General features: G+C 42.1%; 4 protein-coding genes across 4 annotated transcripts; all 4 read left to right on the forward strand.

Annotated features, from left to right (window-relative positions):
• The first annotated feature begins 6,642 nt into the window (after positions 1–6,642).
• On the forward strand, positions 6,643–7,042 carry LOC147903854 (protein OSB1, mitochondrial-like). The gene is made up of 3 exons (XM_087401645.1): positions 6,643–6,716; positions 6,798–6,874; positions 6,966–7,042. The coding sequence occupies exons 1-3, from the start codon at positions 6,677–6,679 to the stop codon at positions 7,011–7,013; spliced, it is 165 nt and encodes a 54-aa protein (XP_087257771.1). The 5' UTR covers positions 6,643–6,676; the 3' UTR covers positions 7,014–7,042.
• A 161-nt stretch (positions 7,043–7,203) lies between these two features.
• LOC147903855 (pentatricopeptide repeat-containing protein At2g39620-like) lies at positions 7,204–19,924 on the forward strand. Its single transcript, XM_087401657.1, has 2 exons — positions 7,204–9,552; positions 17,450–19,924. The coding sequence occupies exons 1-2, from the start codon at positions 7,225–7,227 to the stop codon at positions 19,823–19,825; spliced, it is 4,704 nt and encodes a 1,567-aa protein (XP_087257783.1). The 5' UTR covers positions 7,204–7,224; the 3' UTR covers positions 19,826–19,924.
• A 4,603-nt stretch (positions 19,925–24,527) lies between these two features.
• On the forward strand, positions 24,528–28,340 carry LOC147903856 (pentatricopeptide repeat-containing protein At2g37320-like). The gene is made up of 6 exons (XM_087372340.1): positions 24,528–24,761; positions 24,961–25,043; positions 26,030–26,150; positions 26,232–26,308; positions 26,400–27,480; positions 28,308–28,340. Exons 1-6 carry the CDS (start codon positions 24,528–24,530, stop codon positions 28,338–28,340), a joined length of 1,629 nt encoding a protein of 542 aa, XP_087228466.1.
• A 19,011-nt stretch (positions 28,341–47,351) lies between these two features.
• Positions 47,352–52,687, forward strand: LOC147903857 (delta-aminolevulinic acid dehydratase, chloroplastic-like). Its single transcript, XM_087401668.1, has 12 exons — positions 47,352–47,810; positions 48,088–48,199; positions 48,276–48,349; positions 48,474–48,542; positions 48,754–48,837; positions 48,974–49,043; positions 49,148–49,203; positions 49,678–49,799; positions 50,089–50,160; positions 51,419–51,500; positions 51,837–51,914; positions 52,056–52,687. Exons 1-12 carry the CDS (start codon positions 47,439–47,441, stop codon positions 52,221–52,223), a joined length of 1,359 nt encoding a protein of 452 aa, XP_087257794.1. The 5' UTR covers positions 47,352–47,438; the 3' UTR covers positions 52,224–52,687.
• Positions 52,688–71,273: the final 18,586 nt, after the last annotated feature.

Raw genomic sequence — 71,273 nt, forward strand, 5'->3', positions numbered from 1 at the left:
CTTCTTCTCTCTTTTTCCCTCTTCTTCCCTCTTTTTTTCCTCTTTCTCCTTTCCCTCTTCTTCTCTCTTTTTCTCTTTCTCCTTTCCCTCTTCTTCTCTCTTTCCCTCTTTCCTCTTTTCCAATCTCTCTTTCCTCTTTCATTTTCCTCTTCTTCTCTCTTTTTTCCTCTTCTTCTCTCTTTTTTTCCACTTTCTCCTTTCCCTCTTCTTCTCTCTTCTCCTCTTTTCCCCCTCTTTTCCCTCTTTCATGCTCATGTTCTTATGCTCATGCATAAGCATAAGCATGAGCCTTATGCTTATGCTCATGCATAAGCATAAGCATGAGCCTTATGCTTATGCTTATGCATAAGACTCCTCTTATGCATAAGCATAAGCATGAGCATAAGAGAAGGAGATATATGCTCATGCTTATGCTTATGCATGAGCATAAGAGAAGTAGACATATGTCTCTTTTTTCCTCTTTCCTTTTCCTCTTCTTCTCTCTTTTTCCCTCTTCTTCTCTCTTTTTTTTCTCTTTCTCTTTTCCCTCTTCTTCTCTCTTTCCCTCTTTCCTCTTTTCCAATCTCTCTTTTCCTCTTTCTCCTTTCCCTCTTCTTCACTCTTTCCCTCTTTCCTCTTTTCCAATCTCTCTTTTTCAATCTCTCTTTCCTCTTTCCTTTTCCTCTTCTTCTCTCTTTTTGTGGGGGTTAAAGGTCACTGTGCCTTTACCCCGGTTATGTACAATACTCAAACACATATATAAATGAATGAAAAAGAAGATTAGGGTGTTCTGCACCCACCAAAACTTGTGTGGCTCTCTGTTTCTCTCTCTCCCTCTTCCGTTCTTGCTTCTGTTGAGAGCACTCTCAACTGGTATCAGAGCCCGGGTGATATAGCTGAGCGTACGTGAATGCCTGGAGGCTCAGCAGCTTTGTGGGAGGAAGGAGAAGCTCTGTGGGAAGCTTTGTGGATGACTTTACTTGCATCCGAGTGTGCAGAGACCTTGGAGGAACCTTTGGAAAAGTCACTTTGGTTTTGTGAAGTGGTTTTGAGAGCTTGTTAAGTGTTTTCAAAGAAAAAGTCATTTTTTGAGTTTTTCCCTATTCCATTTGATGACGGAGACTCCGTATTGACTTGTAGAGGCAACTATTGCTTGCTTTTGGTATCCACTTCACTTCAAGAGCTTGGAAACACCTTCATTCTTGAATGTGGGATCATTTCATTGGATTTTTGACTCACTGTGTCAGTTTCTGCGTTTTTCTGCCCGGGTGTTGGAACTCAAGTTTGGAGCAACCATTTGCAGATCTGTCAGTTCCAGTGGACTCAGAAGGTCTTAAAATTTCTATGTTACTCATCATTCATACTCCGGTGGAGTTTACAAACAACTCTGTTTCCAAAAACGTTTTTCAGTCCGTGTGTTGGACCCAGTGATTGAGACCACGGTTTCCAAAACCGTCTGTCCCATTGTGTTTCGGACGCCCAAAAACTCCTACCTGTCAGTTCTTATGCGATTTGGTGGAGGATTTTCAGAGTTATAGATCTCTGTGTATTCGATTTCGTCTCTCTATTATGCATTTTTCATTCTAAGGTTTTGAAACCTTAGATTTATGCCACATGGCAGTGGATAAGTGTTGACTCCCATTTCTCACTCATCGGTTGGGATTTTGGAGTCCCGGCAAAAGAGAGATATTTGTAGATTTTCTTGCTGAGTCCGATTATGCAATGGCGCCCATGTTTTGAGGTATCTCAGGTTCTATTTTCAGTAGCGGTCATTACCGTGGGACTATGATTTCTTGAGCATACCTTATGCAAATCACTCTGGTTGCAGTTTGAGCAGTGTGCGCTCATTCGTGGTGTGCATTGGGTTGCAGTGGATGATTTATAGGCCATTTGGATGCATTGCGGTCCTTATTGGATGCACTGATAGGCCCGAATTGCCTTGTGGGATGCTATTTTTATGGACGCTTTGCACATGGATGCTATTTTATGCTAAGGCACAGCTTTGACACATTGCAGGTGATGCACTGATAGTGCTATGCTCTCTTGGATGAGATATTATTAATGCATATGCCAGTGGATGATGTTTATGCTTGAGTCATTTGGCACTTATTGGCATTTTGGATTGCCATTGCAGTTAGCATTTTCTTTTGGGCCAGATTTGCTCATATGGATGCATAGTATATGCACATGAGTCAGATGCTTTGAGACATGAGTTTTAGTGATATTTCAATCTATAGCGAGATAATAAACGACGGTTCTTTTTCAACGCTTTTAGTGACTTTTATAGCGACGTTTGCGCCCATGGAAAAAAAAAATTAATGTAAAAAGCATCGATATTTTCGTCGAAAAAGGACCTATGCCTTGTAGTGATTGTGCATCCACGCAGAGAGAAACAAAGGAGGCCCCACCCTCACCTGCAGCACGCTTTGCAATAGCAAGACCCTCGATCATGTAGAAGTTGTCGACCTGAAGCACTTGGAACATGTAGGTGTGTGGGACATGAAGAGTGATTGTCTCGCAACAATCTACGTCCATCAAATCGACCCGCATAAAGACTAGGTAGGAAACGTCCTTTGCTTTGAACGTCCCATATTTCGCCAATGCCTTGCCCTCAAATGCAAATCGATAGGGTACGTAATCACCCAGTGCACTAAATTGGCAAGACAGGGAGGCTGAAAGGATGAGCAAGGATTGTCTAGTTGGAACTACAGCAGCTATGTGAAGGGGATCATCGAAAGTGTCGTTTGCTGCCTCGTACTTTGCAATCGATTTGCCCTTCTCAAGCTTGGGCCTCACGCTCGAGCTTGCTGCAAATCATGTGTGGACCGGTAGGTTTAGTGGATGCAGCTTAAAGTGTTGAAACAAGCATTAAATAAACAAGAGGATATGTCTTATTCTTTGAGGGTTTATTTCTTTAAGTATGTCACCGTCAAGCGTGGTGTTCTTCTTTCTACTAGGCCCTTTAAACATTTTGCAACAAAACTAGCGGCCTAGAAAAAAAAAACACGATTGGTGCTACCCTCTCCAAGCATTGCTTAAGTTATCTCTGAATAAACCTGTCTACGTATTGTTTTTGAAAGAAGTATGGTTTGAGAACATTAAACTCACATTAAACGTACGAAAAGAAGGACCATGCTGTAAAAGTTTTGTGGTTCGTTTATGTACACGGTAACCTCTTAAATTGCATGTGCGAGAAACAGTTTAATAGCATATGTAAGAAAGGCAAATGCTTGACATGTCTGCGATTTCGTTCGTTTGCAATTGAAATAAATAATTGGGTCACAACGCTGGAGTTGTCCTCCTCTACAACAAAGGGCAGTTCAATCTCCAAAACAATTCTGCATTGTATTGTCATCATGCAGCCTTGTCGCCTTAGCTGTTTACGAATTGAGAAAGATATTGTATGTCAACCGTTGGAGATATAACAATTGGAACAACAAAGACCACAAACGAAACAAAAAGGAAATTCTCACCCTCGTTATAAGCTTCCTCCGCGGCTGCTTGGAAGCAGTTCTTTAAAGTTTTCTTTGTAGTTTTCTTGATAGGCGAGTTTTTCAGTAAGCTCCCATCTTTCATGGATTGTTTCGGTGGGTCAAACAATATAGGAACGTCTACTACTATGCATGGAGCAAGGGAGGAGCTTTTGATAACACAAGCACCCGAAACAGTGACGAAGCCTTTCTTGGCCAGAGCTTGGACCTCTGCTGCGTTAGTACCTTGGACTGGAGCAGGACAAGGAAAAATTGGAGAAACGACAGAGCTCAATCGTGTGGAACAAAGTGGTGCCAAAACAGTGAAACAAACAAGCATAACGCGAAAATATGCCAAGAGAAGGAAGCTTACGAGTTTCTAGTTTTAACGTTGGTCGAATTGCGCTTCTCCGCAGCATCTGCTATATCGGCCAACAACAAAACCATAAATATACGTGACAAATCGAAAATTCTAAAATGTTTTTGAAACGGTATTTTATAGCCGGGAACCTTGCAAACGAGAGGTCGCTTCGTCGGGACAGCCTGGTTTAGGCTCCACAATACTCATCATATCTGCTAAATCGTTATGTTGGTGAAGAAAAGAAATCAGAAAGTCGAATTTAGAAAAGCATCGAGAAATAAAAGGAATAGACGACCGATTGTAGAGACCTTTCTCAAACTGTCGGCTACTGATGTCCATAGAATCGCTAGAGAGTTGGTTCTCTTGTTCGGAGATAGTCATGATGGACACAGGCAAAATAACACCGATTGCAAAGCATAGCTTGTCTTGGAAACACACCATAAACGAAGAGCACAGAGGATTTTATAGCCGGGAAAGAAGTGGTTGGACGTGGGCAGAACAGTTGAGAAACGTCGTCTGCATAGAATGTACGCACGCTGTCACTTACATTGACAGCTGCTTCGCTCAAAGAGGACGCATGCAGGACACATACTCTCAACGTGCCAGAGGTAGTTTGGTGCGTGTACACAGAAATGGAACATCCTAGACAGAGATGGACCTAGAAACATTCGAAACAAAAAACCTGGACGTAGCATTCCTAACATTGCATACTAGGGGTCCGAGGATGGCGGGATCGTATCCTCTAGTGTATAGGAGCTGGCAGAGTGTCAACCAATCTGCATAGGCTCGTTCTCCGATCTGATTTCGCTGGGAAGGCTGTTTCTACCACTGTGAATATCAAGCTTATGGGCGATCGATTCCGAGGTGCTGAGCACATTGCGGGACTGAGATTGCGGAGGTGCTTATTGGTGCATTGCTTGCTTGCCTTTTGATTGATTGCAAGCTGCTATTGGAAGAGACATGCAGGAGAGATGGAAGACCAGAGCCATTGAGCTCATTGAGTAGATGATGCCTACATCCTCGACTCCCTCCAAACCGTTGGCCTTGATGTGCCTTACTTAGCCTTTGTCAAGGAAGTAGAGCCTGTGTGTAATTTACAAGAAGACACGCACTTGCTGTGACGAGCAACTGGGCTACGTTGCGAAAAAGAAATGATTTGCATAAGATTTAAGCAAGTGATTTGCACCTATGGTCGGAGACATCGTGGAGCCTCGAATCACCAATCGAGTCCTGCGGACGCTGGTGCTTCCCAACAAGAAGCACCCCTTCTGGTATGAAGTAGCAAAGTGAGCGATCACTATGAGTGAGCACGCAACTGCTTGCAAGACCCCCACCACAAACAGGATCTTCTCAGAGCCCAGCTCTGTGATTTGCACCGCGGGCGAAGAGAGAAGCTGCATGTATCGTCTCAGAGCCCAGCTCTATGAGAAGAGATCGACTGGAGGTGGGCATGGATGGACACACTACGTATGGACTGAAGCAGGCGCAAAAAGACACGTGCAGGGCAGACTAGGAAGACACTATTCGTCCACGTAATTTGGACGCGCCACGAAAAAAGCAAGAAAAAACATTTTCGTTTTGGGGCCTGGTGAACTCAACTAAAGGACTGCCATACGGCAGGCCAAAAAATAAGCAATTTCGCTTTCAAGGGCCATCGTCTCCACTTAAGCTCCAAAAACAAATTAATTTACCTTTAATTTTAGATGAACCTTCACTCTACACTGAGGGCAGGCCAAAAACGAAGCTGTCCATCCCTCCTATAATAGAAATCGTCATCATATTACGGTCTTTGGCGAAATGATGATAAACATATGTACAGGAGGCACTGATTCCCGTCATACTACTACGAAACAATGCTGCCCCATCGTTGCTCAGATGCCTGGCACAGGGTTTTTTCGTAGTGTACATGTACCATGTATATATATGTACATGTATATATACATTTGTATATATATATATATATATACATATACATGTACATGTGTATATATATACACACACATATATATATACATGCATATATGGAGATATATATATATATATATACATATACATGAATATATATATATATACATATACATGTACATATACATGTATATCTATATATATATGTATACATATATATATATGCAGGTACATATACATGTATATATATATATATATATACATATACATATATGCATGCATGTTTATATGTATATACATGCATGTATATATATACATATATATGTACATGTATATATATATATACATATATACATGTACATATATATACATGTACATGTTCATACATATATACATGTACATGTATATATATATACATGTACATGTTCATACATATATACATGTACATGTTCATACATATATACATGTACATGTATATACATATATACATGTACATGTATATATGTATATACATGTACATGTATATATGTATATATATATATATTTATTTATTTATATATATATACATGTATATATATATATATATCTATGTACATGTATATATATATATATATATATATACATGTACATGTATATATATATTATATATATTTATTTTATTTTATTTTATTTTTTATATGTATATGTATATATATCTATCTATCTATGTAAATGTATATATATATACATGTACATGTATATATATATATATATATATATACATGTACATGTATATATATATATATATATATATATATATATATATATATATATACATACATGTACATGTATATGCATGTACATGTATATATGTATATACATATACATGGACATGTATATATGTATATACATATACATGTACATATATATACATGTATTCATCTTCTCTCACCTGTGCAGGCTATCGAGCCCTTGCTGTCCGATGGCTTCCCCCGAGTACAGAAGAGCGGTTTCGCTTTCAGGTACTGCTGTTCACTTTTATCTCTCAAGGAAAAGTCCTTTTTTGTTTTGCAATCGGTTTTCATTGTTGTCATGCTTCCTAGATAGATCAAGTACCGAACGCTTATGGAAGGAGTACTTCACGGATCCTTCTCAGTGGTGGGACAACCGCGAGAACCAAGTAAGTGGGCGACGAGTCTCACTGAATGATTTGCATAGGTAAAGCTGTAGATTTGCTAGACTGACGAGTCTGTTGCGAGTCTTAACAACAGACAAACCCGAGATCACCAGATTTCAAGCACAAGATTACCAAGGAGTAGCTATGGACAGGCGACTGTTGCAATCCGGGTTGGGTTAAAGGCATGCTTGAGAAAAAGACCAAAGCATCCACAGATGAAGCCCATGAACGTGGCTTGGCGGTGTGGCAAGGCCAGCTTCACGTCTGGAGTACAGGTTAATGCATCTGACGCGGGAGAACTGCGCGAGAAGAGTGACGGGGAAACACTCAGCTTAGAGGAGGCACTCACGTCAATGGAGCGAACGCCCCAGTTACCTTCAGACCAGAACCTTACATGCATCTTGTATAAGTGCAGAGCGAAGAAAAATTTAGCGTATACCAAGCGCTTGTATGCCCACTTGTGCAAAAGGGGGCTGGAAGTTCAAAGATTTATTGGGAACTACCTCGTCTCAATCTTGATCCAAGCTGGAAGCATGTACGATGCAGAGCAAGTTTTTAACAAGTTGGTCGATCGGAGTGAGTATTCTTGGACTTCTATCATCATGGGTTATATTGAATGTGGGGAATCACAGCATGCCCTCAATCTCTACCAGAAAATGCAAGAGGATTCTGTACGTCCTAGCAAGTATACCTTCGTTGCCCTCTTGAAGGCTTGCACTAGGCTAAAAGAGGCAAAACGAGGTGGAGAATTACATGCTGAGATTTCCAGAAATGGACTAGAAAGCGATCTTTTTGTTGGCAGCACCTTGGTGGGTATGTATTCCAAATGTGGCTCGCTTGTAAAAGCACGGGAAGCATTTGACAAGCTGCCAGTTCGAGATGTAGTCTTGTGGAATGCACTAATTGCAGGATATGCCGAGCATGGGCTTGGTGAGGAAGCTCTAAGCTGTTTCAAAAAGATGCAGTTGGAGGGTCTCTCTCCAACTGCTGTCACATTTGTTTGCAGCTTGAAAGCTTGTCGCAGCATAGGAGCGATAGTCAAAGGCCGAGAAATACACGCTGAGATTGCCAGAAAGGGGCTGGAAAGAGACCTTTTTGTTGGCAGCACCTTGGTAGATATGTATGCCAAATGTGGTTCGCTTGCAAAAGCCCGGGAAGCACTTAACAAGCTGCCGGTTCGAGATGTAGTCTCATGGAATGCATTGATTACAGGATATGCTGAACAGGAGCTTTGTGAGGAAGCTCTGAACTGCTTTGAACAGATGAAACTGGAGGGTCTCTCTCCAGATGCTGTCACATTTGTTTGCAGCTTGAAAGCTTGTGGCAGCATAGGAGCCATAGACAAGGCAAGAGAAATACACGGTGACATTGCTAGAAAGGGGCTGGAAAGAGATCTTTCTGTAGGCAGCGCCTTGGTTGATACGTATGCCAAACGTGGCTCACTTGCAAAGGCAAGGGAAGCATTCGACAAGCTGCTATATCGGAATGAGGTCTCATGGAATGCGCTGATCGCAGGATATTCCGAGCATGGGCTCGGTGAGGAAGCTCTGAACTGTTTTGAACAGATGCAGCTGGAGGGACTCTCTCCAAATGTTGTCACATTTGTGTGCAGCTTGAAAGCCTGTGGCAGCATAGGAGCCATAGACAAGGGCCAAGATATGCATGCTGAGATTTCCAGGAAAGGGCTGGAAAGAGACCCCTTTATTGGCAGCACATTGGTCGATATGTATGCGAAATGTGGCTCAATTCCAAAAGCACAGGAAGCATTTGACAAGCTGCTTATTCGAGATGTAGTCTCTTGGAATGCACTAATCGCAGGATATGCTGAGCAGGGCCTTTGTCAGGAAGCGCTGAACTGTTTCGCACAGATGCAACTGGAGGGTCTCTCTCCAAATGCTGGCACATTTGTTTGCAGCTTGAAAGCTTGTGGCAGCATAGAAGCCACAGACAAGGGCCGAGAAATACACACTGAGATTGCCAGAAAGGGACTCGAAAGAGATCTTTTTGTTGGCAGAACCTTGGTGGATGTGTATGCCAAATGTGGCTTGCTTGCAAAAGCAAGGGAAGTGTTTGACAAGCTGCCAGTTCTAGACATAGTCTCATGGAATGTACTGATCGCAGGATATGCCAAGCAGGGGCTTGGTGAGGAAGCACTGAACTGTTTAGAACAGATACAACTGGAGGGTCTCTCTCCAAATGCTATAACGTTTTTTAGCAGCTTGAGAGCGTGTGGTAGCATGACATCTATGGATAAGGGCCAAGAAATACATGCCGAGATTGCTAGAAAGGGGCTGGAAAGAGACCTTTTAATTGGCAGCACCTTGGTGGATATGTATGCCAAATGTGGCTCGCTTGCAAAGGCGCAGGAAGTGTTGGACAAGCTGCCAGTTCGAGATGTAATCTCGTGGACTGCACTGATCGGAGGATATGCTGACCATGGGCTTGGTGAGGAAGCTCTCAACTGTTTCGAACAAATGCGACTTGAGGGTCTCTCTCCAGATGCTGTCACATTTGTTTGCAGCTCAAAAGCTTGTGGCAGCATAGGAGCCATAGACAAGGGCCGAGAAATACATGCTGAGATTGCCAGAAAGGGGCTGGAAAGAGATCTTGTTGTTGGCAGCACCTTGGTGGATATGTATGCCAAGTGTGGCTCGCTGGCAAAAGCACAGGAAGCGTTTGACATGCTGCCAGTTCAAGATGTAGTCTCGTGGAATGCATTGATTGCAGGATATGCCCAGCTAGGAGAAAGTGAAATCGTTTTCAAAATATTTGAGAGGATGAGAGAAGGGATGAAGCCAAATGGGGCCACATTCTCTATTGTCCTTACTCTATGCAGTCACACGGGTCTAGTGGATGAGGGCCAAAAGTGCTTTGAGGCCATGAGCAAAGAATATGGCATCACTCCAACTAATGAGCACTCCACTGTCATGGTTGATCTCCTTGGCCGTGCAGGCCAGTTAGATGAGGCGCTAGCAATGGCAAAGAAGATGCCTTTCCATCCTAGTCTTGGAGTATGGCTCATGTTGTTGGGTGCTTGTCGAAAGTGGGGTAATGTGGAGCTTGGAAGATTTGCCTTTGAACATGCGCTGCAATTGGATGAAAAGGATGCTGCAGCTTATGTCTTGATGTCTAACATTTATGCAGATGCTCACATGCAGGAGGAAGAGAATAGAGCCAGGACAAGGAGAGTGAAGGAACAAGCATGTAACAAGCTGGGACAGTTGGTGGCTGGACATTGACGGGATTGTGCATTCATATGCACATCTTTTGTGGGGGGGACAAGATATTCCTCAAGCAAAAATGCATATGCAAAGTTATTCCCTCCCAATGAGGGAGGAGGGGGGTGTGCCAGATTTGCATTGGGTCTCATGAGGCATATCCGTCGATGCAAAGAAAGATGAGTTATGTTGGCACATTGGGAAGCTGGCTATCAATGCACCCAAGGGAACATCCATATACGACCTTAAGGAGCTCCTAAAGATGAGAGCAGAGATGCACTGACTTTCAAGGAAGGAAAGTGTGCTAGGATTGGATTGTGGGGTATTCAGATACATTGGCTACATGTACAAAGGCGAACCCACTACATGTAGGAATCCAAGCCCAAGATCAAGCTGATCCTCGACGAGGTCCGCAAGCATACCTGTCTCCTTAGGATGAAGACCTCAGGGCATGCCAACAAGATTCTTTCTTCCACTCCCTCTCGTTCACCCTCCCCTAGCCTACTTTCACAATCCTCGGTGAGGTCATCCTACAAAAGGATTCTGTGAGTTTATTCCCATCGATGAAGTGACTGACCACAAACTAGTTGTATTGGTTATTTGTTCTTCTTCCAAAATGGAGGGATGTTCCACTCCCTTGGATTTGTAAGCATACAAGAACCTTCAAACCTGATCATCAGCATCCTTTGTCCAAGCCCCTTTGAATTGACTATAACCTTTGCAAGAAGCTTCTGCAGGGGTTCCATAGATGGCCGAAGTGTAGGAGAATAGGAGGGAATGAATCACTCAAACCTCCACCCAAGATCTCTCCAACTCTTCCTCACACTCAACTCAGATAGATGATCACAGATGCAATAAAACTCACTCAGAGAGAACTTAAACGGAGAGAGAGAAAGAGTATATTCATCCACCGGAAGGTGGGCAGAAACTGGCTCCAAGGGAGCAATACAAAACTCAGCAAAGTGCTGGAGAAAACTGATGGAACTCTGTCTCACAAACTGAACCAGCTTTGAGTGCACAGCACAGCCTTGGAAGGAGGCTTTCAGTCTTGCACTGGATGCTGGAATGACTGAAGGAGTGGGCCTTTTATAGGCACTACCCAGGCCCTTTGGGTTGACCGACTAGCAGGGTCAGTATCCTGTCTGGAAATCCGACCAGGGTTGGCCCTGGTCGGTGGCCCTAGCTGGGCCGACTTGGCCTGCCACAGGCTCCTATTTAAGGGTGCCCTGTGCAGCCAGTCTATGCAGTTGCAGGCGCCTCCAAGTGAGGCCCAAGGCCCAAGGCCCCCTATTTCTATGCTATTGCGGGCAGCAACCAGCCCATGTGCTGGTTGCCTATGATGCCAGCCTGAGCCTCTCTCTTTCCCAGCCCTCCTACCTCTCACTGCCGCTTGTCCCCTCAAATCGGGGGCTCACAGGTGGGCACAGTGAGTTTCTAACACCCCTCAATGTCACAACTGTGGGTCAATCCCCATGCGTTTGATGAGGTGCTCTATCTGTTCTCGAGGGAGTGCCTTCGTAAAAAGGTCGGACAAGTCATCAGCGGTCGGGCAGTAGATAACCTCGATCACGTCGTCGATGATGAGCTCTCGAACAAAGTGGTAATGAACTTCGATGCTTGGTCCGCGCATGGTACACTGGATTCTTGGCAATGGCTATGCAACTCTGATTGTCGCACATTAGCACTGTTGCATCCTCCTGACACACGTCCATGTCCTCCAGAATCCACCTCAACCACAGTGTCTCACAAGCTGCTGTACACGCGGCTCTGTACTCTGCCTCTGTAGATGAAAGGGCCACTGTGGGTTGCTTCTTACTCAGCCAAGAGATGACACCAGATGCAAGTAAGAAACAATATCCTGTTGCCGATCTTCTGGTGTCAGCATCACCCGCCCAATCACTGTCACAGAACCCGCCTAGTTCGATGCCTTTGGTGTAGGTGATCCCATAGGTGCAAGTACCCTTTAGATACCTCAGCACCCGTGAACCTGCATCCCAATGACTCTTCCTGGGAGAAGCAGAGAACTGGCATAATAGCCCAACTGCATAACAAATATCAGGTCGAGTATTGGTAAGGTAAAGCAAACTTCCTACCAATCGTAGGTACAAGGGAGTATCGACCGGTTGAGATGTGTCGTGAACACTTAGCTTGAGCCCGACCTCCATGGGAGTTACTGCTGTCTTGCAATCCTCCATCTGAAATTTCTTCAGAAGTTCTCTACAATATTTCTCCTATGAAATGAAGATCCTGTCTTTGGCCTGCTTTACTTCAATCCCAAGGAAGCAATGTAATAACCCAAGGTCAGTCATCTCAAACTCAGACATGAGTAGTTCCTTGACTTGTGAAATCTTCTTGACATGATCACCTGTTAAGATAATATCATCAACATAGAGGATGAGTACCAGTCGCAATCCCTTCTCAATGAACAAGTAAAGGTTTGCCTCAGAAGGACTCCGACTTAGCCCTATCTTCTGAAAGAATACATCAATCCTTTGGTACCAAGCTCTAGGGGCCTGTTTTAGCCTGTATAACGCCTTCTTCAACCTGCAGACCTTTAATGGGGACCCTGGATCTTGAAAGCCGGGTGGCTGCTCCACGTATACCTCCTCCTCCAGGGTTTCATTAAGGAATGCGGACTTCACGTCCATTTGAAAAATAGGCCACTGGAATTGGGCAGCAAGGGCAATCACTGTCCGGATAGTAACCATGCGGGCTGTGGGAGCAAAAGTTTAATCAAAATCCATGCCTTCAGTTTGAGTAAAACCTTTGACCACTAACCTTGCTTTATACTTATCCAAGCTACCGTCTGATTTGTATTTAAGTTTGTATACCCACTTAGTGCCGATGACTTTCTCTCGCGGGGGCCTGGCCACTAAGTCCTAGGTATTGTTCTTCAGGATAGCATCCATCTCTGCCTGCATGGCAGCCTACCATTCTGGATTGTCCTTCGCCTCCTCATGGTCAACCTGGGGTGGGGTGGATTCGAGGGTTGAACAATCTCCTCCTCCTCAATCTGAGGCTCCTCTTGGGGTTCAGTTTCCTTTTCCTCGAATCCCGACTGATAAGGATTTGCTTCTTTACTAGGTCGAAGAGTCGATAGGCTTGCGAAGATTTTCGCTATACCCAACAAAGATACATTTTCTGCTCCGGAATCGAGCTCTGACATTCGCCGCTCTGACATTCTTCGCCTCTTCATAGTCATGATGGGGGAGGACAAAATCCACCGATTGATTTTCGGGACTACCGGCTAACGCTCGTCGCCTGCACCATTACGGACAGACTGCTTTGACTACAGTAGGAATTGCGCGGGGTCCCAAATCGCGCCGCTATTTTGACCATTGAAACAAAGACACTTGTCTCGTTGGCGCCGCCTCCCCCCTCTGTTGACAGCCGAAAATCAGCATCGGTCGCCTATTTCTGGTCAAAAAACCGGGGCAACCGGCTCCCGACCTCCGGCTGGTCGCCGGTGTGCCCGGTTTCCTCCCAGGCATCAGTCGTCGATTTTTGGCTGTCAACCCTAAACCCTAAACCCTTTCCAAGCATTGCTTAAGTTATCTCTGAATAAACCTGTCTACGTATTGTTTTTGAAAGAAGTATGGTTTGAGAACATTAAACTCACATTAAACGTACGAAAAGAAGGACCATGCTGTAAAAGTTTTGTGGTTCGTTTATGTACACGGTAACCTCTTAAATTGCATGTGCGAGAAACAGTTTAATAGCATATGTAAGAAAGGCAAATGTTTGACATGTCTGCGATTTCGTTCGTTTGCAATTGAAATAAATAATTGGGTCACAACGCTGGAGTTGTCCTCCTCTACAACAAAGGGCGGTTCAATCTCCAAAACAATTCTGCATTGTATTGTCATCATGCAGCCTTGTCGCCTTAGCTGTTTACGAACTGAGAAAGATATTGTATGTCAACCGTTGGAGATATAACAATTGGAACAACAAAGACCGCAAACGAAACAAAAAGGAAATTCTCACCCTCGTTATAAGCTTCCTCCGCGGCTGCTTGGAAGCAGTTCTTTAAAGTTTTCTTTGTAGTTTTCTTGATAGGCGAGTTTTTCAGTAAGCTCCCATCTTTCATGGATTGTTTCGGTGGGTCAAACAATATAGGAACGTCTACTACTATGCATGGAGCAAGGGAGGAGCTTTTGATAACACAAGCACCCGAAACAGTGACGAAGCCTTTCTTGGCCAGAGCTTGGACCTCTGCTGCGTTAGTACCTTGGACTGGAGCAGGACAAGGAAAAATTGGAGAAACGACAAAGCTCAATCGTGTGGAACAAAGTGGTGCCAAAACAGTGAAACAAACAAGCATAACGCGAAAATATGCCAAGAGAAGGAAGCTTACGAGTTTCTAGTTTTAACGTTGGTCGAATTGCGCTTCTCCGCAGCATCTGCTATATCGGCCAACAACAAAACCATAAATATACGTGACAAATCAAAAATTCTAAAACGTTTTTGAAACGGTATTTTATAGCCGGGAACCTTGCAAACGAGAGGTCGCTTCGTGGGGACAGCCTGGTTTAGGCTCCACAATACTCATCATATCTGCTAAATCGTTATGTTGGTGAAGAAAAGAAATCAGAAAGTCGAATTTAGAAAAGCATCGAGAAATACAAAGGAATAGACGACCGACTGTAGAGACCTTTCTCAAACTGTCGGCTACTGATGTCCATAGAGTCGCTAGAGAGTTGGTTCTCTTGTTCGGAGATAGTCATGATGGACACAGGCAAAATAACACCGATTGCAAAGCATAGCTTGTCTTGGAAACACACCATAAACGAAGAGCACAGAGGATTTTATAGCCGGGAAAGAAGTGGTTGGGGGACGTGGGCAGAACAGTTGAGAAACGTCGTCTGCACAGAATGTACGCACGCTGTCACTTACATTGACAGCTGCTTCGCTCAAAGAGGACGCATGCAAGACACATACTCTCAACGTGCCAGAGGTAGTTTGGTGCGTGTACACAGAAATGGAACATCCTAGACAGAGATGGACCTAGAAACATTCGAAACAAAAAACCTGGACGTAGCATTCCTAACATTGCATACTAGGGGTCCGAGGATGGCGGGATCGTATCCTCTAGTGTATAGGAGCTGGCAGAGTGTCAACCAATCTGCATAGGCTCGTTCTCCGATCTGATTTCGCTGGGAAGGCTGTTTCTACCAGTGTGAATATCAAGCTTATGGGCGATCGATTCCGAGGTGCTGAGCACATTGCGGGATTGAGATTGCGGAGGTGCTTATTGGCGCATTCCTTGCTTGCCTTTTGATTGATTGCAAGCTGCTATTGGAAGAGACATGCAGGAGAGATGGAAAACCAGAGCCATTGAGCTCATTGAGTAGATGATGCCTACATCCTCGACTCCCTCCAAACCGTTGGCCTTGATGTGCCTTACTTAGCCTTTGTCAAGGAAGTAGAGCCTGTGTGTAATTTACAAGAAGACACGCACTTGCTGTGACGAGCAACCGGGCTACGTTGCGAAAAAGAAATGATTTGCATAAGATTTAAGCAAGTGATTTGCACCTGTGGTCGGAGACATCGTGGAGCCTCGAATCGCCAATCGAGTCCTGCGGACGCTGGTGCTTCCCAACAAGAAGCACCCCTTCTAGTATGAAGTAGCAAAGTGAGCGATCGCTATGAGTGAGCACGCAACTGCTTGCAAGACCCCCACCACAAACAGGATCTTCTCAGAGCCCAGCTCTGTGATTTGCACCGCGGGCGAAGAGAGAAGCTGCATGTATCGTCTCAGAGCCCAGCTCTATGAGAAGAGATCGACTGACCAAAGGCGAGGTGGGCATGGATGGACACACTACGTATGGACTGAAGTAGGCGCAAAAAGACACGTGCAGGGCAGACTAGGAAGACACTATTCGTCCACGTAATTTGGACGCGCCACGAAAAAAGCAAGAAAAAACATTTTCGTTTTGGGGCCCGGAGAACTCAACTAAAGGACTGCCATACGGCAGGCCAAAAAATAAGCAATTTCGCTTTCAAGGGCCATCGTCTCCACTTAAGCTCCGAAAACAAATTAATTTACCTTTAATTTTAGATGAACCTTCACTCTACACTGAGGGCAGGCCTGTCCATCCCTCCTATAATAGAAATCGTCATCATATTACGGTCTTTGGCGAAATGATGATAAACATATGTACAGGAGGCACTGATTCCCGTCATACTGCTACGAAACAATGCTGCCCCATCGTTGCTCAGATGCCTGGCACAGGGTTTTTTCGTAGTGGAGATACACTCATCTTCTCTCACCTGTGCAGGCTATCGAGCCCTTGCTGTCCGATGGCTTCCCCCGAGTACAGAAGAGTGGTTTCGCTTTCAGGTACTGCTGTTCACTTTTATCTCTCAAGGAAAAGTCCTTTTTTGTTTTGCAATTGGTTTTCATTGTTGTCATGCTTCCTAGATAGATCAAGTACCGAACGCTTATGGAAGGTGTACTTCACGGATCCTTCTCAGTGGTGGGACAACCGCGAGAACCAAGTAAGTGGGCGACAAGTCTCACTGAATGATTTGCATAGGTAAAGCTGTAGATTTGCTAGACTGACGAGTCTGTTGCGAGTCTTAACAACAGACAAACCCGAGATCACCAGATTTCAAGCACAAGATTACCAAGGAGTCGCTATGGACAGGCGACTGTTGCAATCCAGGTTGGGTTAAAGGCATGCTTGAGAAAAAGACCAAAGCATCCACTGATGAAGCCCATGAACGTGGCTTGGCGGAGTGTGGCAAGGCCAGCTTCACGTCTGGAGTACAGGTTAATGCATCTGACGCGGGAGAACTGCGCGAGAAGAGTGACTGGGAAACACTCAGCTTAGAGGAGGCACTCACGTCAATGGAGCGAACGCCCCAGTTACCTTCAGAACAGAACCTTACATGCATCTTGTATAAGTGCAGAGCGAAGAAAAATTTAGCGTATACCAAGCGCTTGTATGCCTACTTGTGCAAAAGGGAGCTGGAAGTTCAAAGATTTATTGGGAACTACCTCGTCTCAATCTTGATCCAAGCTGGAAGCATGTACGATGCAGAGCAAGTTTTTAACAAGTTGGTCGATCGGAGTGAGTATTCTTGGACTTCTATCATCATGGGTTATATTGAATGTGGGGAATCACAGCATGCCCTCAATCTCTACCAGAAAATGCAAGAGGATTCTGTACGTCCTAGCAAGTATACCTTCGTTGCCCTCTTGAAGGCTTGCACTAGGCTAAAAGAGGAAAAACGAGGTGGAGAATTACATGCTGAGATTTCCAGAAATGGACTAGAAAGCGATCTTTTTGTTGGCAGCACCTTGGTGGGTATGTATTCCAAATGTGGCTCGCTTGTAAAAGCACGGGAAGCATTTGACAAGCTGCCAGTTCGAGATGTAGTCTTGTGGAATGCACTAATTGCAGGATATGCCGAGCATGGGCTTGGTGAGGAAGCTCTAAGCTGTTTCAAAAAGATGCAGTTGGAGGGTCTCTCTCCAACTGCTGTCACATTTGTTTGCAGCTTGAAAGCTTGTCGCAGCATAGGAGCGATAGTCAAAGGCCGAGAAATACATGCTGAGATTGCCAGAAAGGGGCTGGAAAGAGACCTTTTTGTTGGCAGCACCTTGGTAGATATGTATGCCAAATGTGGTTCGCTTGCAAAAGCCCGGGAAGCACTTGACAAGCTGCCGGTTCGAGATGTAGTCTCATGGAATGCATTGATTACAGGATATGCTGAACAGGAGCTTGGTGAGGAAGCTCTGAACTGCTTTGAACAGATGAAACTGGAGGGTCTCTCTCCAGATGCTGTCACATTTGTTTGCAGCTTGAAAGCTTGTGGCAGCATAGGAGCCATAGACAAGGCAAGAGAAATACACGGTGACATTGCTAGAAAGGGGCTGGAAAGAGATCTTTCTGTAGGCAGCGCCTTGGTTGATACGTATGCCAAACGTGGCTCACTTGCAAAGGCAAGGGAAGCATTCGACAAGCTGCTATATCGGAATGAGGTCTCATGGAATGCGCTGATCGCAGGATATTCCGAGCATGGGCTCGGTGAGGAAGCTCTGAACTGTTTTGAACAGATGCAGCTGGAGGGACTCTCTCCAAATGTTGTCACATTTGTGTGCAGCTTGAAAGCCCGTGGCAGCATAGGAGCCATAGACAAGGGCCAAGATATGCATGCTGAGATTTCCAGGAAAGGGCTGGAAAGAGACCCCTTTATTGGCAGCACATTGGTCGATATGTATGCGAAATGTGGCTCAATTCCAAAAGCACAGGAAGCATTTGACAAGCTGCTTATTCGAGATGTAGTCTCTTGGAATGCACTAATCGCAGGATATGCTGAGCAGGGCCTTTGTCAGGAAGCGCTGAACTGTTTCGCACAGATGCAACTGGAGGGTCTCTCTCCAAATGCTGGCACATTTGTTTGCAGCTTGAAAGCTTGTGGCAGCATAGAAGCCACAGACAAGGGCCGAGAAATACACACTGAGATTGCCAGAAAGGGACTCGAAAGAGATCTTTTTGTTGGCAGAACCTTGGTGGATGTGTATGCCAAATGTGGCTTGCTTGCAAAAGCAAGGGAAGTGTTTGACAAGCTGCCAGTTCTAGACATAGTCTCATGGAATGTACTGATCGCAGGATATGCCAAGCAGGGGCTTGGTGAGGAAGCACTGAACTGTTTAGAACAGATACAACTGGAGGGTCTCTCTCCAAATGCTATAACGTTTTTTAGCAGCTTGAGAGCGTGTGGTAGCATGACATCTATGGATAAGGGCCAAGAAATACATGCCGAGATTGCTAGAAAGGGGCTGGAAAGAGACCTTTTAATTGGCAGCACCTTGGTGGATATGTATGCCAAATGTGGCTCGCTTGCAAAGGCGCAGGAAGTGTTGGACAAGCTGCCAGTTCGAGATGTAATCTCGTGGACTGCACTGATCGGAGGATATGCTGACCATGGGCTTGGTGAGGAAGCTCTCAACTGTTTCGAACAAATGCGACTTGAGGGTCTCTCTCCAGATGCTGTCACATTTGTTTGCAGCTCAAAAGCTTGTGGCAGCATAGGAGCCATAGACAAGGGCCGAGAAATACATGCTGAGATTGCCAGAAAGGGGCTGGAAAGAGATCTTGTTGTTGGCAGCACCTTGGTGGATATGTATGCCAAGTGTGGCTCGCTGGCAAAAGCACAGGAAGCGTTTGACATGCTGCCAGTTCAAGATGTAGTCTCGTGGAATGCATTGATTGCAGGATATGCCCAGCTAGGAGAAAGTGAAATCGTTTTCAAAATATTTGAGAGGATGAGAGAAGGGATGAAGCCAAATGGGGCCACATTCTCTATTGTCCTTACTCTATGCAGTCACACGGGTCTAGTGGATGAGGGCCAAAAGTGCTTTGAGGCCATGAGCAAAGAATATGGCATCACTCCAACTAATGAGCACTCCACTGTCATGGTTGATCTCCTTGGCCGTGCAGGCCAGTTAGATGAGGCGGTAGCGATGGCAAAGAAGATGCCTTTCCATCCTAGTCTTGGAGTATGGCTCATGTTGTTGGGTGCTTGTCGAAAGTGGGGTAATGTGGAGCTTGGAAGATTTGCCTTTGAACATGCGCTGCAATTGGATGAAAAGGATGCTGCAGCTTATGTCTTGATGTCTAACATTTATGCAGATGCTCACATGCAGGAGGAAGAGAATAGAGCCAGGACAAGGAGAGTGAAGGAACAAGCATGTAACAAGCTGGGACAGTTGGTGGCTGGACATTGACGGGATTGTGCATTCATATGCACATCTTTTGTGGGGGGGACAAGATATTCCTCAAGCAAAAATGCATATGCAAAGTTATTCCCTCCCAATGAGGGAGGAGGGGGGTGTGCCAGATTTGCATTGGGTCTCATGAGGCATATCCGTCGATGCAAAGAAAGATGAGTTATGTTGGCACATTGGGAAGCTGGCTATCAATGCACCCAAGGGAACATCCATATACGACCTTAAGGAGCTCCTAAAGATGAGAGCAGAGATGCACTGACTTTCAAGGAAGGAAAGTGTGCTAGGATTGGATTGTGGGGTATTCAGATACATTGGCTACATGTACAAAGGCGAACCCACTACATGTAGGAATCCAAGCCCAAGATCAAGCTGATCCTCGACGAGGTCCGCAAGCATACCTGTCTCCTTAGGATGAAGACCTCAGGGCATGCCAACAAGATTCTTTCTTCCACTCCCTCTCGTTCACCCTCCCCTAGCCTACTTTCACAATCCTCGGTGAGGTCATCCTACAAAAGGATTCTGTGAGTTTATTCCCATCGATGAAGTGACTGACCACAAACTAGTTGTATTGGTTATTTGTTCTTCTTCCAAAATGGAGGGATGTTCCACTCCCTTGGATTTGTAAGCATACAAGAACCTTCAAACCTGATCATCAGCATCCTTTGTCCAAGCCCCTTTGAATTGACTATAACCTTTGCAAGAAGCTTCTGCAGGGGTTCCATAGATGGCCGAAGTGTAGGAGAATAGGAGGGAATGAATCACTCAAACCTCCACCCAAGATCTCTCCAACTCTTCCTCACACTCAACTCAGATAGATGATCACAGATGCAATAAAACTCACTCAGAGAGAACTTAAACGGAGAGAGAGAAAGAGTATATTCATCCACCGGAAGGTGGGCAGAAACTGGCTCCAAGGGAGCAATACAAAACTCAGCAAAGTGCTGGAGAAAACTGATGGAACTCTGTCTCACAAACTGAACCAGCTTTGAGTGCACAGCACAGCCTTGGAAGGAGGCTTTCAGTCTTGCACTGGATGCTGGAATGACTGAAGGAGTGGGCCTTTTATAGGCACTACCCAGGCCCTTTGGGTTGACCGACTAGCAGGGTCAGTATCCTGTCTGGAAATCCGACCAGGGTTGGCCCTGGTCGGTGGCCCTAGCTGGGCCGACTTGGCCTGCCACAGGCTCCTATTTAAGGGTGCCCTGTGCAGCCAGTCTATGCAGTTGGAGGCGCCTCCAAGTGAGGCCCCAGGCCCAAGGCCCCCTATTTCTATGCTATTGCGGGCAGCAACCAGCCCATGTGCTGGTTGCCTATGATGCCAGCCTGAGCCTCTCTCTTTCCCAGCCCTCCTACCTCTCACTGCCGCTTGTCCCCTCAAATCGGGGGCTCACAGGTGGGCACAGTGAGTTTCTAACACCCCTCAATGTCACAACTGTGGGCCAATCCCCATGCGTTTGATGAGGTGCTCTATCTGTTCTCGAGGGAGTGCCTTCGTAAAAAGGTCGGACAAGTCATCAGCGGTCGGGCAGTAGATAACCTCGATCACGTCGTCGATGATGAGCTCTCGAACAAAGTGGTAATGAACTTCGATGCTTGGTCCGCGCATGGTACACTGGATTCTTGGCAATGGCTATGCAACTCTGATTGTCGCACATTAGCACTGTTGCATCCTCCTGACACACGTCCATGTCCTCCAGAATCCACCTCAACCACAATGTCTCACAAGCTGCTGTACACGCGGCTCTGTACTCTGCCTCTGTAGATGAAAGGGCCACTGTGGGTTGCTTCTTACTCAGCCAAGAGATGACACCAAATGCAAGTAAGAAACAATATCCTGTTGCCGATCTTCTGGTGTCAGCATCACCCGCCCAATCACTGTCACAGAACCCGCCTAGTTCGATGCCTTTGGTGTAGGTGATCCCATAGGTGCAAGTATCCTTTAGATACCTCAGCACCCGTAAACCTGCATCCCAATGACTCTTCCTGGAAGAAGCAGAGAATTGGCATAATAGCCCAACTGCATAACAAATATCAGGTCGAGTATTGGTAAGGTAAAGCAAACTTCCTACCAATCGTAGGTACAAGGGAGTATCGACCGGTTGAGATGTGTCGTGAACACTTAGCTTGAGCCCGACCTCCATGGGAGTTACTACTGTCTTGCAATCCTCCATCTGAAATTTCTTCAGAAGTTCTCTACAATATTTCTCCTGTGAAATGAAGATCCTGTCTTTGGCCTGCTTTACTTCAATCCCAAGGAAGCAATGTAATAACCCAAGGTCAGTCATCTCAAACTCAGACATGAGTAGTTCCTTGACTTGTGAAATCTTCTTGACATGATCACCTGTTAAGATAATATCATCAACATAGAGGATGAGTACCAGTCGCAATCCCTTCTCAATGAACAAGTAAAGGTTTGCCTCAGAAGGACTCCGACTTAGCCCTATCTTCTGAAAGAATACATCAATCCTTTGGTACCAAGCTCTAGGGGCCTGTTTCAGCCTGTATAACGCCTTCTTCAACCTGCAGACCTTTAATGGGGACCCTGGATCTTGAAAGCCGGGTGGCTGCTCCACGTATACCTCCTCCTCCAGGGTTTCATTAAGGAATGCGGACTTCACGTCCATTTGAAAAATAGGCCACTGGAATTGGGCAGCAAGGGCAATCACTGTCCGGATAGTAACCATGCGGGCTGTGGGAGCAAAAGTTTAATCAAAATCCATGCCTTCAGTTTGAGTAAAACCTTTGACCACTAACCTTGCTTTATACTTATCCAAGCTACCGTCTGATTTGTATTTAAGTTTGTATACCCACTTAGTGCCGATGACTTTCTCTCGTGGGGGCCTGGCCACTAAGTCCTAGGTATTGTTCTTCAGGATAGCATCCATCTCTGCCTGCATGGCAGCCTACCATTCTGGATTGTCCTTCGCCTCCTCATGGTCAACCTGGGGTGGGGTGGATTCGAGGGTTGAACAATATCCTCCTCCTCAATCTGAGGCTCCTCTTGGGGTTCAGGTTCCTTTTCCTCGAATCCCGACTGATAAGGATTTGCTTCTTTACTGGGTCGAAGAGTCGATAGGCCTTGGATTCTTCGCTATACCCAACAAAGATACATTTTCTGCTCCGGAATCAAACTCTGACATTCGCCGCTCTGACATTCTTCGCCTCTTCATAGTCATGATGGGGGAGGACAAAATCCACCGATTGATTTTCGGGACTACCGGCTAACGCTCGTCGCCTGCACCATTACGGACAGACTGCTTTGACTACAGCAGGAATTGCGCGGGGTCCCAAATCGCGCCGCTATTTTGACCATTGAAACAAAAACACTTGTCTCGTTGGCGCCGCCTCCCCCCTCTGTTGACAGCCGAAAATCAGCATCGGTCGCCTATTTCTGGTCAGAAAACCGAGGCAACCGGCTCCCGACCTCCGGTTGGTCGCCGGTGTGCCCGGTTTCCTCCCAGGCATCAGTCGTCGATTTTTGGCTGTCAACCCTAAACCCTAAACCCTCTCCAAGCATTGCTTAAGTTATCTCTGAATAAACCTGTCTACGTATTGTTTTTGAAAGAAGTATGGTTTGAGAACATTAAACTCACATTAAACGTACGAAAAGAAGGACCATGCTGTAAAAGTTTTGTGGTTCGTTTATGTACACGGTAACCTCTTAAATTGCATGTGCGAGAAACAATTTAATAGCATATGTAAGAAAGGAAAATGTTTGACATGTCTGCGATTTCGTTCGTTTGCAATTGAAATAAATAATTGGGTCACAACGCTGGAGTTGTCCTCCTCTACAACAAAGGGCGGTTCAATCTCCAAAACAATTCTGCATTGTATTGTCATCATGCAGCCTTGTCGCCTTAGCTGTTTACGAACTGAGAAAGATATTGTATGTCAACCGTTGGAGATATAACAATTGGAACAACAAAGACCGCAAACGAAACAAAAAGGAAATTCTCACCCTCGTTATAAGCTTCCTCCGCGGCTGCTTGGAAGCAGTTCTTTAAAGTTTTCTTTGTAGTTTTCTTGATAGGCGAGTTTTTCAGTAAGCTCCCATCTTTCATGGATTGTTTCGGTGGGTCAAACAATATAGGAACGTCTACTACTATGCATGGAGCAAGGGAGGAGCTTTTGATAACACAAGCACCCGAAACAGTGACGAAGCCTTTCTTGGCCAGAGCTTGGACCTCTGCTGCGTTAGTACCTTGGACTGGAGCAGGACAAGGAAAAATTGGAGAAACGACAAAGCTCAATCGTGTGGAACAAAGTGGTGCCAAAACAGTGAAACAAACAAGCATAACGCGAAAATATGCCAAGAGAAGGAAGCTTACGAGTTTCTAGTTATAACGTTGGTCGAATTGCGCTTCTCCGCAGCATCTGCTATATCGGCCAACAACAAAACCATAAATATACGTGACAAATCGAAAATTCTAAAACGTTTTTGAAACGGTATTTTATAGCCGGGAACCTTGCAAACGAGAGGTCGCTTCGTCGGGACAGCCTGGTTTAGGCTCCACAATACTCATCATATCTGCTAAATCGTTATGTTGGTGAAGAAAAGAAATCAGAAAGTCGAATTTAGAAAAGCATCGAGAAATACAAAGGAATAGACGACCGACTGTAGAGACCTTTCTCAAACTGTCGGCTACTGATGTCCATAGAGTCGCTAGAGAGTTGGTTCTCTTGTTCGGAGATAGTCATGATGGACACAGGCAAAATAACACCGATTGCAAAGCATAGCTTGTCTTGGAAACACACCATAAACGAAGAGCACAGAGGATTTTATAGCCGGGAAAGAAGTGGTTGGACGTGGGCAGAACAGTTGAGAAACGTCGTCTGCACAGAATGTACGCACGTTGTCACTTACATTGACAGCTGCTTCGCTCAAAGAGGACGCATGCAGGACACATACTCTCAACGTGCCAGAGGTAGTTTGGTGCGTGTACACAGAAATGGAACATCCTAGACAGAGATGGACCTAGAAACATTCGAAACAAAAAACCTGGACGTAGCATTCCTAACATTGCATACTAGGGGTCCGAGGATGGCGGGATCGTATCCTCTAGTGTATAGGAGCTGGCAAAGTGTCAACCAATCTGCATAGGCTCGTTCTCCGATCTGATTTCGCTGGGAAGGCTGTTTCTACCAGTGTGAATATCAAGCTTATGGGCGATCGATTCCGAGGTGCTGAGCACATTGCGGGACTGAGATTGCGGAGGTGCTTATTGGTGCATTGCTTGCTTGCCTTTTGAGTGATTGCAAGCTGCTATTGGAAGAGACATGCAGGAGAGATGGAAAACCAGAGCCATTGAGCTCATTGAGTAGATGATGCCTACATCCTCGACTCCCTCCAAACCGTTGGCCTTGATGTGCCTTACTTAGCCTTTGTCAGGGAAGTAGAGCCTGTGTGTAATTTACAAGAAGACACGCACTTGCTGTGACGAGCAACCGGGCTACGTTGCGAAAAAGAAATGATTTGCATAAGATTTAAGCAAGTGATTTGCACCTGTGGTCGGAGACATCGTGGAGCCTCGAATCACCAATCGAGTCCTGCGGACGCTGGTGCTTCCCAACAAGAAGCACCCCTTCTGGTATGAAGTAGCAAAGTGAGCGATCGCTATGAGTGAGCACGCAATTGCTTGCAAGACCCCCACCACAAACAGGATCTTCTCAGAGCCCAGCTCTGTGATTTGCACCGCGGGCGAAGAGAGAAGCTGCATGTATCGTCTCAGAGCCCAGCTCTGTGAGAAGAGATCGACTGACCAAAGGCGAGGTGGGCATGGATGGACACACTACGTATGGACTGAAGCAGGCGCAAAAAGACACGTGCAGGGCAGACTAGGAAGACACTATTCGTTCACGTAATTTGGGCGCGCCACGAAAAAAGCAAGAAAAAACATTTTCGTTTTGGGGCCTGGAGAACTCAACTAAAGGACTGCCATACGGCAGGCCAAAAAATAAGCAATTTCGCTTTCAAGGGCCATCGTCTCCACTTAAGCTCCGAAAACAAATTAATTTACCTTTAATTTTAGATGAACCTTCACTCTACACTGAGGGCAGGCCAAAAACGAAGCTGTCCATCCCTCCTATAATAGAAATCGTCATCATATTACGGTCTTTGGCGAAATGATGATAAACATATGTACTGGAGGCACTGATTCCCGTCATACTGCTATGAAACAATGCTGCCCCATCGTTGCTCAGATGCCTGGCACAGGGTTTTTTCGTAGTGGAGATACACTCATCTTCTCTCACCTGTGCAGGCTATCAAGCCCTTGCTGTCCAATGGCTTCCCCCGAGTACAGAAGAGCGGTTTCGCTTTCAGGTACTGCTGTTCACTTTTATCTCTCAAGGAAAAGTCCTTTTTTGTTTTGCAATTGGTTTTCATTGTTGTCATGCTTCCTAGATAGATCAAGTACCGAACGCTTATGGAAGGAGTACTTCACGGATCCTTCTCAGTGGTGGGACAACCGCGAGAACCAAGTAAGTGGGCGACGAGTCTCACTGAATGATTTGCATAGGTAAAGCTGTAGATTTGCTAGACTGACGAGTCTGTTGCGAGTCTTAACAACAGACAAACCCGAGATCACCAGATTTCAAGCACAAGATTACCAAGGAGTAGCTATGGACAGGCGACTGTTGCAATCCAGGTTGGGTTAAAGGCATGCTTGAGAAAAAGACCAAAGCATCCACTGATGAAGCCCATGAACGTGGCTTGGCGGTGTGGCAAGGCCAGCTTCACGTCTGGAGTACAGGTTAATGCATCTGACGCGGGAGAACTGCGCGAGAAGAGTGACTGGGAAACACTCAGCTTAGAGGAGGCACTCACGTCAATGGAGCGAACGCCCCAGTTACCTTCAGACCAGAACCTTACATGCATCTTGTATAAGTGCAGAGCGAAGAAAAATTTAGCGTATACCAAGCGCTTGTATGCCTACTTGTGCAAAAGGGGGCTGGAAGTTCAAAGATTTATTGGGAACTACCTCGTCTCAATCTTGATCCAAGCTGGAAGCATGTACGATGCAGAGCAAGTTTTTAACAAGTTGGTCGATCGGAGTGAGTATTCTTGGACTTCTATCATCATGGGTTATATTGAATGTGGGGAATCACAGCATGCCCTCAATCTCTACCAGAAAATGCAAGAGGATTCTGTACGTCCTAGCAAGTATACCTTCGTTGCCCTCTTGAAGGCTTGCACTAGGCTAAAAGAGGCAAAACGAGGTGGAGAATTACATGCTGAGATTTCCAGAAATGGACTAGAAAGCGATCTTTTTGTTGGCAGCACCTTGGTGGGTATGTATTCCAAATGTGGCTCGCTTGTAAAAGCACGGGAAGCATTTGACAAGCTGCCAGTTCAAGATGTAGTCTTGTGGAATGCACTAATTGCAGGATATGCCGAGCATGGGCTTGGTGAGGAAGCTCTAAGCTGTTTCAAAAAGATGCAGTTGGAGGGTCTCTCTCCAACTGCTGTCACATTTGTTTGCAGCTTGAAAGCTTGTCGCAGCATAGGAGCGATAGTCAAAGGCCGAGAAATACACGCTGAGATTGCCAGAAAGGGGCTGGAAAGAGACCTTTTTGTTGGCAGCACCTTGGTAGATATGTATGCCAAATGTGGTTCGCTTGCAAAAGCCTGGGAAGCACTTGACAAGCTGCCGGTTCCACAGCTTCCCTGCCAACAGATGGCTGCGGATCTTGACTTTCCAGATTGGATAGTTCGTCCGATCAAGCTTTCCAGCTTCACCAAAATTGGGAATAAATGAAGAAGGAAGATGACTGGAGAAGGAGGAAGGATGAGCAATGGGTGTAGAAGCTTCTGAACGCTGATCCATCTCGGTGAATAGCAAACTGAAAAACTGAAGCAAAAAGGATGTACTGACCTCCCGTGCTAGCCTGAGTTGAAAACAGAATCACCTTTCTGCCAAGGGACTCCCTCCTTCAGAGAGTGCTTTGATGAAGAAAAGTTGGGAGCCTATGGCTCTCATACCATGTTAGAGAATAGGAGGGAATGAATCACTCAAACCTCCACCCAAGATCTCTCCAACTCTTCCTCACACTCAACTCAGATAGATGATCACAAACGCAATAAACACTCACTCAGAGATAACTTAAACGGAGAGAGAGAAAGAGTATATTCATCCACCGGAAGGTGGGCAGAAACTGGCTCCAAGGGAGCAATACAAAACTCAGCGAAGTGCTGGAGAAAACTGATGGAACTCTCTCACAAACTGAACCAGCTCTGAGTGCACAGCACAGCCTTGGAAGGAGGCTTTCAGTCTTGCACTGGATGCTGGAATGACTGAAGGAGTGGGCCTTTTATAGGTACTGCCCAGGCCCTTTGGGTTGACCGACCAGCAAGGTCGGTACCCTGTCTGGTGGCCGACCAGATGGCCTTGGAAATCTGACCAGGGTTGGCCCTGGTCGGTGGCCCTGGTTGGGCCGACTTGGCCTGCCATAGGCCCCTATTTAAGGGTGCCCTGTGCAGCCAGTCTATGCAGCTGTAGGCACCTCCAAGTGAGGCCCAAGGCCCCCTATTAGAATCCTCATTTTTAATTTCACAAAGTGTGTGAAGCATTCTTGGGAAGAGTGGGCAATCTCCACATAAGCAAAAATGCTCTGTTCAAAAGTCAAATTGATGGTTGACTTTTCTTCTTGATGCAATTTATGTGTGGTCAGGGAGGTAGAATGGGGTTCAAAAGATAGGATTTGAGTTCAAAAGTGTGAATCTCTTGCTTTGGGCTTTTGTGTGGTTTTTCGCACTAAGATATATGTGCAACAAAGTGTATGGAATGCCCTCATATGTTAGTTTGGATGGCTAAGGTCACTTGCATGTTTGGTTAGGGCTTTTTCTTTTTGGTGACTAGACTTCAATTAAGATTCATGGAAGAAAAATCCAAAAGCAAATCACTCAAGGCATAAATACATAATGCAGAGCATGAAAAACAAGTGGTACAATACCACTAAAAATCTCAACCATATGCAAACACTAAAAGAAACCAAGATTGTGGTTGAAAGTACCACATTAGGAAATTAAGAGGCTCATATAAGAAAGGAATTCCTTTCCACTCTTAGTTTAAAGAATTCCTCTTAGCTTAAAGCAAGGCTTGAAGTCCCTTGCATCCTAGGCCAAATGACCACCACGGTGTCTACAATATTTGTCTAGAGGCTAGCCATGTTATGAGATGGGTGGACCTAGGTGTAATGTAAAGCCTTGGTACATCTAGATCTCTATATGTGCCAGACAATTATTCTAGCAATGATCTCTAAACTCGTGTCCATCGATGCAATGCGGGTTTATACTAAGAGGCAAGTCAATAGAGCACTAAGAAGTAGGAGCAATGTCAAGTCAATAGAGCTATACAAGATGCTACCGTACCATGAATTCCTAAGAAGAGATTTGGCCCACATTAAAAATATGAGGCCTTGTCAAAGAGATCCAAGCCACTGAACCCAAGTAGTGAGAAAAGTGGAAGAATAAAATCCTCCCATAAGTCCTACAATCCCAACCAAAAGTGCTCCTCTGCTGGATTATTGCAAACCCTCCACGAATGAAGAGCCAAAATAAAATTGTGACTTTATTATTTCTAAGGGATTTCCAAAGCCTCCTCTAAAAATATCTTTGAGAGTCTAGGGTAATCTAAATGTTCTCCCAATAATGAGCTCTAAAGTATAGACAATCTCATCCTTAACTACTAATCTTTCTTGGAAGTATTGATTGTAAATCTACAAAATGGAAAGCTCTTTGAGTGATTGCCTACGTCACTCTACTTGCATTCACCTAGGTCTCAAAGAAGAAACTTAGGGCATTTTGACTCAAGCACATTTCCAATTTCCTCCCTTGATTCAACCTCTAAATAGGATTTAGGTGATGCATTGATTAACCTTGTGATACATTGGACTTGTGGTATGCTCAATACTCAAAATGATTGGCACTAGAATTTCTAGCTCAAATTCAAGTAATTGAGATACAAAATCTCTCGGTTGGCAGTGAATTTATGCACACTTGAATTGCATGGTACTCATGAGTCATAATATGCTTGTAATTTGTAGTTTGTGTGGTACTCATGAGTCATATACATATAGTTTGTAGAAATTTTAGGGTATATGAAAGAGTTTTTGACTCTACCTTAGGACTCCATACTCGAGCTCTAAACCTCAAGGATTTTTTATAAGTTTGTGCAAGTATGCACACTACCACTGCCTTGTGTCTTTGTTCACTTATATGCGTCAACTCATTTGGTGGAAAATGGTGTTCAAATTTGACTTGATCTCATTTTCAAGTTCAAAGAGATGAAATCAACCTCCTCATGAGTTATTATCTTACCCTTATACTAGCTCATATGTACACTATGAGAATTACAAGGTGTTTATGGCCCTTTTGCAAGCCTTTCATAAGCTTTTGTGTATGGAAATGAAGGCTTTAAAAGAAAATTAAGTTCAAAGCTTGCCTAATCAAGCTCAGGCCAGTACATTCAAGCTTTAAGTGTTGGTTTTTTTCTCGTTTATTGGGTTTTGCACTCCTTCACAAGTCGATTTGGCACAATAGCTTCACTCGAGCGTGCAATATCGTATGGGAGTTCAAATAGTTGCACAAGTATTGATTTTTTCCACAAATTCTCTCTATTTCTAAGCTCAAGGAAAAAATTAGAATTTTTTATGAGATTGAATTTATGGTCTTGATATAAGTTGTTTGTCTCCTTACACTACTATGCAATCAGTTCTTAGCGCTGTGGAATGTGTACATGAACAAACTAAAACTGCAAATTTTCCACTTTGTTTCAAGATTTTTGAGCTTGAGCAAAGAAATATGAGGTCCATTCTCCTACAATGTATTAACATTTAAAACTTTTTCCACCCCTTGCTATCAGTTGGCCTTTGCTATGCTTTTCATCACAGTTGTACAAAAACAACACATAAATGTGTGTTTTCCCACCCAAAACATGGATTTTCACCAAAATGGGCTAAGGTCAACTTCACAAGTAGAAATTTTCACAAATATTTTTGCTCCAATATCTCACTCCTATATGCAAGTGCTTAATCCATTTGCACCTTCATGGTCATTCGTGGCACCTGCACTCGTATCGACTCAAGATGAGATCCATTTTTTGTACAAAGGCTTTTCTTTTGTTTTTTAAAGGAAGGTTTTGCTCAAAATCATTCAAACTTTCTCTCATTTCAATATGTTCCCTCAATAATTCATAAAAAATAAGAGTAGGTTGAGATTCTACGTCAATATACATTTTTCCTTTAAGTAGGTTGTATGCTAGTATTTGAAGTCTCCACAAGTCCCTTTTTCCCTTTTAACCCATTTAAAATAGGTGAGAAGGCTCAAAATGTCATCCTTATAGTCTTCCCCCCCTCCTTTCCATAGAGAGTGTTAGAAATTTCTTATGTTTAACCAACGTATGAGCACATCCTTAGTGTTTTATGCTCTCAATGTTACAAAAATTTTGAAGTTTGATCAAGTTTGAGCACATTTTCCACCAAGAACTACTCTCACAAAAAGGTTTGGTAGTTACACCAAAGTGCTCACTTGGTCTTTAATAACTTTGATTGCCTTGGGCTTACCCAAAACTAACCCAAACAAACTTCATACATGAATTCTCAATATGGACGGTAACACACTTCAATACATAAAGCCTTACAAGTTTGCATTTTTGTGTGAAAAGCTCAAAATTTTGCAATGTGAGTGCTCATAAGTGTGCCCCTTGGCTAGAGAAACACTTAATCATAGGCTTTGTAGGCTTTTTATCCATATTCAAAACTTTTTAAACTTTTCATTATCACTTAGTTTAAATTTGGAGAAATTGAGATTTGAAGCATGAATCTAAAATTGAACTGGTTTGCTAGATAAGAAAAAGTTTGCTCTCCTAGGTCTTGCGTAATATTTATTCACTCCTAATACTTGAGTAATAGTTCCATGAAATACAATATTTTCTAGATAGGAAAAGTTTTCCACTCCTAGGCCCTGAGTAATAATTCCATGGAGTACACTCTTTCCCCTTACATTTCAACTGCTATTTCAATGTGCTCCTCCCTAGCAACGGTGCCAAGATGGTGCTACTTATTTTCTATCAAGTTGTTGGTCACCTTTGTTCCATTTTTTAGCTATAAGATAGTAGATATGTTTGCAAATAGCATAGGTCCATGGGTTGTATTTTGTCAAGAGAAATTATAGGGACAACTTTGAGATCATGCCATGATGTCATTTTAGTATAACAATGGGTGTACAACTATGCAACTTTAATGAATTTCCAATCATAGAATCTAGTTTGCCAGGTCAAGCAAACTTGGAGAGTTGATTAGCTATAAGTTTGTCCATGATCTTGGAGAATTGAAAAGCTATAAGTTTACATGATCTTGGAGAATTGAAAAGCTATAAGTTTGTCCATGGACTTGGAGAGTTGATTATAAGGATACTTCTTTTACATTTGTTGCCTCAACATTTCAAATTGAAGAATAAGTCCAAATTAGCCCAAGGTGGTCACTCTATATAGTATGTAACATAGTAGGGTTTGTTAACGGAAGGAGATTTAAATTTGGGGACTTCCGAGCCATTTTTGGATAAGATATTGTTAAAGAAAGACTTGTCTAATATAATTATGGTATGTGCATATATCAAGGGAACTTTTAAATCAAAGTTACAATACGTACACATGCAAAATGAAAAAAATTGTGATCTTAAAATGGGTATTTTATATTGTGCTTTGTTACATGGTTTTTTATAAAGTGATTGCCTCGATTGGTTGGCTATATGACTATGATTCTTTAATCAATTTTCACTCACAGGGTTCAATTCATCCACAAAAGAAGCTAATAGGCTCCAAGGATGCTCCTTTTACACCAATTTCCTCAATAGTTCAACAAATGGGTCCACAAGTAAAAACTTTTATTGAACTTCTATTGGTATACTCAATTTACAAAACACCACTTAGACCTAGGTATTTGAAGAATTCATTTTTCTCATATAACTTGTATATATTAGTAAGGAGCCACCACATCAGCTTCCATTTCGATGACCAGTTGACCATATAATCGATTTGATTCTTGGGGGCACTTTACTATTGCAATATCCATTATGGGTTATTTTAACTTAGGAAAAAGAATCAATGATGAATTATGGATGTTTTCTAGTTTTATCCTATTTTGTTCTCTCATACGTATGTGGAAAAGAGAAATAAGTACTTGTGACTCTTATCAACTCCAATCTCCATTATGGGTTATTTTAACTTAGGAAAAAGAATCAATGATGAATTATGGGATGTTTTCTAGTTTTATCCTATTTTGTTCTCTCATACATATGGGGAAAAGAGAAATAAGTACTTGTGACACTTCATCAACTCCACTACCTTCAACAAGCACAATATAAGCCAATACTCCTTGCCTTGCATAGTTGGCCTCTTTGAGCAACTCTTTCATGGAAAGTATGTTTCTAGGATTGACCTCCACTCAAATTATCATTAGGTATATACATGCCAAGGTGATAAGTACAAATCAACAAATTGAGAACAAAGTAGGCCTTCTAGATTAAAGACTCCACATCCACAACTCTAATGAGCAACATCATTTGGCCGTACCCTAATAAGTTTGTCATCTACTAGATGCAATTTTGCTATTTAGTTGATCCTTGATCAAACACAAGCATCATCATTGACAAGTACCGATTTTTCTTAGAAAAATGCTCTACCTTGAATATTGAGACATATGAGTTTTTTGGCATTGACTAAGAGTATTAGGGATATGCCATATTTAAAGATGGAATATTAGTAGATCCCATTGAGATCACCGTAATCCATAATTGGTTGATGGTGGCACAAATTTGTGCCACCACGTCCAAAAGAGTTTCTTGAAGCATTTTCAAAAGATCAACAATCAAATTCAATAATCAACTCGATCAATCCATCAATAGTTGGATCAAACAACCAAATTCAATGGCCAAGTTTTGATAGCCAAATTCGATATCCCATCTTTAGAATATCGAGCATTTAGGACCCTCAGCTATCAAGTCAAGAGCATGGGTTCATGGACATTCAAAGGGAGATTAGATTCAATGACCATGTTTAGGGGCTAGGATTTGTTTGCTTAAAGCAAGGCCAGGTCTTCATGACCAATCAATCAATGATGAGTACTTGCCCACATTTCACAGATATTAAGATCCCACCTACATGCCTAAATATGGAATCTTTGAATGAGTCTTCAAAGGTCGAACAACTTAAGGGACAATGCTACTATATCATTGACTATTATTTGATCATGTTTAGCTAGGTCAAGTAGTTAAGTGGCAAAACTGGATCAAGATCTTCATCGTCCATATCCGAGTACCTTCTATCATGAAGGTTTTCAATCAATGAGTACCTCAAGTCATTTGTGGGAGGGGTTGATTCCATATTTAATAGTAGGCTTGCAACACCTTAAGTGGCTCAAGAATTTTCCCCCAAGCCCATTTTTGAATATCTTGGTTCTCTAGCTCCATCTTGTTCTTTCATAGAGTTCCAAGGGAACCCATCCTAAAGTATTACATCAAGCCACAATTCCAAGAGGGATCAACAGAGATCTCAATTAATGGGGTCAAAGTAAATCCAAATCTCCATAGATCTTCTGATCATCAAGTTGATGATGCCCTAAGTCGGATAACCTCTCCTTGCTGGACATCAATTCACAACCCATCTTAATCCAATGTAGCTTGTGAACAAATATGGAGAGAGGAGAGGAGAAGAGTGGAGATGAGGAGAGAGGGCACAGCTAGAGAGCACACCAGAAATGACTAACTATGTTACGTCAGCCATCATCACAGAAACATAAGGCTGGGTTATGGTGGTGAGGCAGAAGACCAAGAGGGCTCGACAACACTTGCAGTTAGTAGAGACTTTGAGGGTTTAGATATTTCTTTTAGGCCTAGGAATTTAAGAAGTAGCGAAAAGGGAGAACCCATGAGAGGGCTTTTAATGTAAGGTTTTGAATGGGACACATGGCACCAAAAGATGAGTCCAATTGGCAAGTGTTGGGTTCAAGGGGGTTTCTAGAGAAAGCCTCAACATGCAAGAAGGTTGAGAGGTCTTGCGATAGAAAGTTGACTCTAGAATCCATGGCTGGGTGGAGAACAACAAGAGCTCTCTAAAGGAGTTTGTTACATTGGGAGCTAAAGCCCCAAATAGACCTCTACAAAAAGAAGTACATGCGGTGCAGGTGTTGCCACTTAATGGTACTAAAATGTACATTGAGGTAGAGGTCTATCATGAGATAGGACCCACATGTGTTGTCTATCATCGGCAATGTAGCAGACCACCTTTGGTCCTCATGATTTAATGAGGATGCATGGAAAAAGAAAGGAGCAAAGTGTAGGAGTGATGGTCGATGATAGTGTAACACATAATTTCTTGAATTACTCATTAATTAAGAAATTAAAGTTGCCTGAGAGTCCAAGTGCCCATAAATATGTGGTCTCTTTGGCAAAGGGCAATGATAAAAAGGTTTGGGACACCATGATACATGGTGTAGACGTGGATATTCAAGGCTATCATGATGCCTTAGATTTCCAAATTATGCATCTCGATCAAACAAATGTTGGTGGGCTTGGTCGAGAGTGGTTGTATAGTCTTGGGCATAGCTTAAAACGGAGTTATATTAATAACTCCATTATGTTTAAAAAAGATGGTAGAGTCTTCCAGATTTAGGGAGAACATAATGTGCCCAACTCTCCTCTTATTTGTTTGATGGAACTGGAACAACTGCTACACCAAGAAGAATGCAAGGTATATCTCTGTGAACTTACTTTTATTGGTGATTTTATGTCTTCTGCATCTAAAAGAAGTAATCTTGTTGTTGATAATGTTAAAAAGTATAAATCTTCTTTCAACAATTTAATGTTTGAATCTAAAGATGTTTTTTCGTCTAATTTGCTTGTGATGGTTTACCCCCTGAGAGAGAAGTAGATCATAAAATAGATTTGATTCGTGGATCTAGCCTTATTTGCAAACCCCCATATAGGCTTAGTCAAATGAAGGAATTTGAGGTCGAAAGACAATTAACTAAATACCTTAGGAAGGGCCAAATTCAACCAAGTAGTCCACCTTGGTCTGCACCAGTTTTGTTGGTAAAGAAAAGGATGGTACTATGCGTTTATGCATAGATTACTGAGTGTTGAATAAAACTACCATAAGAAATAAGTATCCTATGCCTCACATTGATGAGCTCTTTGATCAATTGCAAGGGTCAAAATATTTTACTAAAATTGATTTAAGGTCAGGATATCACCCAGTACGAATTAGGGAAGAGGATGTCCCTAAGACATCATTTCGTACTAGGTATGGGCATTATCAGTTTAAATTAATGCCATTTGAATAAAAAATGCTCCAACAACTTTCATGACACTTATAAATAGTGTCGTAAGGCCATATTTAGGAAAAATTGTTCTAGTATTTTTAGATGATATCCTTATTTACCGTAAAACCAAGTAAAAGCATTTGGAACATTTGCGAAAAGTGTTCTAGCTGCTTAGAGATGATTCACTCTTTGCTAAAGAATCCAAATGCGAATTCTTTGCAAAAGAAGTGAAGTACTTGGGACATATAATATCCCAAGAAGGGGTTCGTATGGATCATGAAAAAGTAAGGGCCATATTAGAATGGCCACATTCAACAAACTAGAAGAATTATAGATATTCTTAGGTTTGTTTGGATTCTATAGGAGATTCATCCAAGATTATGCTAAGATTATTGTTCTGATGATGGACCAGCTTAAGGGTAAGGGAAGCACCTTCATATGGGATGAACCTCAAAAGAGAAGTTTGGAAAAAATAAAAGTAGCTATAGCAATAACTCCTATCTTAAAGGTAGTGGATCCCAATGAACCATTTGTGGTTGAGACAGATGCAAGTGATTCTGATGTTAGGGCAATACTTTTACAAAAAGGTTGACCATGAAAGCAAAAAGTTAGATCATGCCCAAAAGAATTACTCGACATATGAGAAGGAACTGTATGCTATAGTCTATGCTTTGAAGAAGTGGAGGTACTATTTGTATGGTGCCAAATTCGAGTCATCTTTTATCAAGAGAGCATTAAGTGGATTTGTAATCAGCTAGAGCTTAAAGGTTGAAAAGCTAGATGGGCTGAATTAATGCAAGAGTTTGATATACAATTGACATATCGGAAAGGGAAGCTCAACGTGGTAGCAGACTCGCTTAGCCGATTGCCAATTGTTAATAAATTGAGTTTTACTCAATTTCAAAATGATTTCCTAGAGTCCTTAAAAGGGAAATGTGAGTTTGATCCTCACTTCTCTGAAATATGGAAAGCAATTAGAAATTGAGATCCAACTAATAAAGAGGCTTTCACTGAGGAGTCACATGGAAATGGTGACACACCATAGGTTGGTTATAAAGGAATCAAGTGGAAAAATATATACTATTGAAGATGGCTACCTGCTCTACAAGGGTAGAGTATGTGTCCCAGATAATAATGACATTAAGCACCAAATTCTTTTTGAGTGTCATGATAGACGAGTGCTGGACACCCAGGAATGCTTCTGAAAAGGCAATTCTTTTGGCCTGGAATAGGTAAGGACGTCCAAGGCTATGTATTGAAATGCCAAAAATGCCAGGTCAATAAGGCTGAATGCCTTAAGGTAGGAGGTCTCCTACACCCATTGGAGATTCCATCTGGCAAATGGGAAAGCATCTCCATGGAATTTTATTGTGGGTTTACCTAGGACATAGAGGGGGCACAAGTCTGTGTGGGTAATTATGGATCAGTTGACCAAGATGGCTCATTTTATTCCTATCAATGAAGATGTTAAAACTCTGGAATTAGCTAGGCTATTTGTGGAGCATATTTATAAATTGTATGGGCTACCAGACGATATCGTTAGTGACTGGGATAGCAAATTTAATAGCCTTTTTTGGAGGGCTGTGTTTGTCAAGTTAGAAACTTCATTGAATATGAGCATCGCAGATCATCCACAGAGTGATGGTCAAACTGAAAGGGTCAATTAGATCATTGAGGATATGCTTTGAGCATATGTAAGTAAACGCCAAACTAATTGGGAACAGTATTTTCCCATATTAGAATTTGCATATAGTAGTGCCAAACGATGCCAAACATTCAGCTACAAGTTTTAGTCCATTCATGATGATATATGGATTTCAACCAAGAGCCCCAATGGCAGTGGGACTCGAAAAGGAGAAGTTTCAAGCAGCCAAAGACTTTCTTGAAGATATCAATCAAATGCTGAAGTTAGCTAAAGATAGCATAAGAAGAGTTCAGGATAGAGCACAAAGTTATGCAAACCCTCACTATAGAAGGTTGGAGTTTGAAGTAAATGAGAAAGTCTACCTTAAGGTACCTGAATCTTTAGAATCCCTAAAAACAGGTAAATGTCTAAAGTTGTCTCCTAGGTATTGTGGACCAAGAGAATTGGAGAGCTTGCTTGCAAATTAGCCTTACCCGAGGTATGTAGAGTATATCCAGTTTTTCATGTTAGGAGGCTAAAAAGAAAATTAGGAGATGATACTAATCTCATTGCAAATGAAGTCCTAGTTGAACTCATTGAACCTGCATCTTTACCACATGAACCAGAAAGAATTTTAGATAGACAAGAAAAAAGAACACAACATACAATATGGCAAGAATGTCTGGTTAATTGGAAAGATAGATCTGAAGAGAGTTCAACATGGGAAAGGGTAAGCAATCTTCAAAGGAGGTTTCCCAATTTTGCATTCTTAAGAGGAAGGGAATGTTATGTCAACCATAATCACAGAAACGTTAAGGTTGGGTTATGGTGAGGCAGGAGACCAAGAGGGCTCAACAACACTTGTAGTTAGTAGAGACTTTGAGGGTTTGGGTCTAGGATTGTTTCTAGTCCTAGGCATTTAAGAAGTGGTGCAAAGAGAGAACCCATGAGAGGGCTCTTAAGGTAAGGTTCTATATGGGACACATGGCACCAAAAGATGAGTCCAATTGACAAGTTTTGGGTTCAGCGGGGTTTCTAGAGAGAGCCTCATCATGTAAGAAGGGTGAGAGGTCTTGCGGTAGAAAGGGGACTCTAGAAGCCATGGAGAACGACAGGGGCTCTCTGAAGGAGTTTGTTACAAACTGTACACTAGATTAGACTATTTGCAATGATCATCATGTATGTGGGCATATGCTATGCAACCAAATATGCAGAGATGCCCAATGCATGGCTTGTATCGAATGAATGCGTCATAATGTGTCATACCCTATATCGATTTGGTCAGAAGTTGATTAAGTAAGTACTTTGCAGTGGCAATTCCTTTTGCCCAATACTAATTTGGAAGATGCTTCTCACTGAGCATTGCTCTAGTAGTATCTGCTAAAGTACCACTCTTCCCTTAAGCTCTTGCATTTTGCTGAGAGGAGTATCTACACGTGAATTGTCTTTGAATGCCATTACTTCTGCAAAAGTTCATGAATGTTGGAGACATATATTCACTTCCTTTGTCTGATCTCATGACTTTGATCTTTCTTCTTGGGTTTTCAACCATGGCTTTGAATTCTTGAAATTTGGAAAAGACTTCAAATTCTCTTTTAAAAAATAGACCCAACAATATCTACTATAGTCGCCGATGAAATTCAAGTAGTAGAGTAAACCATTGATGCTGTGGGTCTAGGCGTAACCCCATACATCTGTATGAATCAAATCAAAAATACCTCTGGCTCAAGAGATGCTTTTGCCAAAGTTGGTTCTCTTTTGTTTACCAAAGCAACATGCTTCGCAAACTTTTCCAAGAAACTGTAGTTTTAGAATTCCAATTGCCATATTCTAATTTCTGGGCTATATCAAGCTTTTAAAATTGGCATGTTCATATCTCTTGTGCCATACTGCGGAAAGTGGCATCGGCTATATGGTTGAGCTAACATGGCATTCAAATATGGTACTGAAGCTAGCATTTTGAACAAGCATCCTTCCTTGATTGCTTTTACTACTAGCTGATATCCTATGGATTTGTCTCTGATCATGCATTCATCTCCATCAAAGATGACTCGGTAGTTGTGTTTCGTCATTTGCCCAACTGATAAGAGGTTCTTGCTGAGCCTTGGAATATAGAGTACATCTTTCACCAATCCTTTCGTACCAGTGAAATTGTTCATAGGGACAGTGCCTTTCCCTTGAATTGGATTTGGTGTGTTATCTGTCGTGTAGATAACGTTCTTCTATCTTTCTAATGGTTCATCTCTATAAACCATTCTTGATGCTTTGTCATATGAGATGACGCACCATTGTCGATGTACCAAGGATCCTAATCTGCTTGATCGACTTGATAACTGCATTCCCCTTTTGAATTGCAATCAATGTCAAGATATATTGTTTCAGTCTTCTGAATATCCTCACTTACAAGATGCATATTCTTAGGTTCATTGGCATAATGACTATGACTTGAAGGTCCACCACAATGATTTCCTCTTCCATGGAAATTCCCTCGATTGCTGCTAGATTGACCACCGCCTTGGTCATACTGCTTCTTGCGGCAATCTCTTTCATAGTGTCCAAACTAATAACAATAGTTGCATTGAATGTTTGACACATTGGTGGATGCATTCACTCATACTTGGAATCTTCTTCCATTGGAATTATTTCCTCTTGGTTGCTAATGCCGATGCTGATGTTAACTTTGCTGATGACTTTGTTGTTGATGATGACCACTTCGCTAAAATGAATTGCCTCTGCCTCTACTTCTATCTGAAGTTGTGAATGCTTGATCATTGGAATGACCTTTGCATATGTGAATGGCATATCCTGAGTTCTTTACCAAGTAACACTAACTGTAATTCTTCCAGTGTTGGAATTTGCCATTGGATGGCAATACTCTGGACTAGATTCTTGTATCCCTCCCCTAGTCCATTCAGGACAACTTGAACCATTTCCATGGGATTCATGGTCTCTCCTACTGTTGCGAGTTGATTGTTCTAGTCCTTGATTCTGAGTATGTAAGCAAGACCAGTTTCACTGCTATTGCGGAAACTTCAGTTGCTTTGGTTTCTCAGTATGAGAATCCTAGAAGTGTTCTTAGGCTCATAAAGAGCTACAAACATATCCCATACTTCTTTTGATGTCTTCACTATGTTGAGCTATCCTAGCATGGCATCTTGCACATTCTGATGGATCAAATGATATGCATATTTGTCTTTCTTGTCCCATTCTGCCTGTGCTTAGGCAATGGCAGGATCTACTATAGGTGCAAACACTAGTGGTGCAACTGTAGATCCCATTGCTGGTGCTGCAGCAACAGTGGGAGCTACTGCTAGACTGTCTGAAGGGTTGGAGTATGTCGATGGGAGTACTACTAAACCCATCGACATACTCCCATTTGTCTTGAAGTACAAGAATGGTCTCTATTTAGTGTTTCCATGTGTCGTAGTTGGAATTATCTAGCTTAGTAGATGCCTCCAAATTGAGGTTGCTAGTGGTAGACATGGTGCAAGATAGTACTCAAAGTGCCTATGAAATCACTGTCTGAATCAACTGTAAAACATTGTCTGCATCAAATGAAATTTGAAATGTCGTTGAAGATAGAACTGCAGTATATATCCAACCAAATGATGTCGGGAATAGCCAAGAGGCTGTACAAGGCTTATATGATGTGCACAATGCTGGAAAATAGCCAAACAGGCTTTACAGTGGTGGCATGTGTGTGTAAAATGAACAAATGTGCAATCTGCCCACTGATGATCAATCGGCCAATGCTTCTAAAAAACTCTAAAGTTTGCTCACTGAACTATGGAATGTTGGGTTTCAAGACATGTAATGATGTGAAACCGCATGTGAGTAAAGGGACTAACTTCGAGTAGGAACTATCTAGGAACTTTTGGGCATGGCTTCGATTGGCTACTTTGGAGTATGGATGATCTAATGTACTCTGATCTAGATCTAGACCAACCATCAAGCGATGAAAAAAGCACCAAATAATTCCTTTTCTTTGTTCATTTTAGGTGTTGGGCCAGATGTGCCGACGTAGAGGCTAATGTGCATGCAAGAAGTGGATTTGTTGTCAAGGCTCAAAAGTATGTGATACTTGCACCAAAATGTATGCATGATGTAACGAGCACGTAGAGCATGAAAAATTGTGCGTTTTTTCTTTTTGGAGCGCCCTTAAATTTTTCCTAGATCAAGAGATATGGCTTGGTCTAGGTGGAGAGGCAAAAAAGGGTGCAAATGCACAATGATGATGTGGTAGCGTGAGTCACATGCAGAGATGTGCCTACCAAGGGGTGTGCCAATGGAGCACTATGTGATATGTCAATTGTGGTACCATGCAGTGCCTAGCAAGAGGTAAGTATGCCTAATAGGAGGTTGAGTGCCGCGTGGTAGACGAGGTGGTAGATGAGGTGGCCAATCCACACGACAGTTTGATTGGTCAAAGGATGACATGGTAGTTTGACTGGCCAAAGGATGATGTGGTACTTTGACTAGTCAATGCTGACTGTACTTGTTGACATGGCAGGTGATGTGGAGTGTGCTGACTAGGCACTGACATGGCACTGTTGAGTTAGCAATGTTGACATGGTAGATAAGACCATTTGAAGTTACCATGTGTCATGATAAGGTGTGATGTGGTATTCATGGGTCTTTCTTGCTGATGTGGCAGTTAACCACGTGGAGGTGACATGGTAGATAGGGTAAGGCTTCCACGTGGCAACTTGTTGACCAAGCCCAAAAGATGGAGTTTGTGGTGACCTTAGGATAAGGTTCCTGCCACACATGAGTGGAGCTCCAAAATCTTGCAATACTGATGGCATCTTTTAGATCCCATCACCTTGTCAGATTTTTTGTAGTAGTTGGCACAGTCATTGGTTGATTGGAGTCGAAGGTCACGAGATCATCCTGCTCGTTTGCTGTGGAGCATTGTCTGAGAGACTGCTGGGAGCAAGAGTCATTATTGTTGCTATTGCTCGTGAGTGCTAGCACAAGTCGGGCAGTCATTCGTTGTTTGAAACCACCTATGGTTCATTGTGAATGCCCTGGAGTGTGGGTGCTGGAGCTCATGTCGCATACAACTGTTGTTGTTTGGCATAGTTGGAGGAGTAAATTGTGGTCTACGAGGTTGAAGCATGCTAGTTGCAGTTGCTATAGGAGCCTCTTGGAACTGACGTTGCAGGTTGTTGTGGATGGGCACCGATGGCAAGCCTCATTGGTGTCTATCTTTGGCTGAAGAGTGAAAGATGTGATGCATTTGGAGAGTCGTTTGCTCGCTGGAGGAGTCGATTGTGATTTTTTGGTTTGCCCGAGCTGTTGTGAGAGCCGAGTTCATGGTCGATACCATGAACGAATATGGAGAGAGGAGAGGAGAAGAGTGGACATGAGGAGAGAGGACACAGCTAGAGATTACACCACAATTGCCTAACTATACACTAGATTTAGTTGAAAATGTAGAACATATACAAACCCCTTTAGGGTTAGGGTTAGGATTAGGGTTTCTAACTCTTTCCTTTATAGCACTCTATGTGTTAGTGCTATACACAATATTGAACATATGATGTTGAGATGGTTCCTCAACAGCTTGTGCACCAAACCCATAATAGGTACAAATATCTTTAACTCACAGAGCCATCCTCATCCAATGCTCGTCCCTTTTAATATATTCCAAGATTAGCATTAAACATAAAGTAATTTCTAGCTCATATGTCTTCTTTGATGTAAATATGGGGGACATGGAGTTCAGCTAAGAGCATGAGATTTAGTGAAAGATGATCATGAAAGACAGCCATAAGGTGGAGGAAAATTTCAAGGTTCGTCTATTGAGGCTTTGATTGATGTAATATTAGTTTATATTTTTATAATTTCCTATGAATAACATCTCAATCTTGTAGCACTTTTGTAAGATATGCTCTTGCATTTTCTCTGTCTTGTTACTTCTCGCTTGTTTATATTCTACCATTATTCTTGTTTATACTCAAACCATAAGTAGGATAGGATCCATAGCATAATGTACCAGAGTTTGGTATGATTTCAAATTCCATGACACCTTCTAGGGATAAACATGAGCAAAATTGAGGTTGGGTGTGTGAGAGAGCTCCATCACTAGCTCGGTCATTCTTTAAAGTTTGCTTTCAAAGCCGTGTCAGAATGTCACGAAATCCTTTTCTCCATTCTAGTTTCAATCGCCTTCTACACTTTACTCACCATTTTAGAAGAGAATTTGATTGGGAACAAATGCTTGAAGGCATTGATCATGTTGCTTCTCTTTACTACACGGATCCTCAAATTTAAAAGTGCAAGCTCACCCATCATAAACCATCACTACTCATGAATAATTAGAGAAATAGAGCAAAAAACCTTTCTTTTTAAAAAGAAGTTTTAGCCACCTTAATTCCTGCTTTCTATGAGCTTTGTCTAATTGAACTAGTCTAGGTTGTGGTCATGTAAAAAAGCAAGCTTGTTGATTGACCCAAGTTTGTCTTTAAAGCTTAAGAGTGCTTGAGGATTCTTGAGAAATTGACAAACTTTGATTTGCAAGGCAACACTACCTTGGCTAACATGGTAAAAATTAAAATACCTAGAGTAATACAAACTTTGATTTGCAAGGCAAATCTACCTTAGCTAACTTGGTAAAAATTAAAATACCAAGAGTGGGAAAAAGATAGGTTACCATAAGAGGATAAAAATACAATAGGGTGGGCTTCGAATGCTTTGTTAAAAGAATTATTTTTCCAAATTGTGGGTGTTAGTATTTAGATCAACAAGTCTATTGGACGTTTCTATATTTTCATAGATATTTTGTTGGTATAAACATGGGAGCTATTGTTGGAATTGTGATCATTTCTTTCAAAGATTTCTCCTCAAATAAAGTTGCACATTTTGCTCCACTTATGTTGGCTTCTTTCAAACTTAACCCTTTAAAGCATCTCATTTTCCCTGTTTATTTTGTATTTCCACACCTTTTTTCCCTTGCTCATTTGAAACTTTGCATGCCTATAAACAATGGGGAAGCTAGTCATGGAGTATTTGCAAAACAACTACCTTTCCTTGTCATACATGCAATAGGCCGTTATTTTATCTATTAACTCCACTCTTGGAGGATGAGTCTAATTGCAATATGCGAGGTAATATTATTGCTCATAGGTAATGAGCCTCATTGAGAATGTGTCTCCTTGACTAGTTTTGTAATTGGATGAGTAATAGAATGTGGAGGTGCCAAAAAGTATTATTTAGAATCTAGAACAAAAACTATATTTTCTAATGTCTCCTCTTCATTTCTTTGTCTTTCATGCTCTTCATAAGTTGACAAAATGATTGTTGCAAATTCTTTATTTGCTTTGTTGGATGTAGCTACATCCTATATAAGAGAATAAAATAATAAGTACCACCCAAAAAGTTAAACCTATTAAAATTAAACCCAAAAACCTAATTAACATAAATATCAATTGCTTACCCTAGGGAATTCCATGGCTTGTCAAACTTCATCTTGAAAGTTGTCTGGTAAAACATCCTTCAAAGTAAGCTTTGCTTCTAGTGTACTATAGATGATGAGCTTGGCATGTCTTCCAATACAAAATGCATAAACATTATCTGAATTAAACATTCTTTTCTTATGCTCCTTTACCATTGCCTACGTTTTCAAAGCGTACTCATTTCCATTCTTTGTAAGGAGTAGGTGCCTATTGGAAGTATCATCAATACCTCTCACAACCCAATGATTGGTTGGTTTGATCCACCACCTCCTTAGCATTTTCCCATCACACATATTCTTCATTAGATTGTGGGGATGGTGCATCCATTGTAGCATCAAGGAAATGAGTAGTAGATGACCTTTTCCAAACATAAAATTTGAAGGTGCCATAGCACATGACGACAAAAGCCTCCTAGGCAAAAGGTTTATGCTAGCATCAACAAGTAGGGAAAGAAGTAATACCTACAACTAGCCTTCAAAATATGCAAAGGCATTGCTGTAAAAGAAAAAGAGAAGGCAACCCACAACAAAATAAACTAAAAATAGCCTTCCAAGAACTTGATGCAATCCTTTATACTGCTTTGCAAAAGTCTCGGTAGAAATAGGTAAGAGTTTGCAGGCAACAGGTGTATAATTGTAGAGCAAAAGGGAGAGCTTGCAAAAAACAAATTGCTAAAAATATGCTGAATTTAGCAAGCAGGCAATGCTAGAATTTCTCAATAGGTTCAATTTTTTCCAAAAAGACAAAATAACTACCAAATCTAGCATATTATAGAAAAATCTGGGTAAAAATAAGAAAATTTTAGCTGGACGTTGATGCTAGCATCAACCCCTAAGCACGCTTCTAGGTTGTGATGGGAATTGTAGGAATTCTCACTCCAAGAGTTGATGCCGGCATCGAACCCTTGACAAATTTGACCTATTTTTTGTCAATTACCCCATTTGGTTGATTTTAGGATCAACCAAATGATCCAATCTGCCAGATGATTAACAGTTTTTCTCCCATCATCAAATCAACCAAGTGAGAATCTTTCACAAAACTTGCATTCTTTTTACAAAAATTGTGTACCTATCATTAACCAACTATTCCAAACAATGTGATGATTGACAAATTTTCTAATGTCATTGATGTTAGCATTTCCAGAAGAGTATAATCTTGTTCTCTATTGGCTACTTTTCTAAAATAGTTGATGCTAGCATGATTTGAGGTGAAAAATTCTCTACATTGAGACCCAATGGAGAGGTTGGTGAGGGGTGCTTTTCTTATGATGATTTTCAATATGAAATATGCCATAGCTTGGGCGAGCTAACTGCCCATGTTTGAAAATACATGTCAAGGTGGGTTCACACCACCTGATGGTGGAGGAAATAGGATTGGAGGATGGCAACCAAGTATGGTGGTTCACACCTCCCATCAATCAGGTTTTATAAAGCAGGTTGCTAGTTTATGTCACCAACGTGTGGTTGGTGTAACGGTTAGAGGAGATGGCATGGACAGTTGGAGGAGTTCGCCATGGAGTGAGCGGCTTTCATGTGCCAGACACAAATTTTTTGTGCTAGTGTTTGAGCCCGTCCCTCATATTGGGCTAACTAGGATGGCAGCCCTTCACACCACCTCTTAGAGGATGGTGGGCGGGTGGTGTGAAAACATCTTGAGTCAGTCAAGGCCACGGGCTGATGTGCCCCTTGTATCTAGATGGCCAAGTGGAATGGGCGATGACAAGATTTTTGGGACAATTTCCCTTACATGTTTCAACATCATGAGCTTCTCGAGGGGAAGCACTATGCACATAGCTAGGTGTGGCTAGGGGTAGTGCCGAGGGTGGCGGGCTGGCAATCCTTGCAAGCAGGTGCACTTAGAGTGCATTCCCATGCTCCCAAATCCTTCGTCCCGAAAACATAGATGAACTTAATTTGTAATTTCCCTCTTCTCGTTAACATCGCGAAAATGGAAGAGAATAAGCGTGAAATTCGCTTGTCCTCCATTTCGCGAAGTTGCAACCAACCACAAGCTCCATTTCACCACCATCAATTTCACGAGATTATAGCGTCGCAGGATTGTATTTCAGTTCTCACGGTGCTTCCTATTTCACAAGGCTAAACTTCTCAAACCTTGAACTACCCATCTCACGAGCATGCCCTCTTAGCGCTTAGTTGCACCTAGCTAGGTACATGGTGGCATGTGGAATTTGGTAAAATTGTGAGAGGTTGATATGCTTGCAAAGGTAGAACTTCTGCAGCAGCTCGCTCTGCACCGAAGTTACAACTCTTCCACAGTAGCCATGGCTCCTGCCTTTGCCGCTTCCTACCCCAACCCCTCCCTTGCATCTTCTCGTTCGCTCTCCACTGACGCCGACCTCGCTTCTCTGTGCCCTTGCTTGTTCCGCTTCGCTCCTTCCTCTACTGTCCAACGGCTTTGCCCAAGATTAATCATCAAGGCTGTTGCGGTTCAACCTTCCACCGTTGTAAAAAAACCTTCCGTGGAAGATTGTGAAGCCGCAGTAGTCGCTGGCAATCCTCCCCCTGCACCACCACCGCCAGTGAAGGGAGTGCCGCCACAAGGCACTCCTGTTGTTACTCCTCTGGTAACCTCTGTCCATCCTTTTTACTTTTGTTGGGAGAACCAAAAAACTGTATTAAATTAAGAAGCTTGACAAGAAAGAATGATAAAGACTGTGGCCGAAACAAGCGTCAACAAAACTATTGTATGCAAAGGTCCGACACACTCTGTTAAGCTACCTTATGAGACTAAGCTGGGCTACGTCTTTGAACTTGAGCATCTAAAAATATGAATGCAGCACCATACGTTTCCTTTATGGTATAAGGCATAATGTTTCTCATTAATTTTTTTTGATGTGCCAGCCTTTGATGACGCGACTTCGTCGCAATAGAAAATCTCCAGCAATTCGCGCAGCTTGTCAAGAAACATATTTATCTGCGGCCAATTTTATTCTTCCACTTTTCATTCATGAAGGTAAGTGCTTCAGCTAACTTGATTTTTCCAATGAAATCAAGTGATGTTGAATTGACACTTTCTGTTATGGCTATAGCTGAGGAAGATACTCCCATTGGAGCTATGCCTGGTTGCTATCGCCTAGGATGGAGACATGGCCTTGTTAACAAGGTGAACGTCTACACTTTCTTGCTTTTATGTCGTATCTAAAGCGAAAGAGGTGCTGATCGTGGATCTTCACGCAAAGGCTAGCCTATTTTCTTTCTTGGTATTCTGATTGGACTGCCTTGTACAGGTATCCAAGGCTAGAGACGTTGGTGTCAACAGTGTTGTGCTGTTTCCCAAAGTTCCTGAAGCACTGAAAGTATAGATACTGCGACCCATTTCATTAATTTTTTTGTGTGAGCACACACAGGTACAATTGCACATGTGCATGTGTGATCGTTGTGCGTGCGTGCGTCTGAGCGAGAGAGAGAGAGAGAGTTGTATTGCTCCTTTTATTTGGAATGCACTACAGCCTAAGCTCAGTTTTTCTGCAAGCACCATAATGAGATTTCTCGTTGTGGAAATTGCAGTCTGCCACTGGTGATGAGGCCTACAATCCAAATGGTCTAGTGCCAAGAGCCATACGTCTTTTAAAAGACCAGTATCCAGATCTTGTATGTACCAGTTTGCTTTCTTATTTTACTCACCCGAGCTGTGCATGGAAGCAAATTCTCAAGAGCGTGCATGTATTGGAAGTTTGCCTTGGGTCTTCAGCTTTAAAGTCATTTTGTTTGTCCCTCTTCCATGTAGGTCATTTATACTGATGTCGCCCTTGACCCCTACTCATCAGATGGACATGATGGCATTGTTAGATCAGATGGTGAGATTTAACGTGTTTCTCTATCATCTCGTCTTTGGGGTCTTATTTTTAATGCTTTTCCCCCTCAGGATCCTCTGCTTACTTATTGCTTGTGTTTTGTATAGGTGTTATCATGAACGATGAGACTGTGCATCAGTTGTGCAAGCAAGCAGTAGCACAGGTTTGTACTGTCCCCATACAGTGAAGCCATGGTTTCATCAAAGTATGGTGCTATAAAAGTCTGGAATTTGACTGTTGATCCCACTAGTTGAACGACTTCAAGATATTTTACATGTGCTTCTGTTTTCCTGATTATAAATAAGGCTTGAACATCATAGTGGTGCGTTTTGGTCAACTTGCTTCTTTGTGAGAATTCAAATTGAATTATCATTCTCTGTGAGACTTTTCTTTGTGAGAATTCACCGACCTACTTACAGGGACTTAATATGTTGTGCAGTTCCTGAATATAAATAATGCTTGAACAATATTTTACAATAATGTGCTTATATGGTGATAGCGATGCGTTTTATCAAGTAGCCTTGTTTGCGAGAATTTTGAACTAATTGTCTTCATGATTTCTAAAGATTTGCTCATCATGGGCATCATTGTGAGCCTTTTTTGACTAGACAACTCAACATATCTGGATGTATATCAGGCAAGAGCTGGTGCAGATGTTGTGAGTCCGAGTGATATGATGGATGGTCGGGTTGGTGCGATCCGAAGAGCTCTTAATGCAGAAGGCTTTCAGGATGTATCAATTATGTCCTATACAGCAAAGTAGGAGTCCTCTAAGAGCATCCATATCTGCTTTAATAATAGAAAAATAGAAAAAAGAGCTTCAGTTCAAGAAAAGATCTAGGGTAAGCAGGGAGTTGAGTTGGTGATGGGAAACTTGCTGATTTTGTCACACTCATGGTGTGCCACCCTGCTTGGATGATTCGTTACAAATTTCAGACACCTTCTGAAAGTTCTCTTTGGTCTGAAATGGTTGTAGTTTAATCCTTGCAGCTTTTTGGGGATGCAGCTCTATAATGTGATGTATATATATGGTTCCCTTGTGTAACAGATATGCAAGTGCATTCTATGGGCCTTTTAGAGATGCCTTGGAATCAAATCCTCGATTTGGTGATAAGAAAACGTAAGGACCCAAATGTTACGCTCTAGCCGAGGTAGCATGACCTCGGAAGAATCAGTCGACATTTCCCTTATAGGATCTATCTCTGTAATATATGTGTTTGCGCTTCATGTAAATGATCGGGAGGGATTTAATGTCAAGGTCCTAGGTGAGGGCTGATAGCACCAGACTAGATAGATCTGAGACCAAGGGCCTAGTGCTAAGATTGTGCCTAGGGGCAAGGAATTAAATGCATCCCAAGAAGAAGGAGAAAAAGTTTTTCTCAGAATTCCTTCGCACTCGAAGTCGTTGACTTCAGGAGAGTGTGCTAAGTTATCACCTCGATACTGTGGGCCGTGGTTAATTCTAAAGAGAATAGGCAGTGTAGCCTATAAATTAGAATTGCCACAGGGGTGTAAGGTGCACCCGGTTTTTCATGTTTCACGCTTAAAGAAATTTTTACATACAGGTGACTCACTAATCGAAGGTGTGGTTTTGTTTCAGGAGATAGAGGATATTGCAAGGCGCAAACCAACAAGAATCCTGGACCGAGGCACAATGCAAATACGAAATCGAAAGATACCCACGGTGTTGGTTGCATGGCATGGTCAGCCTCTATCCGAAGCTACCTAGGAATCCGTATATCAGTTGCGGAGAGTGTTCCCAGACTTTATCATCGAGGACGCTGATGTCTGAAGAGGGAAGGAATGTTACGCTCTAGCCGAGGTAGCATGACCTCGGAAGAATCAGTCGACATTTCCCTTATAGGATCTATCTCTGTAATATATGTGTTTGCGCTTCATGTAAATGATCGGGAGGGATTTAATGTCAAGGTCCTAGGTGAGGGCTGATAGCACCAGACTAGATAGATCTGAGACCAAGGGCCTAGTGCTAAGATTGTGCCTAGGGGCAAGGAATTAAATGCATCCCAAGAGAGGGGTGAAATGTTGCATTAGGAAGGCCCTATATGGATGACATGTGGCATCTAGATCTATCTAGGGATTTGGGGTTTGCTAAGGCTAGAGAGAGATGAGAAGAAACTGATTCACGTGAATTTTAATGTAGATCTCTGTCTCGCTTTGTGCCTTAGCATGATTTGGCTGGGAGGAGAATCATGGTGCTACTCCCGTGATCTGCAGCAGAGGCTAGAGTAGAGAAACTGTATGACACCAAAGGCTGTGAAGTTTTGTATATGGAGGGGTACTGTAGTCTAGAGCCATGCTTCCCTGGATTCACACTCTTGTTGACTTTATGCTTTAATTTTGCAAACGCTTTATGACAGATACCAGATGAACCCAGGAAATGACAGGGAAGCCCTGTTGGAGACACGTGCTGATGAAGAGGAAGGGGCAGATATTTTGATGGTAACTTCTAGTGTTTTTTTGATTCCCACCTCAATACTATCAACACCACCTAAATATTGGGAAGAAACGTATGCTGAAACAGCGTTTTTCAGTTTTTAAAGTTAAATGTTTCGACTCCAGTGCTTTCATTATTTGTTTGCATCTGTCATTAACATCAGAAATTCAAAAGTAATGTAAGTATTCGACGCTATATACACCTTAATCCTGCTTGTCATGAAATGCTTAAATTTAGCTTGTTTGTGCTTGTGGTGCATGTACTTCTTCTTGTAGTTTATGTAACCTAATGGAAGTGAACAATTTCAAAATTTGTCGCTTGGTTACTTGCCTGGCATGTAGGTGAAGCCAGCAATGCCCTACCTTGATGTAATCAGGCTTCTATGCGATTCATCCTCACTACCTATTTCTGCATACCAGGTAATAATGTCTGCTGTGAAAGCTTGTTTCTGGGATTGCTGGAAGGAGGCACAGTAGCATGTGTATGGACCTTCAAGTAGATTGTGTGATATTGGCAAAGTCCTGCTAGAGGGCATTTTCTGATAGGAATTGTCTTGGTAGGTTTCGGGGGAATACTCAATGATAAAAGCTGCAGCGGCCCAGGGGATGCTCGATGAAAAGAAAGCAGTTCTAGAGTCCCTTATGTGTATAAAGCGTGCAGGTGCAGATATCATCCTTACATATTTTGCGTTACAAGCAGCCAGATATTTATCTGCTGAGCACTTTTAAGGCTATTTTTTGGTAGTTTCGGGAATATTTTGGGGATGAGCAGAGATTGATTTCATGGTCATTGTGGTATGAAAAGGCATGATTTCTAGGAGGATGACTGTACATAACATTTTAAGACATGCTTGTGGCAAAACTGTGTCGAGATTCTGATTGTCCATCGAATATACTCTTGCCAATTATTGCCAGCTGTCTCAGAATCTGGCATTGTGTTAGATTCCTGCAATGTCCTTTGAAGGCTAGTTTTTCAACAGTTGGTGCAAACTCCTATTTTGTGACGATCCTTTGGTATTTTTGGCAAATGATTTGATGTCGAATGGTCAGTAACACGACATCAGCCTCTACCAAGAAGATAATAGCAGCGCAAGAATGAGAGGTATCAGCAAGTTTGTTGCCACCTCTTTGCAACGTGTTGAGTTCATTCTTGTGTCCCAGTTTCTAAAAAGCTGTGTGTGACAAAAATTGAAAATGAGGAAAATAAGTAGTACTATTTTAAAGCACATCTGATTGTTCGAAAAGCTGTTGTATGAATCATACTTCGGCACAATAATAACAAATGAATGCAAATGTTGGAGGTTGAGGATAACTAAGGTAGACTTTTCTTTGAGCATGGTATTATGAGCAGGAGAAGGGCTTTGCAAGGTAATCCAGTGATTATATTAGTCAATTAACAAGAACCATTTTAAAGGTCATCTTAAAGGTCTCCCATTTATTTTATAATACTGTACAATATAACAAATCCTTAGAAGTGTAAGAGGTGATGATTATTGTACCTTAGTCAAACTAACTAGAACCAACTTAAAGGGCATTCTTGATATAATAATAGCAATTTTATAACTAAAGTAGACATTTCTTTGAGCATGGTATTATGAGCAAGAGAAGGGCTTTGCAAGGTATTCCAGTGATTATCTTAGTCAACTAACAGGAACCATCTTATAGGTCATCTTTCTCCTATTTATTTTACAATACTGTACCATATTAAAAAATCAGTAGAATTGTAAGAAGGTGATGATTATTGTATCTTAGTCTAACTAACTACAACCAACTTAAAGGGCATTTTTGCATTCATTGCATACTATGATATAATAATAGCAATTGTAAGCAAATGGTAATTATTGAGGTAGACCAATATTTGAGCAACGATTAACTAGAAAAAGTAGAGAGAGAGAGAGAGAGAGAGAGAGAGAGAGAGAGAGAGGCTTGGTCTTTAGAGAAATTAAAGGACATTCTCCCATTATTTAACATGTTATGTCTTCTTGAGCACATAAGTGAACTTTTTACAAAGCCTAGAAGAGAGGAGAATTAAATGTGTTAATGAGAAAAGTCTTTATACATAGATTTTTCAAAGCTATCATTACTTGAATTTCAAAGCCTAGGTGGATAAAACATTGAAGCTTATTAGAAAGATGAATATGCAACAATGTGAATCATGTTTGCAAACAAAGTATTCTATCATGAAAAACTCAAGCAATGTTTAAACTTAGGACCATTATATTAGCTACTTGTTGAAGTACAATATAGTGTGTATCTTTCTAGTGGTATGGCCTTTCCATCCACATATGCATATGGTTTTAGGAATAATGCTAACTAAACTTGCAAAAAGGTATATTCTAAGCTCCTAGTGAAATATGTGAATGATAGATCATGTATTCCAACTATAGTGGTAGATTTTTGAGAAATTAATTAGGTTGAGGCAAAAATTGTCATTAGTATGTCCCTTAACAAAATGGAATTATCTAGATGGATAGGGATATGAGAGGAGTGGATTTTTTTTTTTTTTGGAAGGGGGGGGGGGAGGGGGGCAAATGAAGGAGGTGAATAGGGCTAGATTTTATTAGTTGTTTGGTTCCATTTAGGTACACAATCTAGTACTCTATATCTTAGCGGTAGGGCTCATATGCGTAGAAGAGGAGATCATGAGTTTGATTCTTCTATTGAGAATGACCTCCCCCTTTTGGGAGGATTATTGTTAATTACTCTCCCCTCCCCTCAAAATGTGATGTGGATTTCAAACTAACAGTAAATGCCTCTTTGATATAGGTTAAGCTATGCCCAAACATAGGACAATTAGCCTCTATGGGCTATTGAGGTAAACCATTCTTTGAGCATGGCATTGTTAGTAAGAGCATGGATTTTCAAGGTAAGCTACTAACTAGCTTAGTCAAATTAATGGAAATGTACGAGAGAGAGAGAGAGAGAGAGAGAGAGAGAGAGAGAGAGAGAGAGAGAGAGGTTATGACATGATTGTACTAAAGTCCACCTGAGACTCTTTAGGATCTATGGGACTAGCGATCACTCTTACATCCTGTGAAAGAAATAATTTCAAACTTGCTATGTAGTGAGTGCATGTTGGGCTAGCTTGTGTGCTAGTCCTAGTACCTTGTTGTGGTGTTCCAAAACTTCTTTTAAGGAGCTTCCTAGCTTTTCGGTTAACTGCTTCAATAGATATTCAAGATTGTCTCTACTATCCCCATAGCCTTCTCTGATGTCTGTAGGCTCTACGTCTTATAGAGTACATGCTGCTCATTTTCTACATCATTGGGGGGTAGATTTTGCAAGTTCTTTCCTCTCTGGGAATCACCTGCCCCTCTCCACCTCTAGATCGTGTGAACTAGTTCTAATTTTGCATATTAGATTCCTTTTAAACATTGATATGTCATCCCCAAGGTGTTTTTGCATTCATAGCTATCCATTAGGTTAATTTCTTGTTTGTAGAACTGCATTTTTGTCCCCGGGTTTTGCCAGCATTTTTTGCATCACTTCCCCCTAATTTCGTATGCATCTTCTGGAATATTAAAAACATTATAACAATGATTCCATCCCCTAATTTCACACGCATCTTCTAGCATATTAGCAATTATTATAACCATGATTCCATCCCCTAACTTCACATGCATCTTCTGGTATATTAGCAGGTGTTATAACCATGATTCCATCCATTTCATTCCCTCACCATACCATCCCATCCCATGATTTGCGTAGCTTCCATTGCCTTGTGTAGTATCCTACTGGCGCCCATCTTCTCAACTTTGTTGAGGAAGCCATCAATGAGTATAATACGTCCTCTTCTACAGGTATCATACTTGCCTCAATAGGATGGGGTAAGGTGTATGTGTCTTAACCCCTAACTCCCATATGAAAACGTTTATATAAAGTTTCTATTCTTTCCCAATAGGTCCTAGAGAGTCTGGGTGCCCAAGTTGGACGCCCATAAAGGATCATTGTTTGCATAATAATAGAAACTTTCTCATTTCCCAATCCCATAACCTACACTTATTTTGGAAGTTATACAAGGCTTTCAAACCTCCCAAATTCTACTATCCACACATGCATTTCAATGTAGTTATCTACCAATCCTAGTCCTAGCTATTTATGTATTGATTGTTTCTAAGTCTCTCCTTCAAATGTGATGTCAACCTGTTTATTGTGGGTCCCAATCGCCATTATTTTTGTCCTGCCATTTATGTGTTGGTTGTTTTCAAGGCTCTCCTTCAAAGGTGATGTCAATCTATTTATTATGGGTCCCAATCAGCCTTTGGTTCCCATATAGGTGATAGATGAAGAGATCCTCTATGGTTTAGGGTGAGGCCGATGCAGTCTTCTTGCCATAGCTCTATGTTTATGATTATTGGCAATAGATGAGGAATATAGTTATTGTCATTGTACGTATGTTCAAAAACTAAACAAAAAGGCCATTTACTTAATCTATTCCTTCTTCATTTGTTGGCTCATGAAGGTCAAAGTTTTGGTAGTATGAATTGTCTCTTAATGCCTTTGGTATCTAGGAATTTCACTAAGATTTTGGATTTTGGATCATGTTATGGGCATATTCCATCCTTTGTTGCCTTTGTACTAGGTGGGAACCCAATCCTAGATCTCTAAGAATCTTGTATCTAGAGGTCTTGCGAGGAAGACTTTGCTCTAAATTTGGAAATAGAAAAGTGTCCTACACTACTATAGTACTAAAAGACATATTCATATATATATATATATATATATATATATATATATATATATATATGAATATGAAGAGGCTTTATCTTACTATGTCATATTTCTATTTATGCTCCTCCCTACTTTGATATGACTTAACGAATTGAATGATGTGCTCAAGCATGACAGGGATGGAAAAATGTATCCATTTCCAAAAGTTTGAGCCCCTTCAACATAGCTCGCCAGCGAGCTATGTCAAAGGGGGATGGAAAAATATGTATGTTATAGAAGTTTTGACCCCTTCTAGCATAACTCGCTAACAAGCTATGCATTTCCAAAATTTTGAGCCCCTTCAACATAGCTTGCCGGCAAGCTATGTCAAAGGGAAATGGAAAAATATGTATGTTATAGAAGTTTTGACCCCTTCTAGCATAGCTCGCTAACAAGCTATGTTTATAGGGGACAATTTTTAAGAAGGAAATAATGTTTGGTTAAGAAGGCAATAATGTTTGGTTAAGAAAAAGCTAAACCATTAGTTGTGGGAAGTGGGAGTTTAAACTTATTAATTTGCATTATCTTTGTGTGAGCTTGTTGATAGGGAGAGAAAGAAAGAGAGGGAGAGAGAAGGGAAAGCAAAGACGGAGTATAAGAGAGAGATTAGTAAATTAAATCTTTTCTTTGCTATTCTATATGAAGGTGCTCATGCTTTAATCACACTGGTCTTATTAAGAAGACTCAAAAATGTTTTCTTAAAGTGTCCAGAAGATGCTTCCGAAATCTGTAGTCTTTAAAATGTGATTCGCTATCTCCAAATGATGTAGTTTTGAAATATTTGGCTACAAATAATTATTTTTTGTCAAAGTAGTATCATTTAAAAAAGCATTCAATAGTGTGAGTACATTTTGTCAACTCTTTGTCACAGTTATACTCATTGACTCAGTGAAGAAAACAATAACCCAAATTTTAACATTCTCTAGTTGCAGCTCATTAGTCTCGTGGACCTCTTTATTTCCATCATTAGTGTCAACATGATGGAATTTATATGCTTTTATGACCTATCATCTCCATAGAAATCTTATTAATAATCTCGCCATCACCATTCTAAAATACTTTTTAAGAGTGCTCAAACAATCTATATTGTACTCTTAAGTTAATGTGACTTTATTGATGATTATTTGCATGATGTAAGTTCAAAAGAAGAAGTACTAGCTAAAGAAGAGGTGAAGGGTAAGAAGGAGAGGGAAAACTCCAAAGTGAGGAAGACTCGTTTACTAAGATTACTACACACTTCCAAGTGGAATTATTAGCATAAACTATGGATCGACTTAGGATAGTGAGAGGGACTCCACCTCCCCTAATCCCTTTATGTCAAATTTACATTCACAGCACAGGTATGAGACAAGTTGGCCCAAGGTGACCTACATTGAAATACACATTCACTTCTAATGGCTATTTGGATAGAAAAGGCTCATTTGTATTGTCTATGAAGGGGCCTTTTGGGATTGCAATTCCTATCAATAAAGGTATCATTGCAACGTGGGATCCCATTTGGCAGGACATGAATCAAAAACTTAAGGAAAGCTTGGTAATGAATGAGATGTGGGGTGATTTACAAAATAACATGTTTCTTTGTTGGATGGCAATCATAGGACTCAAGATTGGATGGAGGCTATCAAGGAGAACTATAGGTTTGATGCATCCAACCACATTGCAATGAGGGCAAGTTTTATATTTGTTGACCTTATAGATGAGTTACATTTAAATGAAAAATTAAATGGATTGAACAAGTAATGTGGATGGGATATTTTGATTGTGCATGTTAAGGCAAGTGGTATTAGGATTTGACGATTAATATTTTAATGTTTCTTTGTGAAGATTACATGAGGATGAGGAGGCATTTGTCAAAACAAAGTTGAAGGATGTTTTGTACTCAGTTAGGAAACTGCTGAGGAGATGGAGCTAGGTAAATTTGGAGTTCTATAGTGCACTATGGTGTGGTGTTTGGCTTGAAGTAGGTAATTGAAGCTTCACTTTTCTATAGCATGTTGTTTGGAGTAGTCCCTTACCATGAATGTCGGTTTTGCATTTCATTCTATAGGTGAAAATTGCTAGAGATGCAAAGCTAAAAAGACACGATGGATTGTATTGGTATACGCTCACTTGTTACGGATCAATCTTGTCTTTGGGTAAATTTCCTGCTTCTGAGAGGTTGCACTATGAGTTCCATGAGAAGTATTTGCTTTCACATAACTTGGAAGATGATACAGAAGCGAGAAAGATGGCCACTACTCCTTTCATAGTGAGTCTTAGTGAGGTATAGGTGCAATCAGCTACATCGGCTAAAAGTAAACGAACCTCAAGTGTGGATAGAGAGGTTGTGGAGATGGGTGATCTCCAACCCAAGAGGATAAGGGAGGATTTAGATTATTATAGGTCCAAGTGGGAGGTAATCACAAAAAGTACAATTGTTGGATCTGCTATAAATTGTGCTAATGTTGTGGGATTGTTTGATGCATTGTGGAAAAAAGAGAAATCAAAAGAGATTGATGCTATTAAAAATTCTCGATGTTGCATGCAAGGCATGATGGAATATCAAGGAAGGGGGCCCAAACCTCCTATAGTGTGGTTGTAATTCTATTGGACATGCCCACTAGCATGGTGGTTGAGGGTTGTGATTTCTTGCTTGATTGGATTAAGTGGTCCATTTATATGATTGAGGTAGTGCTTGGACTGACTGTGGACATGTTGGATGACTCAAGATGGCCACTATCAATTTCCTCTACCACTCGTAGATGGGAGATAGAACTGCAGATGGGGAGACATGGTTTCCATGTTCATGACCGCATACATTTGAGGGGTGTGGATGCTTTTGGAAGGAAACTTGATGGGAGGCAGGTGAAGCTTCCTTGTTTTGGACTACTATAACTTTTTGGTTTCTTTTAGAGGGACTACATTATTTCTTTTATAGGAGTGTCTTCATTGTTGGAAATAGTACGTATCTAGACAATTGAAGGTTTATGGGTCTTTATGTTATATAGTTGCATGTTGTTATCTCTTACTTTGATTTTGCCATGGAAATCTAGGAAATGGCTCTAGATTTGTACATTTTGTGTTGCAAGTTGACTGCCACAAAATTTTATGAAGAAAGAGGAAGACAATTTGAAGAAAAGTTATTTGATTTGAAAAGCAATGCATGAGTGAATTGTTCTTGCAATTCCTCTTATCTACATTTTACAAGGAAGGAGGAGTGGTTCTAGATTTCCTTGTTGGGGTAGGTGGGACCACCAATGCAGGGGTAAAGGTTGGGGTCCATGTCATGGGAGCGGATTAGGATCCAACGATTGTGAATTAGATCTTGACACATAGAGGTGGGTCATTTTGGTTTACATAGTCTAATGTCATGCTTGAATTTTTTATTTTGAAGTCTTGTATTAAGATATGACATTGAAGCAATTTTTACATCAAATTTGTTGGATTGTGTGGATTCCATTGCTCTAGAGGAGTAGTTATGTCTATGTCTCCTTTCATTTGATGTCTTCATTATAGAGACATGCTATTTTGCAATCAAATTTTGGAGTGCATCGCACTCATTTATGGAATTTCATTAATCGGTTTCACACTAGTAAGTCATTGCATATATGGATTAGGGTGCCTATCTTTGGGTTTTTGTTTTCTCTCGTACAAATTTTAGGTGATCATGTGCGGAGAAGGTCGGTTGTGAGTATGGACTAGAGGAGGAGTGATGGTCAAAGAGTCATTGCAAGATGTGGCAAAAGGCAATTGAGGCTCCCAATAATGTGTGTCAGGCATGTCCTTGAATGTGCGTATGTGGTGTGTATGGAGATTGCACACTCAGAGGTACATGCGAATGACTTATTTGAAGGTGGGCCCTTCATCCATGTTGAAGACAATATTGTGGCATATTCACATATTTTGTTCTTCAAGCATGGGATACTTCTTTGGAATGTCGCACAACAAAATGATGAGGAGGTAGAAGTAATGGATGGAAGCAACGATAGCAAGATTGAGAACTTCAACGAATGGATTGATGTAGCCTTAGATCTAGGTAATGAGGTTGTACGATGTGCTGATGAGGGCGAAGTTGAAGCAAGGGTAATTGTATATGACAATAGAGTCATTCTCCTGCATTGCCCAAAAAACATACCACTTCCACCTATAAGGCACGGGCATGTATGCAGGGCATATATGACGGGAGCGACATGCATTACAGTAATGGAATCTCCAAAATTCTTGCTTTTGCAAAAATGGAACCCTCTAAGTGGGCTGAATCCTTGCTTCATTAGCCATAGCAGGCACCTGAGAGGGGTTTGATTCAATATAGCCTACTCTTTCCTTGAGTTGATGGGTCACTTTCCACTTATGGTAAGTTCAACTAATGAAAGCGGTAAGTGCATGAACTTCCATGCTATCGACCGCTTTGAGGTTGTAGCTTTGGAGCTTGCTTTCCACAAGCTCAAATTTTTTATTAGATCCTTGAAAGGTTGGTATTGATGTAGGACATGATACCACCTTAGATCGGCTCTACTGGAATGTCATTATGGTGATCTTCGCCATCATCTAGAAAGTGATCAGAGCTTGTTGAAGGGGGTGACTGCAAAATGTCTTTGGGAGGGACAAATGCTGGTCTTAAAATTTTTTGCACCTGCTTTGGCATGAGGTCATTGGGAGGGTCCTGTAAAGAGTCTATAAGAGCCTTGGCTGACTCCAGGTGCATAGTAGTGGAGGGGTGGGAAGAAGAGTGTTGTGTGGAGGATGGCTATGTAGATGGGGTGGATATGGTAGGGTGAGGGAAATTGAGATATGTGTTAAGGGAGGGACGGTTGGGATTAGTTGGTGGATGAGGAAGGTGTGTTGTGTCAGGGCGCACTATGGAATTAAAGATGGCAATGGTTATATTAGACTCTTCATCGATTAGGGAGCTAGGGTAAGCAATATGCTCGGTTTCAACATGGCTAAGGCTATCATCGAGCATGTATTGCATGGCTTCTAAGTCCTTGTTATACAATTGGAGGATATCAATGGGAGGGTATTGTACAACTCTACGTGCCAAAAGAAATTGATAGGTCAGTTGAGCCTCCTCTCTACCACGTTCATGCATCCACCCCACGGAATGTGGGCAGCATGCCCAAGTAGGGAGGTCATTAGGCTTAGTGAGTTCCAAAATCTTGAAGTCTATGGGAAAATTTGAGGACTCAAGGAGACACCTGCACCATATGAAAATTGAGGATGGGGTGCATGGGGAGATGGTAGATGTCTTGGTCCTCTTGAAATTGGAGGTCACCACTAAAACCCCCCATGGAAAAAATTGGATGTGCGTGGATAGAATGGCAACAAATGACATCTAAAATGTATGTGAGTGGGAGGGGGTGAGTGAGGTCTAGGTGATATTGGATAGAGGAGACTTTGAGAATGTCGGAGTGAAATTGGACGATGTCTTCCACTGTGTGGGGTTTGAGGGCATGGGTGTTGAGGTTAGCCGATGCTTCTACTACTTGTTCATATTCCTCCTCCTGTTGACTGTCCATTTCCATCTCTTTGGTGGGCTGGTTGGGTCCATGCAAGCTCCACAGCTGGTGGTACAATTGTTTGTAATTTTTCAAGTGTTCATGATGGGAGGCATGCAGGGATTTGATTTGATGATGCATGGCATGCTGTGACCTTTCACAGCCTCCTATTGGTATTGCTCTACGGCAAGCTCCCCTTCATTCATATGGAGAAAATTCGTATTGGCATGGGCTTTTTCCACTGAGAGCTCTTGTTCAAGGGCCTCATTCCTTTCCTATAAGGCTGCAGCTAACTCTCTAGATTTGCACGTGTTAGCCCCAAGTTGGGCTAACAGTTGTGCATGGTCAGTGAGCGTCGACCTTGGTTGGAAGCGGTGGAGTCATCCAATCACCCATTTTGTAGGAGAGGTGCAGTTGATCGTGGCAATCAAAGAATGGAGATTGGTGCACCAAGTGCACACTCTTTTAAAAGGTGGTTCTTTAGGTAGTTATTTGATTGTAACAAGTAGAGAAGAGAACAAAAGAGCAGTGTGCCAAGTTCTCTTCCTCTGACTTGACTTTCTAGGATAGAGAGTGTTCACTATAGCTGAGGCGACATGGTTATATCAAGAGAGTTTAAGCGATTGGTTCTCTATTCTATTCTATATTGTTGTGTTAAGTCTATTGTCTAATATGTTCATAACTTGGTGTTCTCCCATCATCACACAATTCTCCTTCGATAGCTAACCCCGACCTCAAAGTATTTTATATTTTGGCACCTATTCTGCACCCAAGTAAACTCGCCTTAGGACTACAAGAACAAGCATCTTCACCAAGCACAGGATAGGGTTGGGAGACAAATCAAGCATTATGAGTTAATCGGGTAAGATACAATAACCATGAACATTTTAGCGATCCTGCTAGGGAAGGGTCAAGTGAATTCCAAGTTGATGAGCTATCAAGGTAGGAGATCCAGAGAACCAAGTTGGTAAGCTTAGTGTCAACATAGAATAAAAAGAGAGTTCAAGTTATCCTGTGACGTAGTGAAACAGTTGTTGGGACTCGTGGGCTACTACAAAAATGTATTCAAGTAACTCTAGACAAGTGGCATCGACTAGTAGTGTGCTTGAAGATTGATGTGTAGAATATAGAAAGTACTTAGATTGCTCTTCGACTACTTTCTTACTTAAGAAATGGCTGAGACATGCTCAAAAAGACAAAGAAGATATGCAGCTAGACGTGAAGAGTATCTGAGCCTGAAGTAGTGGTTACATCTAACTCTACAAGGTGGAGCAGTTTTAGAACCAGAGTTCAATGCCCATAGGAGGCTAGCAGAAGAAACTATCCAACAGTAGTGACAAGCACGAGAAGTGAGATTTGGCTATGCTACCCCAAGGGTGGAAGTTGACAATTATGCAGAGCCAGAAGGTCAAAACGATGGTGTTAGGCCAAGGCATTCAAAAAGATTGGTGGGTGAAGGTCAGTTGTGGCAAATGGAATCTGACAACTCATCTACAGAGAGTTTGGATTTCAAATGGATGGCCATCTCCTCAATAGAGCAACAAAATGAACGAGAAGACCAACTCAGAGAGTGATGAGAATGTCTTCAATGATACTCGGCTATCATTCCAGGTGGATTGCATTGAGAAAGGTATGAAGATAGGAGACCGACTATGACAAATGGACAAAGGATCCATCGTTGAGAAGATAGGTGTGCCTCTAATGGGGAGAGGCACCACCAAAGATCGAAGATGAATGAGGAGCAGCTAAGGTAGATCGCCTGAGTTCCTCTCACAACACATAGAGATACTACTCGGCTGATAGGAATGCATCAAGTTGTACCCTTAAGGCTTGAAGATAGTACCAACTGAGTCAGGAGGAATCTACAGGGACCTCACAACCATGAAGGTGGCTATGATAGGTCGGGAGCTAGTGAATTGGTTCTTCTTAGCAAAAGACCTACCTACTCGAGCTTTTCAGTGGAAAAGTTTAAGTCCAGCTCCAACATCAAGGTAAAGTTCCAAATTTTCAAAGGCATGGATGATGAAGATCCTTACAGTCACTAGCAGAGTTTTTTTCATGTCTACCACATCAATGGTACAATAACAATTGAAGAGTATATGGACTATTTCCCATGTACCCTAATTAGAAATTGTCAAAGATGGTTCAATCAATTTTTCATTGGTTATTTTAACAATTGGTATGCCATGTCTAAAGTTTTCTTACAAAGGTTCTAACAAGAGATTAACAAAGAGGAGAAGGTCTGTTAGAGGGGCTGCCCTCTTGGCAAACTTGTGAATAAAGCATCTGTAGAAGGAAGCAAGACCTAGAAATCCCCTCAACTGAGTAGGATTCATGGTTGTGGCCAATCCTCAATGCATTTCACCTTTATAGGATCCACTCGAATGCCATCCTTGCTCACAATGTGACCAAGATACTCAACCTCTTGTGCCATAAAAGTGCATTTGTTGGCTTTAGCATAAAGCTGATGCAACTTCAAAATTTCTAGCACTTGCTTGATGTGTCTGATGTGCTCTTACTTATCCTTGCTATAAATCAGGATGTCATCAAAAAATACCAGCACATATTTGAAAAGGAGAGACTACAAAATCTTGTTCATGAGTGCCTGGAAGGTAGCTGGTGCATTAGTCAATCCAAAAGGCATACCTTGAACTCATACAGTCCCCTGCCTGTGTGCCCAGCTTTCATTCTAATCTGATGATAGCCGGCAATCTTAGTGAAAAATTGAGCTCCCTTGAGTTCATCCAATAGGTCATCTATCCTAAGGATTGGAAACTTGTTCTTGATGGTGACCTTATTCAAGTCTCTGTAGTCAATGCACATACGGTAAGAACCATCCTTCTTCTTCATAGATCAACTGTAAATGTATAGTCATCAGAGAACTTAATCCTTGCATCTTGGCAACAGATCTACTGATCATATGCTGTCCATTGGCCACTTCTACTCTCAGCCCATGGTCTATCTCAGTAGCAAAATTAGTCCCACCCTCTGTAAGGTCTTGCAATTTAGCAAAACTGTGGGTGCTACTGCTGTCCACCAACACATGCACAATCCTACCATTAATCATCCCTGCTAAGTATCAGCACTTTTGGCACCCGTCAGTGCATGCATGGAAATAGTATAAAGTGTTGCTTGGGCATCCCAATAAACCTCCTCATTCACAGGAGCATTACCACCTACATCTTCACATGTATAAAAAGGTATCGCATCGTGATGATCCACAGAAAAGAGTGTGGGCCTACGGCCTCTCATGTCACTAGTGGGCAGAATCTCATACACGTGCAAAGCATGAGTGTCACGTTCAGTAGCACCACTAAGATCAAAAGGAAAGTCAGTGCCCTTTGTGGCTCCAATGTCAGGAGCCTCATCTACATCATGTGTATTTGCCATCTCATCCTGAGACGTATCCAAAGTACCTGGGGCATCAAATAATTCCCCATTATCTAAGAGGTCAATGATCATGCTGAGCTTGGCAGTACCACTGTTGCACATCTTGCACACATTCCTGTGCTTAGGAGTCCATTTCTCACCACATTTAAAACATAAGTTGGCCTTCTTTCTGTTGTCCATTATTGCCTGTGTATGCTATTTTATCTCAGCCTTCTCATTTCTAGCAGTAGGCTTGCCTCCAGGCTTGGCATCAAGATACATGTAAGGCCTATCATATGGCATCTTACTACCCAAGATAGCAGGAAAGCAAGGAAATGGTGCTGCTATAGATTTCTTGTCAATCCACTCAGTAAACTTAGGCTTCGACTCAGTGTCATACCCCGTAGCATGTGAGCTGCCCATGGCATTTCTGTGCTTGCCAACATATTGAGGCTCAAACACTTCTGCAAGCTGAGCTGCCCTCTCAATTGTTTGAGGGTTATGTTCCTTCACATCTGCAGCGAGAGAAGAATTTAACCCATGGATGAAATGCAACAACTTTCCCTTTTTAGATATGTCTTGCACAAACAGGGAAAGCCCCCAAAAGCACTGCAAGTACTCTTGGATCGTACTGGTAGTCTGTGATAAGGCATAAAATTCAGCCAAGTATTGCAATATCCAATACGAGTGGAGATACAAATGTAGTGACCATCAATTCTTTGAAACCCCTCCAAGTGGTGGTCTCTGAGGTGAATCCCTCATGTATTGCCACCATGTGTGGGCATAGCCATCCTTAATGTCAATTGTAGCTTCATGAGTGTCACTGAAATGTGCATAGTTGCTGACTTTTTTCATGTCCTTGTCATTGGATTTTTTCAGGCTAGAGAACCATGCTATGAGGTACTTGTCATCCGGACTGGGATGACACTTTGTTATCAACCTTTTCATTCTTCCTAAGTATGTTCTGACCTTTTCTTTCTTACACATTTATATTGCCTGGTTGTAATGTGGGTCATCTTGTAGCCTTTCTATTTGGAATCTTCTTCTGAATTGGTCAAATAGCAGTGCCCGTGTGGCTCTTTCCTCTACGAGAAGGTCGAGGTACCATTATGAAGCCTTATCAGTTAGGGCCATCGAGAACCAGGCAGCTTTGGTTTCATTTGACTGATCGCCTCTTGCATTGAAGAGTTGAAGGAACCTGGTGGAATCCCCTCATCCATTGTACTTTGGCATTTCCAATTTACCAAAGTGTCATATGACATTGTTGTTACTGCGGTTGCATTGTTCTTTAAGGTGTTCTAAAGGATTTTGATCATCAATACTTAGTGCTTCTTCAATTGTTATTTCCTCCATGCTGCTTGTCGATGGTGAGAGGTTGAATTCTTGAAGAGCGTCGAGGGCCAAAGAAAGCTCGCGAAAGTATGCAGCAGGGGCTAGTCTTCATCCAGATCTGAGGTGCATACACAATGCTTAAGTGTATCCTTTAATTGAGTGCCTTTGACTTTGAAATTTGCAATTGATTTCGACCTTCGTAGCTCGATAATGGCAAAAAATATGCAATCAATGAGTCAAAATCAGTGCCTACATAATGGCGACTATTGAGTTTGAAAACGATGGTAAAAAGACTTGAAAATTATTAGAGGGTTAGAGATGCATTAGCATTGTAGTGACCGTTGTGTTAAAAATGTGCCTAGGATTGTATCACATGAGTGGGAAAATGTGCAAACGGTTTGTCAATCGGAGGTCATGGTGGAATCTTATGAGCAAAATAGTGCAAAAAAGAGGCCCACACAGGGGTGCAAATTGACGAGTGTTATGGATGGTTAAATGGTGTGGGATTGGCTAGAAAAAGTTCCCGTAGCTTAATGGTTTTGTGTGTGAAGTTGTGGTTCAGTCTGGCTCCAATTTGGGTCCCAAACGGGCAAGATATGGACCTCAAAGTTAGGGGATTTTAGGGGCCCTTTTGTCTTTAGGGCCAAGTGTGAACGGTCCTAGACCTTTGACCTAACTAGGGTTGTGAATGACTTCTCAAAAATTGTGAATCCTCCATTGCAGTGATGATTCAAGCCACATATTGTTGGGACACATACCCTATGCATTTCTTTAGTTTGATTAATTTGGATAGAAACTGCAAGTGGCCTTCAAGCCCTCATCCTCGACCTTGTTGATCAGATATCTCTGTTAGGATGAGTAGCTTCCTCCTTTGAAGTAAGCATTGCACTGTTTGGCATTTGTCAACTTTTTTGAAGTGGTGTGCTGCTTCAACTGGAAGGCCTTCTTCAGCAGCTCTAAGGTGATCCTGACATGCGTTTCATTGATGATGAGGATGTGATCATCCTCATCATAAGAGTTGAGGATCTCCTCTGCTAGCTCTTTGTCGTAAAACTCCTTCCATGATAGCTGTGCAACTTTTATAAGATTGTTGGTCTCTAGGATGCTCGTAAGGACATCACTAAAGAAGTCTTCAATCATGTGTGGGGGCGACATGTGAGAGCTTCGTTTCCTCTTCTATTAGACTTGGCACTCTCCCTCCATGACGACGAAGAGAACATAGTTGGTAATGGAGAAGGAAGATGGCTGGCGAAGAGGCTAGGTATAATGGTATGCTTGTATTACTCTATACTATTAAGTTGGGGCCTATCTAAACCAATTTTAAGTTGGGTTGGAATGGACCCTACCGCCTAGTGGAAGTTTTTGACAATGGGAGAGAGCAACTTGCAGATTTGGAAGGTGATGTATTTTTTGAGTTGTATGATGGAAGCAAAGTAAAGACATACCAAGGAGCGAGTTCTTTAGACAAACAAAACTCACATCTACCATTGATATGAAGGATAAGGGTAAGCAACCCACACCCCAGCACGGGGACCATTCAAACAGTCAGGATGTTTTGTCTACTCCACGCAGGGGTTTTATGGCAGATGCCCGTCGTGCCTATGAGCATCAGTCTTTTGGACCATTGCATGTACCCCAGCTTGGGGATTATCTGGATGTAGATGATGCACTTTCTGTGCTACAGAGCACCTTCTTTTGGCTCTCAGCTTTCTGCATCTATGCAAGTTGAGCCCTCTCTTTTGGGTCGACCCGTTGTTGTGCATTCGGCTAGTGCTCCTTTCACCACACTAGCAAGTATGCCTAGAGTTGGCATGGGTTTATATGGTAGCCCACACCCCTAGGAGAGAGGTCAGTCCTCTTCTTGGCCCTTTAGTATGCCATCATTTTGGAGAGATGCATTTGGTAGACAGACCCAACCCAGGGTTCATGCGCCTTTGCCACCAAGCACATATAGCTAGACATAGTCAATACATCAGATGGTAGCAATTTCTATGCAGCAGGGGGTTGGCGGTGGGCAACAAGCCACTTTTGATGACATGTTGGTAGATTCTTTGCGTTCATACAGGGCCCTACCTGAGGCCATCAAACTTGAGATGCCCTTCTCCGATTATGTGAACCTCAAGTGTGATGATGCCCGCACTTCTGGAGGTTACACACATAAGAATTATGCAGCCAAGGATATCAAGTACAAACTCATTGTGCATAAGTTTAAAGGGGACACTCGCACTACCAATGAGTTGGAGGAGTGGCTCACAAAGCTAGAAGACTATTTTCTCTTCTACCCCAAGTCTGAGGAGGAGTGCATCATTTTTGTAGGTATGCATAGGCAAGACTATGCCCACACATGGTGGCGATACATGAGGGATTTGCCTCAAAGACCAACCACTTTGAGGGGTCTTAAAGAATTGATGGTCACTACATTTATATCTCCACTTGTATTGGATCAATACTTGGCTGAATTTTTAGAAAGGTATGGAGGATAGTACTAGAGGTGAGTAGATCAAAATAGAGAGTGGAAAGATAGGGGAGATTAGATTGAAGGTAGAACATGTATTCCTCTAGCAGATCCTTGTCGCTTCTGGTAGGCATTGACAACTTTAATTTTGGATTCTTCTGGGAGTTATATCCCATGGAAATTGCTGGTGATTGTTGTAGTAAAGGTAGGAGTCCGGCTACTACCCGAAGAGGGGGGCTTCCCATCAAGAATTCATATAGTAGTACTTATTGCATCAGCCTTTATCCGTATGAGATTTGCATGCACTGAGAGACAAAACACATTCTTCTCATCTTCATCCATATGTTGGCATAGATCTCGGAGAGTCTTGGTGCTTACTGGTTTGGTCCAATGAAGACTAGATACTGCATGTAACATTTTGATTTGCAAGTGTTTCTGTGTATTCTTCTTGCATCATTTCATCTTTCACTCTTAGGGCCATGGCTTCCACTCTGTCCTCGGTGGTGCGATCTTTGTGGGAAGTGCTTCCCTTGTTGCTAACCAATTACGTATCCACTACACATAATGGCAAAAGCTACATTGCCCATCTATTGGCCGTAATAATTGGGTTTGCAATAGAGCAAGGGGATGACTCTACACCCCTCTCAACACAAGATATAAAGGACTTTCAAACATTGATATTATCGCTAGAATGGGAATTAGACCCTCCTCCTACTCTCAATGCAGATAGCATGGAAGGGCAACAATCTGAATAGATTCGAGAGAATGACAATGTGGAACTTTGCCAAAGAATACTGCAACTCAGTTCAACAATCTTGCTCCCGCAATAGAAGGACTCGAGCATGGAAATCCAAGAGGATACCATGCCACATAATGACTTTGCAAGAGAGCCAAATAGCATGCCTCTCCAGGAATCACAAGTCACCAACACTAATGACTCCACAACTCTAGAGTCACTGAGAGTGCTCTCAACAGAAGTAAGAATGGAAGAGGGAGAGAGAGAGAAACAAAGAGCCACACAAGTTTTGGTGGGTGCAGAACCACCCTAATCTTCTTTTTCATTCATTTATATGTGTGTTTGAGTATTGTACATAACTGGGGTAAAGGCACAGTGACCTTTAACCCCCACAACCTCCCACTTAAAGGACAATGTGCCTTTAAGGCGAACAACCAGTGAGCATACTATCCAATGCCCATCAATACACAACAATACTCAAACCACTGACTAGATGGACTCTTCGTCAGTATATCTGCAGGGTTATCATCTGTATGAACCTTGACAAGCTCTATGCGCTTGTCCTCAAGTACCTCCCTGATGAAATGGTACCTGACCTCAATGTGTTTGGTCTTTGCATGAAAGACCGGATTCCTTGCTAGCTGAATAGCACTCATGGGATCACTATGCAATGTCGGTACACCTAAATGAATCCCCAAATCTCCCACTAGCTGATCAAGCCATATAGCCTCCTTGCAACCCTCTGTGGCTGCAACAGCCTCTATGGTAGAGAAAGCAATGCACTTCTGTGTGTGAGACATCCATGACACTGCACCACCTGCAAAGGTGAATACATAACTAGAAGTGGATCTCCTACTATCCACATGCCTTGCATAGTCTGAATCTGTGTACCCAAGTACACGCATGTCTCCTCTACCAAAGAAAATGCACATCTCCTTGGTACCCTTCATGTACCTCATGATGCACTTAACTGCCTCCCAATGCCTCTTTCCTAGATTAGCCATATACCGGCTAACAACTCTCACTACAAATGCAATGTCTGGTCTAGTAGTTATCAAAGCATACATAAGACTCCCAACTACTGATGCATAAGGAACCTTCGCCATCATGGCGCTTTCCTCATCTGATTTGGGACTATCTGTATGACTCAGTTTCACATATGGAGGCAATGGAGTACTCACTGCCTTCCCCCCCTCCATATTGAAATGCTGCAATACTTTTGTAACATACTCTTTTTGTGAAAGCCATAGGAGTTTCCTACTCCGATCACGCGTGATGCGCATACCAAGAATATGACCTGCAAGTCCCAAATCCTTCATATCAAAGGCCTCATGTGATCAATTTCACTCCTTCTAAAACCCTGGGACTGAATTAAAGCATCAAACTTATGATACCATTCTCTAGGCACTTGCTTAAGACCATAGAGACTCTTCTTCAGCTTACAAACTAAATGCACTTTGCCCTTTTCTTCAAAGCCTGCCGGCTGCACCATGTAAATTTCCTCATGCAAATCCCCATGCAAAGCTGTCTTGACATCCATCTGCATAAGCTCCATATCCTCTGATGCCACTAGTCTAAGCATGCATCTAAGTGTGGTCATCTTCACAACCGGAGAGAATATCTCATCAAAGTCCACACCCTTCTCTTGCTTGAACCCTTTAGCGACCAAACGGGCCTTGTACCTAGGCACATCATCACCTGTG

This window comes from Dipteris shenzhenensis, chromosome 3 (genome assembly GCF_047967505.1).
Source record: "Dipteris shenzhenensis isolate YYH24624 ecotype China chromosome 3, Dip_SZ_1.0, whole genome shotgun sequence".
In the NCBI taxonomy this organism is placed as follows: Eukaryota; Viridiplantae; Streptophyta; class Polypodiopsida; order Gleicheniales; family Dipteridaceae; genus Dipteris; species Dipteris shenzhenensis.

What these genes read in the sequence shown, in the direction of transcription:
- LOC147903855 (XM_087401657.1), top strand. Translation starts at nt 7,225, where the DNA reads ATGGAGCGAACGCCCCAGTTACCTTCAGACCAGAACCTTACATGCATC. An exon ending in AAGCACAGGAAGCGTTTGAC is followed by an intron (nt 9,553 to 17,449) that starts ATGCTGCCAGTT and finishes GAAGCATTTGAC; the next exon opens with AAGCTGCCAGTTCGAGATGT.
- LOC147903854 (XM_087401645.1), top strand. Translation starts at nt 6,677, where the DNA reads ATGGCTTCCCCCGAGTACAGAAGAGCGGTTTCGCTTTCAG. An exon ending in AAGAGCGGTTTCGCTTTCAG is followed by an intron (nt 6,717 to 6,797) that starts GTACTGCTGTTC and finishes CATGCTTCCTAG; the next exon opens with ATAGATCAAGTACCGAACGC. An exon ending in GGGACAACCGCGAGAACCAA is followed by an intron (nt 6,875 to 6,965) that starts GTAAGTGGGCGA and finishes TCTTAACAACAG; the next exon opens with ACAAACCCGAGATCACCAGA.
- LOC147903856 (XM_087372340.1), top strand. Translation starts at nt 24,528, where the DNA reads ATGGACACAGGCAAAATAACACCGATTGCAAAGCATAGCTTGTCTTGG. An exon ending in AACGTGCCAGAGGTAGTTTG is followed by an intron (nt 24,762 to 24,960) that starts GTGCGTGTACAC and finishes TTCGCTGGGAAG; the next exon opens with GCTGTTTCTACCAGTGTGAA. An exon ending in AAGCACTTGACAAGCTGCCG is followed by an intron (nt 27,481 to 28,307) that starts GTTCCACAGCTT and finishes TGCCCTGTGCAG; the next exon opens with CCAGTCTATGCAGCTGTAGG.
- LOC147903857 (XM_087401668.1), top strand. Translation starts at nt 47,439, where the DNA reads ATGCTTGCAAAGGTAGAACTTCTGCAGCAGCTCGCTCTGCACCGAAGT. An exon ending in CTCCTGTTGTTACTCCTCTG is followed by an intron (nt 47,811 to 48,087) that starts GTAACCTCTGTC and finishes TTGATGTGCCAG; the next exon opens with CCTTTGATGACGCGACTTCG. An exon ending in CGATTTGGTGATAAGAAAAC is followed by an intron (nt 50,161 to 51,418) that starts GTAAGGACCCAA and finishes GCTTTATGACAG; the next exon opens with ATACCAGATGAACCCAGGAA.